Source organism: Fusarium falciforme, chromosome 14, assembly GCF_026873545.1.
Source record: "Fusarium falciforme chromosome 14, complete sequence".
In the NCBI taxonomy this organism is placed as follows: Eukaryota; Fungi; Ascomycota; class Sordariomycetes; order Hypocreales; family Nectriaceae; genus Fusarium; species Fusarium falciforme.
The window spans coordinates 136,601-208,689 of NC_070557.1; the positions used below are offsets into that span (position 1 = coordinate 136,601).

At 34.5% G+C, this 72,089-nt stretch overlaps 4 protein-coding genes and 2 pseudogenes across 6 annotated transcripts in view, besides 2 other annotated features; 4 read left to right on the forward strand and 2 right to left on the reverse strand.

Moving 5' to 3' along the window:
* Positions 1-19,482: 19,482 nt before the first annotated feature.
* On the reverse strand, positions 19,483-21,017 carry NCS54_01499700 (Anhydro-N-acetylmuramic acid kinase; the record flags this gene model as incomplete). Its single annotated transcript, XM_053160112.1, has 3 exons — positions 19,483-20,197; positions 20,247-20,725; positions 20,781-21,017. The coding sequence occupies 3 exons, from the start codon at positions 21,015-21,017 to the stop codon at positions 19,483-19,485; spliced, it is 1,431 nt and encodes a 476-aa protein (XP_053016087.1).
* Positions 21,018-21,528: 511 nt separating this feature from the next.
* On the forward strand, positions 21,529-22,965 carry NCS54_01499800 (annotated as a pseudogene). The gene is made up of 2 exons: positions 21,529-21,797; positions 21,987-22,965.
* Positions 21,529-22,965: a sequence feature.
* A 106-nt stretch (positions 22,966-23,071) lies between these two features.
* On the reverse strand, positions 23,072-24,863 carry NCS54_01499900 (annotated as a pseudogene). Its single transcript has 8 exons — positions 24,835-24,863; positions 24,759-24,787; positions 24,684-24,712; positions 24,001-24,625; positions 23,475-23,954; positions 23,311-23,417; positions 23,162-23,261; positions 23,072-23,112 (listed from the first exon to the last, which is right to left on the reverse strand).
* Positions 23,072-24,863: a sequence feature.
* Positions 24,864-25,359: 496 nt separating this feature from the next.
* Positions 25,360-27,159, forward strand: NCS54_01500000 (MFS domain-containing protein; the record flags this gene model as incomplete). Its single annotated transcript, XM_053160113.1, has 5 exons — positions 25,360-25,580; positions 25,629-26,318; positions 26,366-26,801; positions 26,856-26,875; positions 26,931-27,159. The coding sequence occupies 5 exons, from the start codon at positions 25,360-25,362 to the stop codon at positions 27,157-27,159; spliced, it is 1,596 nt and encodes a 531-aa protein (XP_053016088.1).
* A 15,723-nt stretch (positions 27,160-42,882) lies between these two features.
* Positions 42,883-44,256, forward strand: NCS54_01500100 (Hypothetical protein; the record flags this gene model as incomplete). The annotated part of the gene is made up of 1 exon (XM_053160114.1): positions 42,883-44,256. One exon carries the CDS (start codon positions 42,883-42,885, stop codon positions 44,254-44,256), a length of 1,374 nt encoding a protein of 457 aa, XP_053016089.1.
* A 23,980-nt stretch (positions 44,257-68,236) lies between these two features.
* Positions 68,237-72,089, forward strand: part of NCS54_01500200 (Carbohydrate esterase family 3) — a gene marked incomplete at both ends in the record, with an annotated part of 4,458 nt that continues 605 nt past the window's right edge. The window contains 2 exons of the mRNA XM_053160115.1: positions 68,237-69,635; positions 69,687-72,089. The exon at positions 69,687-72,089 is cut by the window's right edge and continues 605 nt beyond it. Of these exons, the coding sequence (XP_053016090.1) occupies positions 68,237-69,635; positions 69,687-72,089 (3,802 nt within the window). The remainder of the gene's footprint in view (positions 69,636-69,686) is intronic.

The following is a 72,089-nucleotide window of genomic DNA, read 5'->3' on the forward strand; positions in this document are numbered from 1 at the left end:
ACCCCTTATTATTTATATTAAATATTACCTCTTTTTTACTATATTACTAGGGGAAATCTTAGACTAAAGTATATCTTTAACCTTATATTACTTATTTCTCTATGCTCTATCTAGGTAGTTTTCTTAGCTAATTATTTTATTATCTCTTTTTTTTTTACTTAGCTATTTATTTTTTACTTTTTTTTATCTTTATTACTTTTAAAACCTAATATTATTATTAATTAGACCTTTTTTATCTTTCGCTAAAGAAATACTCTATTATATTAAGCCCTAACCCTAAAGTACCTCTCCTCGCTAATTTTACCCTATAGGGTATTTCCCCTAACCTAATAGGGGTCTTATCTTTCGCTAAAAAACTACCTAGCCATAATAGCTAGCACTTAACCTTAATAGCGCTTAACCTTAATAAATAGCGCTTAACCCTAATAGCGCTTACCTCCTGCCTTATTTAGCCCCTAACCTTAATAGTACTTACTCTTATCTTATTTTACTTACTTAATTAATTATTTATATTAGTAGTTTACCTTTACCTATTTTATATTACCTCTTATATTAATAATTAATCCCTTCCCTCTCTTATAATACTTTTATTTTTACTCTTTAACTTTTTTCTTACCTTATATTTTACTTTATTTCTCTCTTACTTATTAGCGCTTAGTTTTACCTTTTTACCTCTTATCTTATACCTTTTATCTTTTTCTCTCTTTACTTATTTAACTAAAACTTATTAATATTTAGCTTTATTTCTCTAACTCTTTTCTCCTAGATAATAATAATTACTTTTACTTTCTTAACTTTTTTCTCTTAGATTATAATAATTACCTTTACTTTTTTAACTCTCTTTTCTTAGATTATAGTAATTATTTTTACTTTTCTAACTTTTTTCCCCTAGATATTAATAATTAGCTTTATTTTTTAACTCTTTTCCCCTAGATGCTAATAATTAGCTTTACTTTTCTAACTCTTCCCTCTTAGATACTAATAATTAGTTTTACCCTTTTTTAATTCCTAACCCTAGAGGCTATTATTCCTTAATTATCCCTATCTTTATTTCCCCCTTTTTTTTTACCCCTATAAACTAATAAGCCTTACTTTCTAATAACCTTTATAACCTCCCGCTTACCTCTTAACTTTCTAAGTTAAATAAAAACCTAGGGTTAGAGTTAGGGTTATAAGTAAATATTATTACCTTTACCCCTCTCTATAACCTCTTATAAATACTTATTTCTTTCTTTACCTTTTTTTACTCTTAACCCTTTACTTAAATATAACCTTAACCTAATATTAGGTTATAATTAGGGTTAGACTTAGGGTTAGACTTAGGGTTAGACTTAGGGTTAGACTTAGGGTTAAGGTTAGGCTTTAATTTACTCTTTAGTTTATATTTATACTTATGCCCTACCTTTATTCCCTGCCTTCTTACTAACCTTAATACTTATATTTACTATTATTAGTTACTCTCTTAACTATCTAGATTAATCTAAAAATTTACCTTTTAGCTTAAGGTTAGGGTTAAGGTTATAAGTAAACTTTATTTCCTTTATGCCTCTCTTGCCTTAATTTAGTTAATCTAGGGCTAGTAGTAGGTAAAGGAATAATCTAGCTAAAAGTAATAGTTATTATTAAAAAAAAAATAAAAAAAAAAAATATTAATTACTTAGCTAATTATCTCTAGAGCTTAACTCTTATTAAGAACCCTAGAGTTAAGCTTATTTTTTTTTTATTTAGCTAAGTTAATTATATTTAAAGCTTTTTAATTATTATTATTATTATTAATTAATTAAGTTTTTTTTTTATAATAAAATATATTATACTTATCTTATATTTTATTTCTTAAATCTTTTTTTTATTTTTATTTTTTTCTTTTTATTTATATTTATATTTTATTAATATAAATATATTTTTATACCTTATCTACTTTATCTTTACCCTCTCTAAATAGGCTTTTAATTCCTTGCCTTTTATATCTTACTTAGTCGCCCTATTATAATCTTTTAAATAGCCTTATCTTTTAGTGCGATTTTAAGCTTAGTAACTTTAAGAGCTAAAGGCGCTTTAGCTTAATAGCTAAAATAATCCCTTTAACTAAGGGATAAACCTAGCTTTAAGTCTTAGAAATATCTAGCTAGCCTTAATAAGCTTCTTTTTTACCTATTATAATACTATTACTTTTACTTACCCTAGACTATTATATCCTTCTTTTTTTTTTTTTTTTTTTATTTCTTTTATATTTACTTTCTCTTATCCTATTTATATTATTTCTTATAAGCCTTCTAATTATATAATTAAAGCTAGTAATTATTATTAAGTCTTATTTATATCTATAATTAGGTACCCTTAGTTAATTATTATATAAGTAATATACCCGCTATAAGAGCTAGCTCTTATAGGCTAATAATACCCTTTTTTTATTTATTTATTACCTTCTCTCTCTTATACTTTTTTTTTTTTTTTATTATTATTATAATATTATATATTAATTATATATAGCTAGTTAAATATATTATATTATATTAATATAAAACCTTATATATACTTAGGCGAGAATATATTATATAGGGAATATAATAATTAAGTAAGTCCTTAGGTTTATCTCTATTTAAGTATTAAATTAAAGATAGCTATAATATTAGTTATCTCTTACCTATATATTAGCTTACTATGCTTATAGCCTAGCTAGTCTATATAGTTATTTTTACCCTTAAAATTATAATTAATAGTATCCTAGACTTATAACTATATATTTACCTTTATTATAGCGGCTAATACTATAGGGATTATAATATACTTCTATTAATATAATACTCCTTTAGTCTTATAACTATTTTAATAAAGCTCTTATAATATATAATAATAAAAGTAGCTTAAGAAATATACCTATAAATCCTTTTTATAATTAATTAGACCCTAAAAGTCTATATAGCTAAAAAAAGATAAATCTTTTTTTATTATAATACTATAAATACCCTATTAGTACCTAGCTTCCTTAATACTATTAAATATCTAGTAAATATAATAGCTTATCTTATTAAGCTCTTTTATTTCCCCTAAGGTAGCCTTAAATCTTTCTAGAGTAAGAATATTATGCCTCCCATAGGTATATAATACTATAATACCCTATAAGGATAGCTTACTTTTCTATAATAGCTTATTATAATAATAATTATTATATTAGATAATATTAAGATCTTTATAATCCTATAAGTTATTATCTAAGTATTAGCCTAAGAGGCAATAATAATAACCTTATATCTAGATTAGCTTATATACCTTATGCGTACTTAAGTCTAGGTAGCTATTATAAAAGTAATTCTTAATTAACTAGTCTTTCTCCTTAATAACTATCTCTATAGTAATAAGCTCCCTAGCTCGCCTACCCTACCTTACCTCTTAAGCATAATTAATAATACTAAATAAGGCCTTAAGATAGATAATATAAATAATACCTATAATATTAATACTTATGCCTAGAGCCATAATAGCTATAATATAAGGGGTTTTATTATTAACCTATGCCTAGAAGCCTTATTTATACTAGGTAATAAACTATATATAACTATTATCGCGCTAAGCATAATAATAATAGTAGCTAAGCTACTAGGTAAGCGCCTTATATTTCATATAGCTAGTATAATATATAACCCCTTTCTCCCTTAGTAATAGATATAAGAACTAGGTATTTACTAGCTTTTTTACCTTTATAATGCCTTATTTATTATAGACGCAAAGGATAAAATATTATATATTTAGCTAATAACTTAAAGCCTATATATAGAGTAAAGCCTAGAGCTATATAGTATCTTTAAAGTTATATTAATAGAGTAGTAGTAAGGTCTTAGTAAGGAATATAAAGGGATACCCTAAGCTTTATAAGAAAATAAGGCACTAGAGCTTTATATAGTAGGTTTTAGTAGCTATAAATAATAGATAGTATTTATTAATAATTACTTAGTCTAGCCTTCCCTTAATACTTAGATTAGCGGCCTATTATAAAAAGTTATTAATAATAGCTACCTTAGTTAAGACTAGTATAACCCTGGGCTAAGATTTATATGCCTTAGGCTAAGACTTATAATCTAGACTAGCATTAATGCAGCGTATAACTAGCTACCTTTTTAACTTAGTAAATAAAGCTATTATAATAATTATGCCTATACCTACTAGTATAGCTAGGATTATAAAGACTAAGCTCTTTTTATTACCTATTAGTAGTATAATAACTAATAGGCTTTGCTTTGCTATAGCTAGCTTAATAGTATCTTCTTATTAGGGTAATTAGAACTAGGCGGTATTATTATATAAGATAGCTTAGAGTACTTATAGGATTATATTATCTTTTTTTTTATTCTCTATTATTATTATACTTACCCTTAGCTTTTTAAGTAAGGTAATCTTAGCCTACTTTTAAGGAGGGTAATATTTCTCCTCTCTGCTAGGCTTAATTATACCCTTTCGCTTTAAAGATAAAGCTAATAATAGCGGCTCTAAGGCTAATAGCTACTACGCGTTATAGCCGAGGAACTTATATTAATAATAGCTTATTTACCTAAATATCTCTAGAGACTTAGCTATTAAACGCTTTAGTATATTAATTATAATACTATATTTAGTAGCTATCTAGCTAATATAATAAGTAGCTAAATTATCTAGCGCCTTATATTATTTTAATTTATTATTATTATTATTATTATTAAAGTTTATTTATATAGCTCCCTAGTTATAGGTATATTTCTTATTAATAGTAATAATAATATAGCGCTAATCTTAGAGTATAATCTTATAGCTAATATAATAGGAGGTCTACTTCTCTATAGCCCTAGATATATAATTACTCTCCTATAGCCCTATCTTATTATATTAAATAAAATTACTTAATAATACTATCTTATTATATAGCTCCTATCTATTTGCCTCTTAGCGATCTATTAGTAATTAGATATAAATTATATATATTATAAGTAACTACCTAATCCTCTCTAGTAAAAAGCAAGGAATTACCTTTAGTAAATTAAAATAAGCTAGAGATTTATAATATTAAGTAATAAGTATAATATCACTATTAATAATAAAAATATTATAGTCCTTATTAATATTATTAACTAGGTATAGGCCTATAATCTCTTCTTCTTAGCTAAGCTAGCTACTAGTAATATAAGAGAGAAGTAATAAAAACTCCTTAAACTTTTTTATTAGCTTTAAATACTTCTTAATACTTACCTATTTTTACTTACCTACTTAGTCTAAGAACTCTGCCTTTTATAAGCTTATAATAAGGTCTTTAAGTATCTTAACCTCTTTACCTATAAGGTTATTAATATAGATAAAGGATTAGCCTTATCTTATCTAGGTAAGATTATCCTTAATACTAACTAGAGGAATAATAAAGCGCTTATTATTACTCTCCTTAAATATTAATTAACCCTATAATAAATCCTTAGCGTTTTTTATTATCTTAGCTACTATATAATAAATCTTCTTTATTAAGATTAATTTACCTATAAAATATATTATCTTATTATATTTACTCTAAGATATTATTAGCTAGCTATTAGTCTCTTATATAATCTTCTTTTTATATAATAGCAAGCTAAGTATATAGCCTATAGGAGAGTATATTGCCTTATAAAGCTAGGTATCTTAAACCTAGGCAAACTATTACGCGAGGTCTATTATCCTAGCCTACTCTTAGGTAAGTATAGCCTACTCTCTTAGTAGTGCCTGCCCTATTAAAATAAGACCTATAAGTATATAAGTAAATAAATAAATAGGTTAAAGTTACTTTATCTCGCTATTAATTCTTAATATATTAATAAAATGCTATAGTAGGCTTATAAAAGGGTCCCTATTAAGCTACTATATTTAAAAGTCTATTAGAATTTATAATATCTCTTTTTATAGCCCCTCGCCTAATTATTCCTTATCCTATAGATATGCCTAGAGTAACTTAAGGCTAGCTCTTTATATATATATAAAGCAAAAGCTATATTTAGTAAATAATATATCCTCCTCTAGTAATAATATATTAAGGCAATAGCATAAGAATTGCTTTATATAGACTACGTAGCGATCTATATTAGTCTTCTCTTATAGTAGCCTAAATAGTTAGCTATAGGTATCGTTAAGGTAGGGGCTAGCTAGGAATAGGCAGGTTATTAAGGGTATACTCTTTAACTTACTAATATAGCGGTTAAAGAATAAATAATCTAGAGCTATAGCTATTTATCGCAGCTTATTATTATTATAGCTAGGTATCTTATTATAGGCTTAGATATCTATTAGATTCCTCCCGGCAAAGTGGGCTAACTAGCCGGTCCTTTTTAGCTAGTTTATTATCTTATGCCTTAAGATCCCTTTTTTTATAACCTTTTATATCTTTTTTTATTTCTCTTATTATAATAATTACCCTTAGGTAATATTAGTAATTATTATCTAATCTTCTAAGTTTATTTATTACTTATTAGTTATTATTATTTTTCTCCCCTTACTTATTAGTATTAAAAGATCTCTTATTATTAAAATAGTATTATTATTATTACTAGTTAAGATACTTATATAGAAGTAATAAATTACCCTCTTTAGTCCTATAAAGAAAGTTTATAAATAGATGCTAATCTAGAGGTCTATTTATGCCTTAGATCCCTTTATATTATACTTATTATTAAGGTAAACCCATAGGCATTTCTAGCTTAGCATAAGGTGCCTATAGCCTGGCTAAGTATAAGTAAAGCCCTAGTAAATAATAAGGCCCTTAATAGCCTAGGTTAGGTTTAATATACCATGCTAGATAAGCTGCTCTAATACTAGTCTTTATAGCTATAGACCCTTATAGTGGTGGATAAAATCACTGCGGGCCTAATAGTTAATATCTAGGTAATAGTCCCTTAAGTAACTCTTAAGGTTATAGACCGCATAGCTATAGAAGGCATAGATTAATAATTAATACTCGCTGTTATATATAAGCTACTTTTCTCCTAGTTTAGTGCCTTCTATATTATAATAACTAGTAGATTCTCCTATATCTCCCTAATAATAATACTCTAGCCTATTGCTATTAGGTAAGTCTATTAGACGCATTTATGCTATTATTATATAGTAGGTAACTACTTTTCCTAAAAAAGCTTTCTTAAATAAATAATAAGTAATTATTAGAACCTGCTTTATTATTATTACTTATGCTACTACTTATATATTATAAGTAGGTTATATATTATAGATATATATTAATAATTAAGATTAGGCTTACTTATTTATTAAGTTATAAAAAGTCTATCTAGCCTCTAGAGATATATTTTATTATATTTCCCTCCTTTACTTACTTTTTCCTTAACCTTAAAATTACCCTTTTTTTATCCCTAATTAGCTATAGTATAAAATAGTAGTTTAAGACTAATAGTTTAGCCCCCTTATTTGCATCTTAGACCTACCCCTGCGTGCCCCCCTTATATTATTATTAGTCTATGCCCTTAACCCTAAAATAGTAGTTTAGGCTAAACTACTACTAGCCTCCTGGTTAGGGTTAGGGTTAGGGTTATACATTGGGTTAGCTATAGATAGAAGCCCTATGGGCTTTTATAAAGATTTTAAAGCTTTCTACAGGGGTTAGGGTTAGGGTTAGGGTTATATATTGGGTTAGGGTTAGGGTTAGGCATTGGGTTAAGGTTAAGGTTAGCTATAGATAGAAGCCTCTAGAATAACCCTAGGGTTATATAACTCTCTCTTATCTCTAAAGACCTTATTCTCTAAGTCTCTTACCTTATAATTAACTTTTCTTATACTTAGCTCTTCCCCTATGCTTAGCTTCTAAGCCTTATCTATCTTAGCTACCCTATAGCTATTTTTAGCTATTTTTATCTCTTTTACCCCCAGCTACCCTATACCTACCCTAGATGCCCTCCTTAGCCTGCCCTACCTGCCAAGGCAGCTATAGAGATATCTTAGAGCATATACGCAAAAAACACCCTGCCGAGACCTATACAAATCAGCAGCTATAGCCCCTTAGCTTAGTTAGCTGCCCTTATTGCGCTATAGCCTGCCGAGGCTCTCATGGCATTAAGACCTATAGTGCTAAGATCCACGGTATAAAAGGTAAAGCTTATATCTCTACCTTACCTAGGCCAAGGACCTATATAGCTACTAGGGCTACTAGCGCCTCTAGGGCCTCTTTAGCTTCTTCTATTAGCCCTACTAGTCCTAATTAGGCTAGCCCGGGCTTAGTTAGCTATTAAGGCCTTATAGAAAAAAAGAGACTAGCAAGAACCCCTTCTCTATAGCTACAAAGACCTACAAGGCGGCAAAGGCAGCTACAGCCTAGTCCTACCCTAGAGGAGCCTACCCTAGACTGACTAAGCTCTAGGGAAAGCTATAGGTCTTTTTCTAGCTATAAGGAAAGGGGAAGACCCTCTAGCCCTAGGTCCCCCAGCCCTAGGTCCCCTAGCCCTAGGTCCCCTAGCCTCTCTAGGCCCTCTAGCTAGGGACCCACTCTAGAGCCTCTAGAAGAACCTACCCTAGAGCCCCTAGAGCCCCTAGAGGAGCCTACCCTAGAGGGGCTTAAGGAGCCTGCAGAGGCTGCTAGGCTTGGGGAGCCTGCAGAGGCTGCCGAGCTTAAGGAGCCTACCCTAGAGGGACCTACCCTAGAGGGACCTACCCTAGAGCAGCTGCATAACCAAGCAATAGCCCCAATCCTAGCTAAGGCCTCTATATAGAAGCTGCTAGCTTTTGCAAAGATCCCTATATTAGAAAAAAGACTATATATAAGGCAGGCTGCTATTTTTATAGCTATAGCCTATAAAGCTGTAGCTGCCTTTATAAAAAGGCCTATTAAAAAGGCCTTATTATATTTTCTTATCTTACCTAGGCTACTAGGGTTAGGGTTATAGAAAGGAGGCCTAGCTACCCTTCCTAGGTCCTTTCCTTTTAACCTTCTTACCCTAGAGAGCCTAGAGTCCCTTAAGTAGCCCTAGCCCCCCAAGGCAGCTAGACCCCCTATAGCCCCTAGCCTAGCTTAAAGGGCAGCTAGGCTACTAGAGAGAGGCTACCTAGGCTGGGCTACTAGGGCTTTTATTAATCTAACCCCTATAGCACCTAATTTAATAGAAAATAGGGCTAGGCTGCTAGAAAAGCACCCTATTAGATTAAAAGACCCCTTCTAAGGCAAGACCCGCCCAAGGGCTAGCTAACTAATTATATTAGAGACTATTATAGTAGCTATAGCCTCTATAGGCAAGGAAAAGGCCCCGGGCCTTAGTGGCTAGACTAGGCCCCTTTTAGACCTAGTAACTAGGAAAGAGTCCCTAGTAATAGCTTTCCTAAGGCTACTAGCTAATATAATTCGCCAAGGCATAGCCCCTAGAGCCTACCTATTATGCGCTAGCCGCCTTATTAGGCTAGAGAAGCTTGACGGAGGGGTTAGGCCTATAGCTATAGGAGACCTTATTTATAGGGTAGCTATAAAGGCGATCCTAATAACCTCCTATTGGCTAAATATACTCTTACCCTTCTAGCTAGGCGTAAATCGCCTAGGCGGGGTTAAACCTGCTATTTTCCTTCTCTATAAGGCTATTATAGGCCTAAATAAGGCTAATTTCTAGTAGCTAGCCTCTATTAACCTCGCTAATGCCTTTAACTTAGTAGATAGGGCTTCTATAGCTACCTTAGTAGCTATATATGCCCCTACCTTCTATAAGGCAGCAGCTTAGGCCTATAATAACCCTTCTATCTTAGTCACAAAAGATAGGTCAGCTATAGCCTTAGCTAAGGGCATAAGGCAAGGAGACCCTCTTAGACCTCTTCTTTTTTCCCTTGCCTTTTAACCTACCCTAGAGGCCCTAGCTAAGAAGCTACCTAAGGTAACCTTAGTAGCTTACTTAGATAACCTCTATATTCTTAATAAGGCTCCGCAAGGCACCCTAGAGGTAGCTAAGAAGGTCTTAGAAGGCTCTCCTTTTAGCCTTAACCTAGCTAAAAGTAAGAAAAAGGCTATAGAGGACCTTAAGCTAGAAGGCCTAAAAGCCTTAGGCACTTATATAGGCCCTATCCGGCCTAGAAGAGCCTTTTTATAAGATAAGCTAGCTACCCTATAGGAGGCCCTAGAGGCCCTATAAGACCTCCCTAAGCAGCACTTCTTACTCCTTCTTAGAGGTAGTATTTAGCTTTTTCTAAGGCACCTTTAGAGGTAGCTAGACCTAATCGGGTTAGAAGACCTCTAGGAAGAAGCTGATACCCTTATAAGGGAAGCTATTATAGCCCTAGTAGCTAGAAGCCCTAGTAAGTGCCCTAAGGAGCCTAACCTAAGCCTTATAGCCCTTCTAGTTAGAAAGGGAAGCCTAGGAATACCCTTGCATAAAGACCTAGCCCACAAGCTCTTCTAGGCAGCCCAAGAGGCCTCACAGCCTACCCTAGACCTTATCTAGAAGCCCCTAGCCCCGCAGCCTATCCCCGCCCCGCAGCCTACCCTAGACCCAGGCCAGCCTAGGCTAGGAAAAACAGCACAATAGGCGCTAAGGGAAGCAAATAAGGCTAGGCTAGTAGGCTTCCTAGAGGACCTTCCCGCTAGCTATAGGCACGCTAGGCTAGAAAATGCTAGCTATTTTAGCCGTAAGTGGCTAGGAGTCTTGCCCACCCAAAAAGCCCTATCTTTTATAGACTCTGAGATTACTAAAGCCCTCCGAAGCCGGCTTTTCTATCTAATCAAGCCTATCAGCCTACCCTATAGCTCCTGCGGAGCTATAGCTACCCTAGGCCATTAGGATACCTACAAGGGCGCTAATAAAAGGTGGATTACAAGGTATAACGCTATAACTAGGGCCTTTTTCAAAGCCCTAAGCAGCCAGCCTACCCTAGAGGTCAAGAAAGAGCCCCTAGTCTACCCGGAAGGTAGCCTAAGGGCTAACTTCGCAGTTACCCTAGGAAATAGCCGCTATTACTATGATATCTAAATCGTAGCTATTTCAAAGGATTCTACCAAGGAAGACCCTTATAGCACCTTAAGAGAGGCTATAGAGGAAAAACGCAGAAAATATAGGTCTCTCGGGGCCTTCTTTCAGCCTCTTATCCTCTCGGCAGGTAGCCTTATGGACCTAGAGACCGCTAAGACCTATTAGAAGCTCTAGGACCTCATCGGCCCCTTTGCGGCTAACCAGCTAGACTCCTCTATAAGCCTTGCCCTTATGAGGACTAGGGCTACCTCTGTGGCTTCTATAGCCCGAGATACCCCTAGTAACCTAGCTAGGTCGATCTGGAATACTTCTAGGGCTCCTTAAGGCTATTTTTACCTCTTATTATCTCTTATCTCTTATCTCTAATCTCTTATCTCTTATCTCTTATCTCTTATCTCTTACCTCTTATCTCTTATCTCTTATTTTTATCTTTTTATATATCTTATATCTCTTATATCTCTTATATCTCTTTTTCTAAGTTATCTTCTTTCTCTTAGTTATCTCTTTCTTTCTTAGCTATATCTCCTAGCTCTTATATCTCTTTTACTTCTCTTTCTTAGAAAAATCTCCTCTCTATACCTTATAAGCTATATCTTTAGCTAGAAGAAACCTCCCGGGCAGACTAGCTTAGATAGTAAATACTAACCCCAACCATAACCCTAAGCAGAGTTATTAGTTACTCTCTTATAGCCCTCCTTAAATACTTCTATAATCTCTATAACTTATTAATCTTATTTATTTATATAGTCTAGTTTATCTCCTCTAAAGAATTTAAGGTAATATCTATAATTCTCCTTACTTATTTATAATTATATTATTTAAAGTATTTCTAAAAACTTTCTTATTCCTCTATTATTTATATCTTAACCCTTAGCTATAGGAAATAGTAATATCTTTTTATATAATATACTATAATTAGAGATCCTAAAACTATTTAACTAGTTTCTAATATATTACCCTATCTAGAGTTAGGGATAAGACTTTAACCTAGAGGGTTATTATTACTTACCTATAATAGCTTATAAAAAAGTTAATCTAGCTTATCTAGAGTCCTATCTTAAATGCCTCTAACTATGCAAAGCTAAGATAATTAACCAGCCTTTATAATAAGAAAGATTTATCTCTTCTTAAATAGCTCTATAGCGCGGCTAAGCTAGAAAGTATTAAGGCTAATATAACTATATATATTCCTAATTAAGTCTTAGGTAGACTAATAGTAGTGGTAGCTTATATTATTAGCGCTATCTATCTAGCCTTTATTACTAAAGCAGTATTTATAAACCTTAAAGAGCGCTTATAAAAGGTTATCTTATATAGAGATATAATAATCTATATTATTAATCTTCTGCGTCGGTATAAATAGCTTAGAAAACCCTATTGTCTCGGCTAAAGGGCTAATATAAATAATAAAAGCCTAAGTAAGGCAGTATTTAAGATTCGCCGCCTAGCTTTCCTTTATTATAATAAGGAGCTTAGTATCTAATAGCTATAAAAGGATCTAGTAAGTTAATAAGATAATCTACCTAAGCTATATATATTATTATATCGCCTTAGTTAACCTAAGTATTATCTTAATAAGCTTAATGCTATAGTGTATTATAATATAAAAAAAAAAAAAAAAACTAGCCTCTTTAATACTTTATAGATATATCTATAGAGCTAGGTAAGAATAAATCATTAAAGAGATTTATTATATTAGTTAATTATAGCTTATTTCTAATAATAAAATATAACTAGGTATAGTTAATATTACGCTAGCGATTATAAAATAAGTCTAATAACCTATTATAATAGAAGGCTAAAGGATTAGACTCTAGGTATCTAATTATTACCTTATTTATAATATTAAAGCCTATTTTCTACTTAGTACTCTTTAGAGCTTTGCACTAAATATCCCGCTAAAAGAGTTTAATAGTTATAGAGTAAAGGTATTTAAGCTATAGCCTCCTTATTACTATGTTCTTATAGACTGAATATTATCCTACCTAGCTCTAGGCTTACTATATCTAAATATAAATATTGCAAATATCTTTAAGTATTTATTATTACCGCTTATAGTCTTAGCATAAAAGGTTATTATTAATTACTAATTAATTACTAACTTTAAAAATAAACTACTAAGTATTCTAATTAAATTTCCCTAGAAGCTATTAGCTAAACTTATATACCTTAGATATCTTACCTAGGCCTAGTCCTTCTTATTATATTTTAACTACTTATAGTTTCCCCTCTTAGGGCCACATATATTATATTAATATCTATATATCCCCCTAGAGTACTAGCTCCTTTATAATAAGGGATAAATTATAGCTAAATCAAAGTCCGCGGAGTATTATTACTATAATAATAGTCTTAAGTAGCGAGTACTTTAGGCTAATCTATGCCTTAATATACTTAAATAAGAAATAATATTAATTAATATTAATATAAAGAAATCTAGCTATTATTTAAAAAGAAATAATAAAAAAAAGGTAATTTCTTATATTATCTTTTAATACCTCTCTTAGCTAAGCTAGAGCTAGAGCTAATAAGAATAGATTTATAATATACTATAAGAGGGCTAATAATACTTAGTCCTCCGCCTAGATACTATATATAAATTAGTATTATATTAGTTTAAGCGCTAATTATATTATATTATTATTTATTTTATCTTAATTAATCGCGGGAAGGTTATAATAAATATAGAGCTTACTAAGCCTATATATATATTATACCCGGGACTAATATATATATACTCCCCGCATAGAGTTATACTAATTAAGGAGATATAATAAGTCTAAGGCTATGCTCTTAGTATAATAATTCTAGAATAAGTATTACTTAGCGGTATTAAATAAAACCTTAATAAGGTTATAAAACTAGCTATAAATAAGGCCTTTTTAAAGCTCTTAGCTTCTTAGCCTAAGAGTAATTATTATATCTCTAGTATTATAGAGAGTTATAAATAAATAGGTAATCTAATAAATAAGTAAGCTATAGCGCTTACCTAACTTACCTTAATTAGTGCCCTCTTCTTACTTATTAAGGTAATTCTAAAGCTAACTCTATTATAGCTAATAATACTAAAGTCTATCTAGATAGCATTAGCGCTATAGTAATATATACCTATATAGTCCTATCTCAGCAGGTATTAGCTAGCGCCTAATATTAATATATATTACCTATAGATTAATATAGGTCTCATTAACTATAAAGTCTTAGTAATAATACTACTCTTTAAGCATTAACTTAAGCATAGGCTATATCTATATTAGCTTAGTATTCTTAGTAGCTATATAGAGCTATAAGCTAGTATACTTAGGGAAAAAGATAGCCCTTACCTAAACTTCTTCCTAGAGAGTAATAAGATATTAAGATTATAGTATAATATAAAAGTGCTTATAATACTATCTTAATAGGTTACCTAGTACCTCTCGCCTCTTTATGCCTATAAATCCCCTTAATTCCTCCTTTATATCTACCTCTTCTTCCTTAATTACCGCTTTAGCTATTAATACTTCCTAGGGTATACTTAAGTCTAATAAGGTAATAATATAGGTTTTAGGGATATACTAGAATATATTATTATTATTAATAATAGCTTATATAATAAGTAGTATTACTTCTTTATATCAATATATAAATCTTTCCCTTAGGATATAAGTCTATATATAGGGATTAGAGAGTTAGCTATAAAATAAGGCAAGGAAGAAAACCTAGATATAAGTATCTACTAGGCTAATAATATACCTAAGGTAATAATTTAAGATATTATAAAGAGGCTATATTATAGTAGTATTACTATCTAGACTACTAAGAGAAGGGATTTCTATACTAAGATAGATATTATTAATATAATTAAAAGTAATATATAGTTAAGTATATTATTAAAACCCTAGCCTAGTAATACTAAGGGATATTAAGAAGCTATAAAGATTATTAATATTATATAATAATAAGATTAAGTTATACTTTAGTCCTTATAATTAGTAATAATAAGAGTATATATATAGGTAAGGTAGGTTTAACTTATCTATTATTAAGCCTTTTATTACTACCTTATAGGTATTATTATACTAAGTAAGGCTATTTTTTAAATAAATCTCCTAAGACCTAGGGCATAGTAGATCTTATATTAGATTAAGGACTAATAAGAAATAAGTCTTGCTTATATTATTATCTAGTAAGGTCTTACCCTCTAGCTATTTTATAATATTAAGAAGTAAAAAGTAGGTTAATAGAGCCCCTTATTCCTTAGTTACCTTTTTTATCTAGGTATAATAATTATCTTTATATTACTAAGAAGTATATCTTATCGCGCTATTCTACTCTTAGAATAATAGCACGGCAGGGTTAGCTAGCTCTATAGTCCTATTAGTAATATTATTAGCTAGAGTCTTAAGTCTTTTGCGTTATAGTATTATATTAGCCTATCTATTAGCCGCGGCGTTAGATAGTAATAGCATGCTAAGGTATTATAAAATAACCTTAATCTAGTATAATATAGCATTAACCTCTCGTAAATCTAGGTTATATATCCTAGATAAGTATAGCTCCTATTATGTCTAGTTAAGCTATTTAAATAATAAGGACTTATCCTTGCCCTAGCCTATAACTAGATTATCTATAGCTAAGAAACACTAAGTATACTTTATTACTATAAGGCCGCAGGTCTACCTATATATTTGCTAAGTTATTAGTATATTATAGATTAATACTAGTATAGAGCCTTAATAATCTACTATAGTATTATAGACCTCTTAGAGCGCTAAATAATAAAAGTTATTAAGATAAAAGGAATTAAAGATAAAAAAAAATAACTAGGCTCACTAATAAATAGCAAGAAACTAATAACTAATTATATTATTAATGCCTAGATAAAAGATAGGTATAATTATATTATTATATTAATATATATCTTTAATCTTAGCTAGGCTTAGCTATATAATATAATATTTACCTAGCTAAATAATCTATATAAGTATAATAATATCTTAGTAGCTACTTAGCTTAATAATAAGCTAAATACTATAGAGGATATCCTTAGTAATAAGATAATTTTATTATTTAAGCTAATAATAGAGATTCTAGGTATAAAGCCTATAATAACTCTATTTAACCCTAAAGTTTCTTAGTACTTAATAAGGATAGTTAATAAAGTCTTAATACTCTTATATAAATATCTTAATACTAATAGCTAATAATAAGAGAAACCTATCTTAGTTATAAGTATTAGCCCTTATTAACCTAGGCGAGCTATCTAGTATATAAGAAAAAGGCTATAGCTAGGTATATAGGGTATTTTTTTATTCCTAGGGGGTTAATTAGTTTCTTAGCTAGTATAGCTATTGCGGCGTTTTAGTCTATGGCCTATTAGAGGTATGATAAGCGCTAATAAAAGTGATAGATTAAGGGCTTTACCCCACTAGATTATCTAGTAATCTTATTATGCTTAAGGATTATAATAAGTTAATTACCTTTAGTAAACTAGGTTAATAAGTAAATTATTTTAATAGTAAACTATAAGATCCTTTTTAGATCTTTCTTACCTCTTATTATCTCTTAATCTAGGGTAATAAGTAATTGCTAGACTATATTAACTAAGGCTTATAGTTCTTTATCCTAAGCCTTAAGCTATAATAAGCTAGGTTAGTCTTAGATAAATGCTGCATTAGCTATATTATATCTTTATAATATAAGCTTAAGCTAAGCCTAAGAGTTTTTAAAAAGTAAGTAGTAATCTTATATATTAACTAGACTTATATAATTAGTTTATAAGTTCTTGTCGTAGTTTTAAACTAGCGGGTTATATAGTATTACTACTAGGCCCGCTTTAGTCTCGCTTAGTTTATTATAGTTATAATTATAAGTAGACTTGGTTAAGAGTAGAACTTTAAATAATATAGGGATCTAGAGATATAGCTCTAAGTAGAGGCTAATAATTAGATTTATTATTAATAGTATAGTAGGTAGGTAAGGTTAATAATAATATATAAACTCTGCCTATTGCGATTTAGTTAGCGCATAATAAGAAATAATAGCTTACTTATATTATTATTAATAGTATTACTAGGAGTATATATATTATAATATAAGTTATTTCTCTTTAGTTTATAGCACTTTTCTAGCTAGGCGGCTATAATATTTTAGAGCTAGTTAAGATATTATCTTCTAGGGAAACCTATATAGTAATATTTTAGCTTATTCCCTTAGTATTAGCTATGCGAGATATTTATATTTCCCTTATTATATATTAGATAGTAGATAGTTATAGCTTATATAATATAAAAAATATTACTTTTTTAATAGCTATGGTTAATAAGATTATAACTTAATAGAGCACCTTATATTAACTAAATAAAGTATTATTATATTATAATATATATAGTAATAGTAATATCCTTATATTTTAAAGCTTATTTATCTATTATATATAGTTTTTTAATTCTAATTTTAGTTTTTTTTTCTCTTAAGGATATAATAGCTAAGATTAGGGAGATATATTATTTATATTAAGACTTTCTATCTATACCTAAATTAAACTTAACTATATTTTAGTATATTACCTCCCTCGCCTACTTATTAGCAATAAAGATATAAGATAATAAATAAAACTTAAAGCAAAGATATAAAAAAAATAATTAATAAAAGTAATCTTTTACTTAGCAATTAGCTATATATAAACTTATTATTTTTCCTATATAATACTCTTATTCTAGGGTAGCTATCGCGTTATACTTAATTAAATTAAATATAAGCTAAGACTTTTTATATATCCTACGCTAAACTGCTTTAAATTAAATATAAGCTAAGATTTTAATATAGGCTATTCTCTTATCTAATCTATTTTCCTCTTTATTTTCTTTAAAATTCTATAATTAATTATATAAAATAGCTAGCTAACCCGGGAAATATCCTATTATTATTAAATAATTCACTTTAAATGCTAAGCCTAGACTAATATTATATTTTCAGAAAAGTATAGCCCGAATATAGCTATTAGTTCCCTAACCCTAAGACCTATATTAATATATAAGTAATTAATTAAAAGAAAAAAAGATAGAGATAAGAGATAAGAGACTTCTAGGCTATTAATTAAGAATTAAATATAGTTAAGAAGTAGCTAAAAAAGTATAGATAAGAGTTAGGGAAAATAAATAAGAAAGGTAGAGAAGAGATAAAAGCTTAGAGGTTTAGGGAGGGTTAGGTATATATAGATACCTAAACCTAGGTTTAAGTAGGTTAAGTATATAAAAATGGCAAGTTTATTAGTAGGGTTCTAAAATATTAGGGGCTTATAGTATAGATAGCCCAAAGACGTATAACTTTTAACCCTTACCGGGACCTATTCAGGGTATTTTTTAACTGTAATTAGCGCTCTTCTAATAATAATAGTATAGGTGACTTTTAGAAGGGGTTAGATAGTACTTAAAGCATATTAATAAGGCGCTACTAGGTAAATATACCTATGTATTATATAACTTACTAAAAAGAAAAGAATTAGATATAATAGCTTAGCTTTAGACTAAGATAGCGCGACTAAATAGTTATCTTTATAGGATAGGGGCAGCGGAATTAGATATATATAACTATAGATAAGTAGTAGAGATAATTAAGTATTTTCTCTTTTAATATAAAAAGTAGGAAATATAATAAGAAGTTATATTTAAATACTTATAAATAAAGATTAAGAATTTATTATTTTTCTTAGGAGGAAAAGCTATATTAAATAATAAAAAGTAGAAGCTAAATATATAGGCTATGTATATAATAATTATATTTGCTATCGCGATAAATAGGCTCGATGCGGACTAGCCGCCTTTAGTAAAATAACCTTTAGCGGGCGACTATATTAATAAAAAGTAGCCTTGATTTTGGCAGACCGTGCTTTAGCTGCCGAGGATAGGATGCTGAATACTTGTAGAATTTGGCCTTTAAGTAGGCCTATTATGGAATAAGCAGCGACGAGGTTGAGCAATAAGCGATGAGATGACGATCCGTGGGGCTTGGGGTGTTAGGTATTAAATGGACTGAGATGTGAATTAGACTGTGCTAAGGCCCTATAGGGACTTCCCTCCGGGCGAAATAAAATCCATCTATCCAACCGTAGTGGGGCGAGTGACCTCCCTAAGGGCTGTGGCACTCAAAGGGATAGAAGCCGTACAGCGCCGTTACGGTGACCAATCGTAACATCACATCTCTATCCGAAGACATGTGATAATAGAAAAGAGAGATGATGGTACACTACAAAATATACAATGATTGATTTTCCTCTCAATTCCGTTGACGTGAACTAAGCACGAGCATAGAGAATTGGCAGCTGATATGTTCTTCGAAGCCATTTAGAGATATATTGGCCCTGAGTCCTGTTATTCTTAGAAAGAGCATCGACGATGAAGAGCAATTTAAAGAAGCAAGTACGTGTTAAGTAAATACTGAGTTACTTCTGCTGGCAAATATGATTTAGAAACTTCAGAAAAATCAACACGTAACTCGAATCTGAATGATCGTTATTGATATAAGTAATACTATTTACTATTATACTAGTCTAAGTCACTGTAATCACTCAGTCAAAAGCTTGCATAGCTTTCCATGCAGTGTAAGGCCGTTCCACGATCATTTCCTTGGCTGTGGGCAAGGCCGAGCGACCCTCCCCAAATCTAATACTCGACCTCATAATCTCGCGCCATCTCCTGCCAGGAGCAATCTTGCCCGAGATAGTGTTAGGCACTAGGCTGTCACTATTGCTAGGAACCAGGGCTGATCGCCCCAAGATAGCCTCCATGGCTTGTTGGGCAAAGGAAACTGCCTCCTTGGCATCCGATGGGACTCCGGTCTCGTCTAGCGGCCGAATCTTTGTATCCGGAAGCTGCTCCCTGAGATATTTGATGATGGTCGGGTTTCGGGCACCACCGCCGCACATATAAACCTCTGAAATCTCATCCACGCTGATGCCGAAGCGAGGGAAGAATGTGCGGTATTGCTTGATGATATTCTGGGCCGTTATCCGAGTAATGGTTGCTAGTGTGTCGTACTTATCGCACCCAGCAGCAAGACACTCGTTAATCAGTTCTTGGCCTTCGTTGTCCCCAAATGTCTCCCGTCCTGTAGTCTTGGGAGGAACGTGGTTGCAGTACTTATTTGTACTCAGAAACTTATCGACAATGTCCTGGCGCACGGTGCCTTTGGAGCTCCATTCGCCGTCTCTGTCGTATTCCATCTCGCCGTTAGTGAAATATCTCATGGCGTTGTCAATGAACATGTTGCCCGGGCCGCAGTCCCTAGAGATGTTAGTCGCTTTATTAGGGTGCTATGTAGAGGATTTCTCACCAGTCGACCATTGCGTCCACTCCGCCCTCGGAATCAGGGGGGATGACACAAAGATTGGCAATTCCGCCAATATTCTGACAGACACGCCACTTGGTCGGGTGATGAAGCAGAAGGCCGTCAATCAGAGCAACCAATGGGGCACCCTGTCTACCTACGGCTTGCTCTGCCATTCGGAAGTCTGTCACAGTTGTGATACCGGTGATGGCACTAATAACTGTGCCCTCCCCAAGACAAAATGCAGAACGTGTCTCCCCCTCTTCCGGCATGGACAGAAGCCAAATGGTCTGTCCATGTGATCCGATGAGGTCAATGCTGTTCATCGATATCTCGTGTTTATCGCAAAACTCTTTGACGGCATCACCAAACATCTGTCCAAGTTGCACATTGAGTTGCGACATTTTTGAGGGAGTCGTCCTGGTCTCCCGAAGCATCGTGAGAACGGGTTTCTTGATCCATTGAGGTACGGGGATCTCATCATACTAAGTATATGGTCAGCAACAGACGAGTAGATAGATACCGCGAAGTGAAACATACTTTAATGAGCTCCATGTGCAGAGGGGCATCAGGAGACTCTTGGTGATATCGAACAAGTGCACAGTCGATACCGTCCATGGCAGTGCCACTGTTCATTCCCAGGACGGTTAAGTCAAGCGCACCAGTGGTAGATGACCGAACATGGCCATTTACATTGAAGGAATTGCCATTGGATTCATGTGGTTGACCGTTGGTAACGGAACGGCCCCCATTTTGATGGGGTTGTGGTCGTGTCATGGTGAGATACTATGTTAAGTTCAGTATGTTCGAGATCGTTGAATAGCCTCGGAATTTGTTCACGGACATGACTTCGCATTTAATATAATGTGGTATTCGATGGCGGCTCGATACGAATCGCATTGAGAATCCCCTGTTTGGAAGTTCGTGACGATGAGCGAAGAGCAATAGCAATTAGTAAACTTCCCGGAGAAGATGGTCCTCTGTTAGTGACTAGCTTACTCCACAGAGGGATCACAAGCTCTAATTTCTTAGTATTTACACTAGTTTTAACCTCTTTCGAGTCGAAGTGCCTTTTTGGGCAAGTCGTCTCGATGCTGAACTCGAGTCGAAAACCTTTAATTATTTCCGTGTTGTCTCCGCCAGTAAGCCTAACCAGAATCAAATTGTCGGAAAGTTAGCTAATCAATTGACAAATGCAAGTCCGGTAGAAAGGGCTTAGAAACCTATTTATTCTCATCACAACACGACCGTGAATTTCTTATCCTGTTACTTGACAATAAGAGACAGTCAGCGAAAGACTATGCATAAAGAAATGGCAATCCCTCGGTCTGTGTGGACGTCCGACCATGGCAGCATGGCGCACGAGACTGCCAAGTCTCGCTGGCCTAAAATTGTGCAGGGCATGATCGATGATGTCCGTGTTACCGGCGCTGAGCTTGCTCCATCCCATGCACTTGACGAAATCAATTCGATAGAGAGAAGCCTTAGAAGACTCAGAGAGGAAATTACTGGTAATGATCAGCTGTGGTTAGTGCTCCTTATGAACTTCTCTCGTCGGTATATCACTAAACAAAGCTCAGTCCCCTCGAAGATGATGGCTCGGCAGACATTGCGTCGTACAATCAGCTTCTCCTTAATATGGGCGAGTTGACTTGGCTCAACTGTCCATGGTTGTATGGTGAATGCTACCTGTATAGGTCAGTCTTGGAGTTGTTGTGTGCCGCCAAATGATGCTAACTTCTGCAGGCGAGTGCAGCTGTTATTTTCCATGTCATCTTCCTGGAAAGGGTACGATGTGTTTAAACGTCAAAAGGATTCTTCCCTTGTCAAGTCGCAGAAGGCCGTCCAGGAGCTGGCGAGCAGGGTCACTCAAGTCATCGCAAACCCGATACAGCCACTCCAAAGCTTGGACGACGATGCAGCGAGACTTGTCTTTTCTGAAATGACCGAGCTGGCATTATGGGGAAACGCAACAGATCTGTCTCTTCTGACCAACCTCAGTCTGGAGGAAATTCAGAAGTTACAAGGAAGCGCAGCGATCGAGGAGAGCCAGCGGAACATTGTCGACAATGATACATCTCATGTGTGGCATTATCTGCGAAAGACTCAGTTGACTCAAAAAAATCGACATATCGACATCGTTCTTGACAATGCTGGGTTTGAGCTATTTGCAGACGTCCTCTACTCGGCATACCTCATTGCATCTGGACTCGGAACGAGCATCACTCTCCATGCGAAATGTTTTCCCTGGTTTGTCAGCGATGTATTACCCAGCGATATGGACTTCCTCCTCGGCCATCTGCGGTCAACAGGCTTGAATTCTTTGGCCACTCAGATCAAGAGGTATCTCGAACTCGGCTTAATGCGTATCGAGGTTCATTCGTTTTGGACGACGGCTTGGTCATTTCATGAGATGGTCGCTGTAGCACCTGATCTATTTCAGCGCTTTCAGAACAGCCATTTGACTATATGGAAAGGAGACTTGAATTATCGAAAGTTGACCAGAGACGGTCTCTGGCCACACACAACGACTTTCAAGTCTTCGCTTGGTCTACTAGGGCAACGAAGTGGTGTCAAGGTCCTCGCGTTGAGAACAAACAAGTCCGATACCTGCGTTGGAATAGAAAGTGAGGAGGCTGTCAAGAGACTTAACCGGGAGGCACCCGGGATGGGATGGGTTAGGGATGGGAAACATGCCGTGATATCATTCAGCGACGGCGTCTGAGACAGATAATGTACTACTAGCATTTTGACCACTCCTCTCGCAAAACATTGATTATCCAGGCAGTTGGCCAGGCATGCGATGTCTCGAGATCCTCAAGCATGCTTACCAGTCTTGTTTGCTCTCGCTCATCTGTCATCAAGGGGCCCCCTTTCATAGGTTAGACAATTCTGACTTTTAACAAGATGGTACGACCTACAAATAAATGTAGAGTGGCATAATGTGATGAGGGATGGCACAGTTCCCGGCGAGCCTTTGCATGCTCCACAAAGGGCTCGGGCGTGCTCCATGACAGACTCCTGAGGTGATGTCAATTGAGGCAAGTTACTCTATAAACCATGAACTCACATCAGATTCCGGCAGGGTTCGGCGGACATTTCGAATAGCAAATCGCGGAGATGGACGGTAGACCTTTAAAAGCATCCTAGCTAGGTGGTAGAATCCAAATGCCATAACTGATAACCATCAGGTTCCATGGACTAACGGGGAATTGTTCTGGAATTTGTGCCTACCATGCCAATCTGCTGTAAACCAAATCTCTGGAAAGGGATCTGCTCCCAGCTCTGGTTCTCCAGACCATATTGGATCAAACGTACTCGGTTTCGTCTTGTTCCAGTTCTCAACGGCCTCGGACAGCTCGTACCATCTTTGCATCCTTGTCGATGATTCTGAGTACAAGACACTTCCACTAAAACAGAAATGCATCACTGTAGCGCAAATCCATGTCATGGTATTTGCCCAGGCAGTCTCCGACTTGACATCGACAGCTTGTTCATGGACGACGGGTGGTGGTGGCATCAACACCAAGTCGAAATTCAAATTGGGCGGCTGCTGATTGATGCAGGCGTTGTAAAAGGATTGTCTTACATAAACCCAAAACGCAGCTTGAGAGAGGGTAGGTGCCGAGGGATCTACTTGTTGTCCTTGAGATGCCTTGAGCAGAGCACTCAACCCAGCAAGATGTCTCTCCTGATCACCGCCCGTCACAGTTACTGAGGTAAGGTTAGATGAGCAGAGCTACTGCGCAACGGGACTTACCACTCAGTTGTTCGCATACGCGCAATATGACTATGGCGCAGAGGATACTCTCGTCGTGGGCAATGGTCTCGGTACTTAGTAAGGGAATGAGAAGCACTATACACTTGTCTTGGAATTCATCAGCTGTATCGTTATCACCTAAATGGCGAGCGGCATAAGAAATGATAGCATATAGAAGAATGGGTGAGCTCTTGGCCAAGACAGTCACATTAAGAGTAAACTGTCGTGATGCGTCCGTGCAGTCTAGCCACCGAGCCACGTGCGTGGAAAAGTGATGTAGATAGAAAGCCTCTTGGCGTTGGAGCGCAGGACGGACAGGGGTTATCCTAGGTACGCTCACGGGAGAGTCACCTCTGTACTGGTTTGGAGGTTCATGTTGACTAAGGTCGAAGATGGAAGCAGCTGAAGGCGGCGACGTCAGATTCTCGGGGCACCAAATTGAATCCGGCTGCCGCAGAAAGTCGAGTGGTGATGACGGCCCTTCCGCCGATGGATTATCTCCTTCCGGACGATGTAGGAAATGTTGACCATGAACCGGACGTTCCATTTGCTTTGGCCGGTATCGCTTAATCTTGAGCTGAGGGGATGAATCGTCCCAGCGGCACAGTCGGTCCCTCTTGAGGCACTAGTTTCACTTAGCTCCATCATCTTCTCGGTTCGGCAATTGGATATGCTTAACATACCAGCCCGCAAGTCGGTCTCGTCTCATCACCTGTGAAGTCAGTATAACGAATTTCGCTCTATCCCTGGAGGCGTACATTTGACGCGACGTTCTCGGCACGTAAGGCTATTCCATGTCACCTATCATTCTGGAGCATCGCTCATCTGACTTACCAGCCGTTACGAGATCGCAGCCGACCCATGTTACCCGGGCTGTTCTTTGATTGCAGAAGCAGGGAAAGGATTTCGAGACGAAAGAACCAGAGATTTGAGACGAAGGATTCCGGGGGAGCGGAACTACCCGTTTATGCTGACTTTACTAGTGCAGCATCCCCGCATCTATGCTAAATTGTTCCAGTTTGCGCCATTATGAGTCCATTACTGGCTAATCATTTATCACCATGTTGTCAGGAAATCGGAGCCGCAAATTTTGGAACTAACCTTTGTTGGTAATTCGAGACGAGGACACAGCTCGCTAAGATTCCGTAACAAATCCTCCGCGTGGCGCCGCGGCTAAATCCCCGTGGGGGTTGGAGTAGCCTAAGCTCGCAATCTCTGGGGAGAAGAAATAGATATAATGGGGGCACTTGAACATCATGACGACCTTTCCCATCGGCCATATCAAAACACAACCAATAATACCTTGACACAACTACATATATTACTGTATTAATCTTACGACATTAATTTATCGGCATCATGTGGAATCGCCAGAGCTGGAAGTCCATGTCCGGGCAGCAGTTACTCAGGCTTGTTACAACTGCCTCCGCCGTTGCAATCTCCTACGAAGGCATCAGTCAGGGCGTTATGGGCGCTGTGACTGTTGCACCCGAGTTCGGACGACGTATGGGATACACAAACGATAAAGACGAAGTCGTCAAACCCATGCTGCAGGGCGGTATTGCCGCTGTATATTACTGGTATGTGTCCCCTTAGTCTGAAAGGAAACAATACCTAATCTGACTAAGTGGCTCTCTCTTCGCAGCCTTTTGGGCTGGCAGCTTCTCTGACAACTACGGTCGTATCAAGGGCATGTGGATGGCATGCTTCTGGTGTATGGCCGGGGTTATCCTGCAAGCCTCTGCTGTCAACCTCACACACATGCTTTGCGCACGATTCGTTGCTGGCATGGGTGTGGCTTTCATCCTCGTCATTGCGCCTATGTGGACGGCCGAGCTTTCTGCTGCATCACACAGAGGCAAGCAAATCGCTCTCACATTCTTGGCCAATTTCTCCGGCATCGCCCTCGCAGCGTGGATCGGTTTCGGCACGTCCTTTACTGAGGTGGGCGGTGGACAGTTTCGCTGGCGGTTCGAGTTTGCGATTCAAATCATTCCCGTAATCTCGCTGGCGGTACTGAGCCTCTTGGTCCCGGAGTCCCCGCGATGGCTGGTCAAGGCCGGGAGACCTGATGAAGCATTGGAAATTATTGCAAAGCTGCGGGGGGATGGTGACTCTCAACACCCTGATGCGCAGAACGAGTATCGAGAGATTGTGACGGTAGTGGAAGAGGAGTCTCAGTACGCCAAAACCAACTACGTCAAGATGTTTTTCGGTATCGGATCCGGAGACATTCATCTTGGCCGCCGCATCCAGCTTGCCTTCTGGCTCCAGGTGCTCATGCAGTATGGCACTGGAATCGCAGCCGTGGTTATATAGTGAGTTATGCTTCTTTGAAAAAGATAGTTTGCTAACTGCGTTGTAGTTCTGGAACCATCTATCGTACAGCCGGCTTTGATAATGTCAAGTCCGGTTGGCTGTCCGGTTTACTGATGCTGGTTGGTATCTTGGGTACAGCCATCGCAGCCTTTACCATCGACAGGGTAGGTCGCCGAAGAACCCTTTACTGGGGTGCCGTAGCACTCAGTATCACCCTGTTCATTATCGGCAGTCTCTTTCGGGGAGCCATTGACAACCCAGACAAGGCTGTTCAATACGGCACAGCAGCTTCAGCCATGGTTTTTATCTACCTCTTAATCTTCAGTTCTTCTTGGCTATTGATCCCTTTCATATATCCCACCGAGATCTTTCCCACCTGGCTTCGAGCCAAGGGGAATGCATTTGGCGTGGCCGGCTGGGCTGTCGGCTACGGCGGAGGTTCTCTCTTGGTGCCTGTTATGTTTTCTGGCATTAACGAAAAGGTATGGACTCGCCTCAACTACCTATGACTTTCCCATTTCTGACTTGGCTTGCAGACTTTCTACGTGTTCGGAGCGTGAGTATCCTTTGATCTGCCCGAAACTGCAAGTGGCCGCTGACCTTTTTACTAGTGCTATGTTTGCATACATTCCCTTGGTGTACTGCTTCCTCCCCGAAACCGCCGGCCGTACATTGGAAGAAGTCGACTATCTCTTTGCTAGTAAGAGTCCATTCACTTGGGATGAGGAGAAAGAATTTGCGAAGCGTACAGCTCTCTTGCATGAAAGATTGAATAAAGGGAACGGGAGCGACGCAATGGCACAGGACAAGTCAATTGAATTACATGTCGAGGTTGTATAAGCTATTTTTCTTTATCATCTCGCATGTGGCCAGAAGCTGACAAGCAAGGGGTTGCACGTACTTATATAGCTGCTAGATGGAGGTAGTATAAGGAATCAGATTGGAGAATGTTTAATCGGGCTATAGACGATTGTTTTGCAGTCTTTACATTGCTACTAAACATAACATATGGGCAAGTACTGGCGGCTAGTCATTCATAGACTAACGCGTGGCTGTAGTAAGCATCAGAGGCTGATTGCATGTATGTAGTAGTGGATTAATATATGGCCGTAATAATAGAGGTGCTGCGTTTGGTTTAACATGTTATATCTGATTCTATGGCAACCAAAAATCTGGGGACTTAAGGACACCATAGTAGCCGTGTAAAAGTTCTAGCCTTACATCTGTGGTTACAGTTATATCTATAGCAGACGTTTCGATACTGGTGGTAGTTGTGACGGTCAAGGTTCCCAACGTAGTAAACCGTAACCTGATTTGGTTTATGTTGGCAGTTGCAACGGGGCGTGGTGTACTGAGTGTAGGGTGGCGAATCACGTCTGATAATGTCAAGAAGTATTCTTAAGTAATCAAGTTGTATTGAAAGCTGAGGTAGCGAGAGTGTCTATCTAAGGGATGTTGTGTGGTTTTTTATAGGTAGGGTCTGGGGAGCATCTCACGATGCCCATCGTGAGATAGTGTTACATTCTTACTTGCCCGGAGTGAGAAAGTAGGTCCCGCTCACTCGCACCGAGTGAGCGGAATACGTTGATCCGTGCCGTGTGGCGACACGCATTCGATCGCGGCATGGGCCGTGACAAATAGCGCTTAACCTAAATAGCGCTTTATATTACCCTAAATATTAACAATTAGCAATTACTACTTCTAACTCTCTCTGCTACCTACTATCGCTAACTCTTATGTCAGCGGTTAATAATTACTACTACTAACTCTCTACTACCCGCTGTTGCTAACTCCTATATTAATAGTTAACTTTCTCCCCTTTTCTTACTTTTAACTCTCTTAGATACTAGCGATTAGTATCCTACCCCCTCTTATACCTCTATAAATGCGGTTAGGTCTATGATATATTATTTCTTTACTAACTTATATATGGCTAAATTCTGCTATAGAGCTTAACTTTTCATATAGTAATCTACCAGGGGGCGAGAGATATTACATAAGGCTGCCCCACTACTGCCGTAGAGGGGGTAGCAAAACCCATAAATTCGTCAAAACCATAAATACCTCATATAACTTATATACAGTCATAAGTCCACCAAAGCAATTCCAATCAATTTAATATCTTAAATACTTCATTTCCTATATCTAGAATTAACATATCTACAATTTTAGATAAATCGAGAAAGGCTATGGCGCGCGCTGCCCGTGCCTATCTAGCCGGAGGGGGCTTCACTAAGACGACTCAGGGGAGCCCATCACGCCCTCACAGCATTAAAGACATTACGAGGCTATATAACGCCAATAAGCCTCTCACAGCGAAATATGTATATCTCCTTAAAGCTAGAAAACCGCTCCCTATAGAGAAGAGGAAGCCTGCTACGGGAGGGCGGCCTCAGGCACTCACATCCGCCGAGGAACATGCCCTCATTGAGTTCATTAAGTCGGTCGAGAAGTCTGCCTTCTAGGTTATAGAAGCCTATATCCTTAATTATGCCTCTTTCTTGCGTAGGCACTGGATCGGAATTTCTGCGGCGCTGGTCTCGACCTCGTGGGCTCGCCGCTTCAAGAAGAGGCATCTAGAGATTTAGTATACTAAGCCGAAGGTCAAGGAGATCAGCCGTGTGGGTATAGAGCTCGATATCGAGAGATTAGACTATTAGTATAATGACCTTAAAAGGACAATTAAAGAGAAGAATATCAGGCCTCAAAATTACTGGAATTTCGACGAATCTCCCTTGAAGATTAGATAGGTAGATAACTGCCCGAGAATCTATTCTATCCGCAAGAAGCTTAAGTCTTAACCCGTAAGCTTCTAACCCGGCAATAAGGAGCCATTCACGGCGGTAAATGCCATTAGCGCTATAGGGCTCGCTATTCCGTCTTTTCTTATCTTTTAGGCAAAGTGCCTACTCGAGGAATACGCCTTTGCAAACGTCAATAACGATGTCGTCCTAATGCATATAGAGACCGGCTTTAATAACGATCATCGAGCTCGCTAGTGGGTATAATACTTCAACCGTCGCTCATTCTCTCGAAGCAGCGATTTTAATGGTTTTTCTCTTAAGACTTAGTTTAGTTATAACGCTGATCTCACGAGATCGTCATAGACTCACGATATCGCGTTTAAGGCGTCAAAAATGACTTAGAAGACCGCCCCGGTGAACAGGCTACTCCTAATAAATAGGTTCTTAGCCCATAAGGATCCCGACTTTCTATAGTACTATACTATATTTGATATCATACCGTTCCAGCTCCCGAGCCATATAAGCCACCTCACATAACCTCTTAACATCAGAGTCTATTAGCATCTTAAGAAGGAATAGCGCAATACTCTCACTAACTTTATTATCAGTAGTAGACTTTATATAATACGATTTAAGTTCCTTAATATATGGGATCATATATATCGAGCTACCTTTATATCTTATTATATCTATATGGGTTTCTAGAAGGTAAGATTATAGCCACTTAATAGAGAGGTAGTCCTCGGACTGTTATGGCAAGCAGCTAAAGATCTCGACGTGCTGATATTCCTGAAACTAATCTATCCTATTACGCCGAGGAAAGCAAAGAAAGACCTCGCATCTATTCGTCATAGGTTCATCGAATTTAGTAACCCAACCAGAGCCAAAATCAACCACGTTAAAGCCGCCCTAGACTATGCGATCGTCGCTAAGCTATCACATCAGAAGCTTATTAGTCTCCAATAGGAGCGCATCTGCATTCATGCCCTAAGAATATATATACTTCGCCGGGTATAGAACCTATCTGACGGCGCCCTCTCTATCGGCGAGATACGCGAGAAAGTGCGAGACTATACCCACGAAGACTAGCAAAAAGAGTTCAAGAGACTAGGCAGGGAACAGGATATATGGTTTCGTGGACTATGGGAGTAGGAAAACCCTAGGGGAAACCCTACTAGCCTAGTTCTAAGAGGTAGGGCTACTATTTAAGCTAAAGCATATTAAGCCCAGGAGGAGGCGCAACGGTTAGAGGATTTACGCCGGTCTCTACTCACGGCAGAGGAGCTTAAAGCATAAGAATAGTTCTACCTATAATGGCTTAAAGCTAATAAGGAACAGCATTCTTTCCTATATACAATAAGCCCCAAAGGACTAGTCGACTCCATCCCCGAGATCGACACTTAGAGGGATAAATAGACTACCCGCCGAGAGGCAGCAGCCACAGCCGAAGCTACCAAAGACGTCATTAAAGTCCGACATCTTCCTTCTTCGCCGGGTAACTTTCTCTCGGTAGAGTCATCGCCGCGATTGTCTCCTTTGCCCGACAACGAGCCAATATAAAAAAATACCCTAAGCTCTATAAAAAAACAAGGCATTAAAGCTTTATATAATAAGTCTTAATAATAATAAATATTAAATACTACTTATTAATAACTACTTAATCTAGCCTTCCCCTAATACTTAGATTAATAACCTACTATAAAAAGTTATTAATAATAGCCGCCTCAGCTAAGACGAATATAACCCTAGGTTAAGTTTTATATGCCTTAGGCTAAGACTTATAATCTAAACCAAAGTTAACATAGTATATAATAAACTACCTCTTTAACTTAATAAATAAAGCTATTATAATAATTATGCCTATACCTATTAATATAGCTAAGATTATAAAGACTAAGCTCTTCCCACTACTTATTAGCAGCATAGTAATTAATAAGCTTTACTTTACCGCGGCTGGCTTAATAGCCTCTTCTTACTAAGGTAACTAAAACTATATAATATTATTATATAAAATAGCTTAGAATATTAATAAAATTATATTATTTATCTCCTTACTCTCTATTATTATTATACTTACTCTTAGCTTTTTAAGCAAGCTAATCTTAGCCCGCTTTTAAGGAGAGTAATACTTCTTTTCTCTACTAGGCTTAATTATACCCTTCCGCTTTAAGGATAAAACTAATAATAGCGGCTCTAAGGCTAATAGCTATTATATATTATAACTAAGGAACTTATATTAATAATAACTTATTTACCTAAATATCTCTAGAGACTTAGCTATTAAATACTTTAATATATTAATTATAATACTATAATTAGCGCCTATATAATTAATATAATAAGTAGCTAAATTATTTAGCGCCTTATATTATTTTAACTTATTATTATTATTACTATTATTAAAGTCTACTTAAATAGCCGCCTAGTTATAAGTAGATTTCTTATTTATAGTAATAATAATATAGCATTAATCTTAGAGTATAATCTTATAGCTAATATAATAAGATATCTACTTCCTTATAGCCCTAGATATATAGCTACTCTCCTATAGCCCTATCTTATTATACTAAATAAAGTTACTTAGCGGTGCTATCTTACTATATAGCTCCTATTTATTTACCTCCTAGCAATCTATTAGCAATTAGATATAAATTATATATATTATAAGTAATTACTTAATCCTCTCTAGTAAGAAATAAGGAATTACTTTTAGCGAGTTAAAATAAGCTAGAAATATATAATACTAGGTAATAAATATAATATTACTATTAACAATAAAAATATTATAGTCCCTATTAATACTATTAACTAGCTATAGGCCTATAATTTCTTCCTTTTAGCTAAGCTAGCTATTAATAATATAAGAGAAAAGTAATAAAAACTCCTTAAATTTTTTTACTAGCTTTAAGTACTTCCTAATACCCGCTTATTTCTACTTGCCTATTTAGTCTAAGAACTCTGCCTTCTATAAGCCTATAATAAGGTCCTCTAATATCTTAATTTCCTTACTTATAAGATTATTAATATAAATAAAAAACTAGCCTTATCTTATTTAAGTAAAATTATCTTTAATACTAGCTAGAGAAATAATAAAACGCTTATTATTACCTTCCTTAAATATTAATTAACCCTATAGTAGATCCTTAATATTTTTTATTATCTTAGCTATTATATAATAAATCTTCTCTATTAGGATTAGCTTACCTATAAAGTATATTATCTCGCTATATTTACTCTAAGATATTATTAGCTAGCTATTAGTCTCCTATATAATCTTCTTTCTATATAATAATAAGCTAAGCATATAGCCTATAGGAGAATATATTGCCTTGCAAAGCTAGGCGTCTTAAACCTAGGCAAATTATTATGCGAGGTTTATTATCCTAGCCCACTCCCGGGTAAGTATAGCCTACTCTCTTAGCAGCGCCTACCCCGTAAAAATAAGACCTATAAGTATATAGGTAAATAGATAGGCAAGTTAGAGCTATCTTATCTCACTATTAATTCTTAATATGCTAATAAAATATTATAGTAGGCTTATAAAAGAGTCCCTATTAAGCCGCTATATCTAGAAGTCCACTAGAATCTATAATATCTCTTCTTATAGCCCCTTACCTAACTATTTCTTATCCTATAGATATACCTAGAGTAACTTCAGGCTAGCCCTCTATATATATATAAAGTAAAAGCTATATTTAGTAAATAATATATCCTCCTCTAATAATAATATATTAAGGTAATAATATAAGAATTACTTTATATAGACTAAGTAGCGATCTATATTAGTCTTCTCTTATAGCGGCTTAAATAATTAGCTATAAGTATTATAAGAGTAGGGGCTAGCTAAGAGCAGGCAGGTTATTAAGGGTATACTTTTTAACCTACTAATATAGCAATTAAAAAATAAATAATTTAGAGCTATAGCTATTTATTATAGCTTATTATTATTACGGCCAGGCATCTTATTATAGGCTTAGATATCTATTAGATTTCTCCCGGCAAAGTTCTAAACTATACCCTTTTAATATAAAGCAAAGACTATACTTATCTTTTCTCATAGCGGCTTAAATAGCAATAAGACTCTAACCTCTAGCCTATTAGCCCCAATCCCTAAATAAGACTATAATATAAAAGTAATAAATAGCTAACTAAGGAGTAATAAAAAAGGTCTATATATAGATACTAGATTAAAGCCCTAAGTAATATCTTATCTCCTTTATTTTATAAACCTAGTTATAATATACCTTTAGGCACTTTTAGCTTCTAGTTAAGAATTTATATTATATATATATAAAGCTAATATATGGAGATAGGCCCTTAATAGCTAAGATTAGATTTAATAAGTTTTATAAGAAATTATCCTTAGATAATCCCTATAGTTCAAGCCTAGTATAGCGAGCTAAGATAATATACTAGGTCTTAGCACTAATATAAATATATTAAGTCTTTAAGTAGCTATTAAGGTTTAATATAATATATCTATAAGTCTTATAGACTAGATATTAGTATACTAAGTAACAAAGTAACTTATCGGCCATAGCCTTAACTTAATAATCTATATTAAGTATTAGGTCTAGACTTATAATTAAACCCTAGTTAGACCACGGCTATTAACTTAAGATATTATTATATGCCGGTTCTATTTAGTTAATAGCTTCTTATATAGCTATACTTAGGCTAAGGGATAGGCTAATATTAACTAAGTTAGCATAGCTTCTATAAGAATTAGCTATTTTATTATACTTTAAAGTAATTCTAAGTACTTTAATAAAATCTATAAAGTATAAGTACTTTCCTAGGTTAATTACTCGCTAGTCTATAATATTTATCTTATCTTAGATAATAATATTACTATTATATCTATCCCTTAGCTGCAAGAACTTATACTACTTTTTTAAGATATATAAATATAATTATAAAAAAATAAATTAAAGCTAATTTAGAAATATATTATTAAGCCTATATATAATTAACCTCTATAGTTATATATAACTACTTTGCTATATATATACTATATCTACATCCCTATAGGCAATATTGCTATTATATTAATTAAAACTCACTAAAATATCCTAAATATACCTCTTAGTAATAGCTATATAGAGCTACTAATATAGCTAGACTCTAAGACTAATAAAAATACTAGGGGTAACTTAACTAAGCCACTAAAGCTGTCTAGTTAATACTATAATAATCTATATAGACTTTAATCTAGCAAAAGCAAATAATAATAAAGTAATAATATAACTCGTGAAACAGACTTATAGAAATATATATATTAATAACTAAATATAAATAAAATATTAATATATAATATTTATAACTAGATTAAGTAGGAAATAAATAATAAAAAATTCATTATAAATAAATATTTAGGTCTTATAATACCTTATAATTAAATAAAGCCGCCTACTATATAAGTAAATACTATAGAGCTATAAAGCTATATTATTATATTAAATAATTAAAAGCTCTATTACCTATATATATTATCCTAATAATAAATAATATAATAATAAGATTATTTAAAAAAGATTATTATATATATTAATATAGCTATATACTACTTTCTTATCCTAGGAACTATATTTATTTTCCCTAACTAAAATAAATTAATTAATAGGCAAGAAATAAGCCTTTATAAGGAACTTTAAATAAGCACTTACTATCCTATTAGCTAAATTAAAAATAAAAAAATACCTACCTATAATTATTAATAATTAATCCCATAGTATTTTAAAATTATAATTTAAGGGCACCTAATTATATATTAACTACTTATACTAATAGGTTACTACCTAGATTATATTATAAATTAAGGTCTAAAACCTATCTATAATAACTTAAAAGTACCTATCTTATAATATCTTCTTATTATTATTACTCTATTTAAACTAAATTATTAAGCCCTCTAATTAATATAAAGACTAGCCATAGGCAGCGAGACTAATAAATTCCCTAAGTAGTAATAATATCCTATTATATATTATATTTTTATAAATATTATTTAATATAGCTAATTACCTAAACTAAGGCCTTTATAACAGGCTAATATAATTATATAAGAATCTAAGTAATATAGATTTTATAATAAAAAGCTAAGTATAATAAATAAGACTAAAGAGAATATTAATAAATTAAGCTAAGTAAAGAAAGTTAGCCCCTATAAGTAATATAAGTCTATATATAATACTAAAGTAAATAAGTATTATTAACTTTAAGTTTCTATTTATAAAATCCTTAATTACTATAAATAAATAGAATTATAAGACTAAGTTAGCCTTAAGGTCTTATAATAATAATAATAATAATAATTATATAAAATATATATTATTATTATATGACTTTATGCTACCTAAAATAGGGATCAAAGTATCTTAATCAATATCTCAGTAGTTTTAATAGTAAAGGCTCTATACCCAAAGCCAGAGGTCTTAATAGGCTCAAATCAATAAGGTTTATCCACGCAATTATCAATAGCTTCAATGACGCGCTGAAGCCAGCTCTATTCATAATAAATAGCTTGCATCTTAACCAACTAAAGAGGTTAAAATCCTTACAAAAGCCCTTTACGTAGCAGCTCTCCCCTCTAACGTTAACCTTCTAATCGCAATTCTCGACCACTCGAAGAGGTCAAAATCGCTTCTATTATCCTCGTGAGAGGAGGTTCAACCACAACCAACAATAACCACCATAACTAACCAATTAACTAATCAACGACCGGTTAACTGGTTAATAATACGTTAAGGAGATCACGATGGCTTTCCGCAGAGACCTTTAACTAAATGATTAAAGCAGCGCGGCTAATGCCTATTAGCATGCCTTTTAATATAACTAAGATGACCTTACCGAGGAGGTCCGTAAGCTTCGCAAGGGCGCAAAAAGCATATATAATAGGCTACGAGTGATAATATTAGATAGCGGCCTTAAGAGCATTAAGATAAGCACGCGATATAGCAAACTAATACTGGTTGAACTTGTGATCTTTGGTTGTAATATCCTTCTTCTACCTAGCCTCTTTCTACCTAGTTATAATACTAATGGAAGGTTTAACTTCGTTAGAAAAGAGCTTTTCTTATTGGGGGCTCTTAAAAAGAAGCTAGAGGAAGGGGAAGATCCTATTAGCGAAGACGCCAAATTCCTCAAGGACTTATAAGATAATAAGCGGCACGGGGCATAGGTCATAACGCTTGTAATAACCGTAAAGACCTTCTGCACCGCCAAATAAGAGGATTGAAGAAGTCTTATGGCCAGCTAGGATCTGGCTACGTAGCTGTAGGCGCAACTATGTTGGGAAATAGGGGTTATCGGCGTCATAGGTTTCGGAGGGATCGGTTCCCAGAGTCAGCGTTAGAGTTTAAACCTAAAAAGAGTCGGCGCCGGGGCTCAGCGCTGGACTCGGCGGCAGATGAAAGTCTATAGGTTCAATTGATCAAACCCATCCGGTCAAATGCATAATGCGTACATCTTGGCTCGTGTGAATGTGCGAATGATAGTAATTTCAACAGTAATTTCAACAATAAATAAAATATATATTAAGGTCTTTATCCTCGCTATTATTCCCCTCTTCTTCCTTTTCCTTCTTTTCCTCTTTTTTTTCCTCTTTCTTTTCCTCTTTATCTTTATTTTCCTCCTCTTCCTTATTAAGTAAGGTTATATTTTTAAAACTATTATATTATTCCTATATAAGATCATCCCATAAGGTCTTTAGCGCTATCCTTTAAGGCTTAGAGAGCATTTATTAATATAGACGCCTAATTAATATTAGGGGTAAATACTAGAGTTAAAACTAGAAGTATAAATACTTTTTAAGTAATTAATAATATCTTTATTCTATACTAGGCTTAATAACTAGCTTAAATAGGTATTTATAAGATTAATTAAGATATATACTGCGAAGCTATTACTAGATAAAAATATTAATATACTTAATAATATTATTAAAGCATTTAAATAAATAATTAAAGGTAGCTATTATCTAAGTTAGCTTATATTTATCCTCCTAATTACTTATTAAAGCCTTATTCTTATAATTAATAAGCTATAATAGCCCTAAGTTTTCTTTAGAAGAGCACTAAGCTATTATAATAATTAGGTTTTATCGCATATTATAAAAAGTCTCCTCCTAGCTAATTTAGCATATTTAATTTATTGTAAGAGCTAAGTTAATTATATTTATTATCTAACTAATAAGCTATAGTAAATTACCTTATGCTTATTAAGAGAGATATTATTACTCTAATAAAGAATTCCTTAATAAATACTTATATAGCTTCTAGCGCCTAGTATATAATAATAATATATATAGTCCCTAGGGCTAACTGCAATATAAATAAACCATCTAGGAATACCTAATATTACTTATAGTCTAGGCCTAAAAGCTAAATTAATCTAAGATATAATCCTATAGCTAATAACTCTTAGGGAAGCTATATTCTCTATTATATTAGATATCCTAGGGGTAAACTTTCTTTAAATACTAAGAAAAAACCTCAAGGCTAATTAATTAAAGCCCATAATACCTATAGGCAGCGCCCTATTAGATATAGAGGTAAAGGTAAGGTAAAAAGCTATTTAACCGCACTAATAATATCTTTAGGTCTAGAAGGCAAAGGGTTTAGATAAATAGGCTAAGCCCTTAATAAACTAGCTTAGAGATATTATATTACTCTCTAAAGTGCCGCGAGATATAGTCTTTATTAGCCTTAAGGGCAAACTTATATTAAATATATAAGATCGCTAGCTCTAGCTAATTAAGATAAAATCTAAGGCAATTAAGCTAATATTCTCTATAAGCGAGTATCCTATATAAGTAAGTATCCTAAAAATCTTAACCTTTAAGATAAGATCTAAGATAAAAATATAATAAAGTATTTAGTTAATTAAATATAATTACTTTTTTCTTTCCTAGATACCTAAATAATAATTTAATATGTTTTTCTATTATAATTAGCCTTACTATATATTCTATAGTAGCCTTCCTTTAGTCGCACTAACCTGCCTTAATTATTACTTCTTAATAATTTAGCCTATACTTATATATTAATATTTATTTAATTAATTATTTCCCTTGCCTTATTTATAGTTATTTTCCCTTTATCTTATAGCTAGGTTCTTTTTACTCTACGCTGCTTACTAAGGGCCTTATTTAATTATTAAAGGTTCTTAACCTTAGATTCTAATAAGGTTATCTTATATATTATTACCTTTATTCCCTTTATTAATAACTTTAGAGCCTTAAGAATAGACTCTAGGGAGTTACTTTGATGCCTTTTGATTTATTTTTTAAGGTATTTAGATTAAGAGCTAACTTTAAGGGCTATCCTTAGGGTCTTTAAGACCTAAGGGTTAGGCTAATTAGTCTCTTCCTTAAGGGGCATTAGGGTCTATAGCTATATATTAAGCTTTAATATAATACTTTTAGGGTCTAAAGGAATAAGCTTAGCTCTTTTAAAACCTCTCTTAATATTACTTATTATTATAATAGCTTAATAGGTAATATAAAAGGCTAAGAAGAACTTAGTCTTTAAAATATAAGTAATAAAGTATTTAATTAAATACTTAATCTTTTAATTATATACTTTTTTTAATAGCCTAAAATACCTAATATTAAGAGGCTAAAATAAGTAAAATAAATAAAGTAATATATAAAGTATAATAATTTTATTTTCCTTATAATATTTCTTAAATTTAATTAAATAATAATTTTTATACCTATTAAGGATTAAAAGATAATAATAATTATTTAATTAAATAATTATATATTAATTAAAGTACTTAAGTTATTTAAGACCTATGTTATTATTATTTTAGTTATTATAAGTTATAGTAATAGCTTAATCGCCTAAGAGGTTATTTTCTTAGTATTAGCTAGTAAGGTAATATTAGCTTATAACTATAATAAATAGCGGGATTACCTAGCCTTTAGAATTAATTGCCTAAATAATTATAGCTTATTCTTAATTTCTAGGCTTGATTAATTTTAGTTTTTTATGCCTCTTTGCGCCTATAATAACTATTCTACTTATAATTATGCCTATTATAAAGCTAGTTTTATTAAAGTTATAAATATTAGTAAGAGTAATATTATATTTCGCGATTATATTTACTATAAGCGCGAATTAATTATAAATAATAATTAGGTCTTTATATTTAGCTTTTTAATAGTTATATTTATAAAAGAAATATATCTTAAGGTCTAGATATTACTTAATAAAGTTAAAAGCCTAGTTCTTATTAATAGATAATATATCACGGTTAATAAGTAATTAGTTAGTTCTTTCTTTAATACTATATAGTCATAGGGGAAATCCTTATAAATCTAAGTTAAAGATAAATTAAATAATAATTTATTTCTCTAGATTAAATAGCTTATATAATTTAGGAATAGTATTGCGTTAAGATTATATGCCTTTTTGCTAGTGACTTAGCTTCTTAGGATAGATTTAATAAATTAATGCGGCGTATTAGATATATAATTTTAAGTTACTTTAAAGGGCATAAAATATAAGAAGAATATTTGCCTTATTATTTATTTAAGATATCTTTAGTAGTTAAGAATTAATTAATTAATTAAAAAGAAGAGAGGTTAAGGGATTTTTAGGATACTCGCTTATGTGGGATACTCGCTTGTAGAGAATGTTACTTAATTATTATTTACTTTAGCAAAAAGAATAATTAATTAAGAAAAGGATTATTACTTAATATTAGGCTATTTAAAAAAAAGGGCTTTTTTCTCTCTTTAATTTACCTCCTATAAAGACAAAAGGGGAGGGTATAAATAAAGATCCCTTACTCCCTTGCGGGGTCTACCTAACTACTATAATAGCTTTTATACCTACTCTAGACTTAAATAAAATAATAATTAGTTATATTAGTATTACTAAGGAAAATAGGCCTTATTCCTAGATAATCCCTAATAATTTAGAGAAATAAGCTAGATTTTAAGAATAGGCCCTATTCCCGAGGTAGTAGTAAATAAGGATAGTTAGGGATAGGGAATTAGCGCAGAAGCGGGAATAAGGCGCATTCCTAACTTAAATACTTAGTAGGTATTTAGAATTATTTAGCTTTTTTATATCTAATAATTTATTCCTTATAATTAAATCCACTTATAATAGCTTCTTAGAAGTTAATTTCTTTACTTATTATTAGTAGTAGCTATTAGGCTAGGGCTAATATTATAGTTTTTTTTTACTTATGTTTAATATATCTAGTTATAGTAATAATTTATTATATATAATAGCTTAACTTCTTAGTATTTTAATTAAGTTCTAAGAGTAGCTTTTAGCCTATATAGTTTATAATATATAAATAATTAATTTTTTAAGGCTTAATTAATTTATAAAAGTATTTTTTTATACTATTATTAATTATATAATTACTTTTTATTTATTCCTCTAAGAGGTATACTTAATTATATAATATATTTAATTTATTTAATTAAATATTAATCTTATTGTATTTCTTTAGCTTATTTTAAGTATTTTAGTAATTTAAGTAACTATTTAAAGGTTATTTTATTAATAAGTGAAGTTTATATATTTTTTATTTCTTAAGAGTAATTATTACTTATAAGGTTTATAATAACCTCTTTAGATATTTTATTACTTTCTCTTATATTTATTAGCGTTATAGCCTTTCTTATAATAATAATAATACTTAATATATCTTAGCCCTGTTTAGGCTACTCTAAGCTCTATAGGTCTTAGCTTAATATTATATAAGGTATTATTTTATTTCTTTTTACTTTACTTAATATTAAAGTAAGGGTTATTAGCTTTATTACTATTAAACTTAGGGTTTTATAATTTCTTTTATAAGAATTATTAATTAATTTTAATTACCTTGTTAATATAATTAATAAGGTTATTAAGGTAATTTTTTTATAGTGTTTTATTTATATTTCTTTTTTAAGTTTATTAAAAAAAATAATATTAAGTATTTTTAATCTTAGTTAAGCTTTAAGGCAAATTAAAGATATTTTATTTTATATTTTAAGGCTAATTAGGTTTATTAAAGTATTTTTATTTCTTTTTTAGCTTATACCTTTTTATTAATTATTTTAAATTCTTATTAAAATATAGCCTTAAAGGTCTTAAAGCTTAAATAGAGGTTAATAATCCTTAGTAAGAGTTTAATAAATAAGGTAATAAGGTATTTCTTTATAATAGGTTTAACTTAGGCTATAATATACTTAATAAATCATCTTATAGTATATTAGATCTTATTAGATATTAGATTAAATTATATAAGGTAATAAGTTATAAAAATATATAGCTATATAAAGAAAGTAAATAGCTTATAAGTAGTCTTATTAAATTTCTCTAGGGGGTTTAATTTTAGGATTTCTTTTATATTTTTATCTCTTATATTAATAATTATTATATTATTAATATTTTAAATATTATTTATATATTAGGTATTTTATACTTATTATATTTTATTTATTTTCTTAATAAGGTTATAGAGCTTATTTATCTTAGTGCTTATAGTAATAATTTAGGCTTGTAATTATTTATTATTTTTATTATTAGAGCTATTTATATTATTTATATCTTTATCTTAATTAATTAAGATAGGTATAATAGGCATAAGTAAATAATTAATAAGTAAAACTTATTTATAGTTATTTATAGGAATTACTTAAGTAGTAAATATATTTTAATATTATCTAAGGTAATATAAGTAATTTACTAAATAAGAGCTATTAATATATAATAATTATATATTTCTTAAGGGATAAACTAATTATATTAGGTTTATATTAATAGAGAGTTATTAGTATTATCTTAAATATAAGTTATATCTAGTAATATACTTAAAGCTATTAAGTATAACTAAGTTATATTAATAGCTGAGGTAGCTATTATATAAAAAAGTATAAGAAGTATATTTTATATATTATATAAGTTATTAAGGCCTAAGTAAGTAAGTCGGGATTACTTACTATGCTTATAGTAAGTAATATATAACTACTTATAGTTATTAGAGTAAGTAGCTTAACTCTAAGATGGATTAGCTAGATATTATAAGATATTATTTAATATTATAACTCTAGGTATATATAGGTCGTAATAGTAGGTAATAGTTTTTTACTTTTTAGGAATGCCTTATACTTATTAGATATATCTAAGAAGTATTTTTTAAGAATAGCCTAAGCTTTATTATAAGAAGATTTATTATTAGTAACCCTAGGTAAAAGTGCTTCTTAGTGTAGACTAAAATGCTTTTTACTCTTAACTTTAGGAAAAAAAATATAAATTTATTTATTAATAAAATTCTTAAAATAGAGATATTATTATATTCTATAATAGACTTAAAGGAATAAAAGTAAGGAGGAAAAGCCTAGTAAAGTTAGTCTAGCTATATATAGGTTTTATCCTTATTATAAGGTAAGAGTTATAAATTATTATATAATATAAGCAGGGCTAATATATAAATATATAATTATATACCTTATATTAAAAGATACTAAGTATAGTAAGTATATATAAAGAAATATAATTAATTTATTAAAAGTCCTAGAGTTATAATATAATAATATTCTTATTACTAGTAGCTTTAGTAGAAAAAGCTAATTAATAAATTTGCTATAGTAGATCCTAGGTGGGATTTAAAAGTAGCAGTGCGCTAAGCCTTAAATAGAAAACCGCGATACTAAGATAATATCTCTATAGTAGAGAGAGGAGTGGTCTATTATATTAGTCAGCCGCCTGACCATATTTAAGCATCTGGGTGCCCATATATCAGTCACTCGTCCCCATCCGCTTTATAAATTCCATTTAACGCACTTAAAGCAACCAAACATTTTATCACAATGAGCTTAAAAGCCCAGAATATATCCAGTCTGCCTAAACAGGCACTATCTCTGGAGCTATTGCCCACAGAAATTCTACTTCCCATCGTTACTAGCATTTCAGGTCTCGACACTCTCTGGGACTTACTAAGGGCATCGCCTCAGGTCTGGCGCCTCTTCCATAGCCATACCCTTGCCATCACCGAAGGCATTCTTTCCGGACCGAATTCGATATTGCCACCAAAGATCCAAGAACTCATCCGTGGAGTCATACTCGCGCGCTCTGAGGCCCTCCCTTTTCGCAATCTAGTCGAGTTCCGGGTCCAATTCTTACACGGCGTGATTCCTTTCTTTCAACCCAAGCGCGCAACATTCGCTACTCTTCGTCCGGAACTTTTATCTGCCACGATGGTGCCCGTGGCGGTACTCCGGTCTATCGTTGCAACAGCACACCAAATCTCTGCCCTTTCGCAAGCATGTTTGGCGTCATGTCTACAAAGACTGAGAGACCCTAGCTTCAGGCCGCTACACGCTTTTGATCCAGAGCCTTATTATACTCATGGCTATGGTCCTAACGGTGACTGGGTCGCAGCCTGGGATCGCCAGTTCATCGGCACACCTGCCAAGGTGGTTGACGCAGGGCAGCCGACCTGGGTAGAGGAAATGCGAGTCCTGCGCGCTATGTGGATCATACAGCTTGTGGGCGAAGTGCACCGTCTTGCTCGCCACAAGACGGACACAGTGGGCTGGCCAGCCCATGACGTCGAGATGCTAAACCATATGGACCCGGCGGACTTGGTCGATAGACCTGATGGTCCTCCCAATAAAGCCGAGGAGGTTAGGGCTGCGATGCACTACTTAGCGACGCTTGGAGACGCGTCGATAGATGTCTACTACCGATTGCCCCGGCCACCATCATATTCGGGGAGTACGAGATGGATCACAGCGCTGCCGAAACGAAAAGAGATAATCTGGAATGTCTGGGGCTTCCGTCGAAATGGCGAAACTCACCCACTAAGGAACGGTTCTCCGGTACCAGAGGATAGCACACCGATCAAGCGGCCAATGCTTAATGACCACTATCGATGGGGCCAAACAGAGGAAGCATTGCAAAGAGAATCTTCTGGTATGTCAAATTTTAGATCACTCGCCATTAGCGCTGCCAATGATTCGCCTATTCCGGGAGTCAAGTTTGACTCGTTCCGCCCGCTAGGCTTCGCGTTCTGGGATCAGTGGAGGATGCACCTTTTAGGCCTGACCTTTGGGATCGCGGGAATAAATCACTCACCCGAGTTTTACTTCTTTGCATGGGAGAGTATCTTGTCTCCTGATGAGGTCACAAGTCTAAAGGCCGAGCTCCGGAAACAAGGACGCACCTTTCATTCTAGTTCTTAGGTTACTAGTTATTATAAAGTTCTATACTTAGTGCAAATATATTTATGCGATTCTAGATACCTTTCTAAACTATAGGTACTTAGCTTTATGATATGACCGGCCTTTTAGCGCTGCCATAAAGGTAAATAAGAAAAAAAAGAATAAAAAACAAAGAGGGTTATAATAGCCTTATAATAAGGCATCTCTCTAGTGTCACGGCCCAAGGGACCCCCAGGCCACCTGATAAGAAGGACCCACCTTATTCCACCAATCACAGAGGATCAAGATAGATCACACCCTATAGGCCATAATCCCCTCTAATCCATCAAGCAGGATTATAATAGCTTAAGCCTTGTAAGCTATAATCTATTATAATCTACCTTATTATATAAAGTATATAAAAACATATTTATTATACTTTCTTATATAATAACTACCTTAGCTATTAATATAACTTAGTTATACTTAATACCCTTAAGTATATTATTAGATATAATAACCCCCTTATTTAAGTATAATATAATTAATCTTCTTATTAATATAAACCTAATATAACCAGTTTATCCCTTAAGAATATATATAATTATTATATATTAATAGCTCTTATTTAATAAATTACTTATATTACCTTAAATAATATTAAATATTATAACTACTTAAATAACTCCTATAAATAACTATTAGTAAGTTTTACTTATTAATTACCTACTTATACTTATTTTAATTAACCTAGATAAAAAAATAAATAATATAAATAGCTCTAATAATAAGAAAAATAAATAACTATAAGCCTAGATTATTACTATAAGTATAAAGATAAATAAATTCTATAAACTTATTAAGAGAATAGGTAAAAACCAATATATCTAAAATATATAATATTTAAATAATATCTAAAATATTACTAATATAATAGCTATTATTATAAATAAAAAAGATATAAGAGAAATCCTAAAGCTAAACCCCCTGGAACTTTTTAATAAAACTACTTATAAGCTATTAATATTCTTTACTTAGCTAAAGGTATTTATAATATATTACCTAATATAATTTACCTTACCTACTAATAAGGTCTAATATACTATAAGTAAACTTAAGAATTATACTACTATATAATTTAAACCTATTATAAGGGAATACCTTATAGCCCTGGCTAGCTAATATTTACCTCGTACTCACTACCTTTACTTAGATTATAAGGCCTTTAAGGCAATACTTTAATAAGCCTTTAGAATTATTAATAAAAAGGCATTAGCTAAAAAAGAAATTAAGGCGCTCTAATAGACCTAATTTATCTTAGAGTATAGAATAAAATACCTCTAGCTTGCCTTAAAATTTAATTAAAATTAAAAACCCTTAATATTTTTTTAATAAATTAAAAAAAAAAATATAAGTAAAGCTCTATAAGAAGAAATAACCTAATAACCTAGTTAACTATGTTAGCTAAGCTATTAAGATTAATAACTAATAGTTCTCCTAAAAGAAACTCTAAAACTCTAAGTTTAATAATAATAAAGCTAATAACCTATGGTTTAATACTAACTAAGATAAGAAAAAAAGCAATAATACCTCTTATAGCACTAAAGCTAGCCCTATAATACTTAGAGCTATATAGAAAAGCAAGTAAGACTACTATAGTCTTAAATATTATTATTATAGTAAAATAAACTATATTAAAAAGATATATTATAAAAAGTAATGCGATATTAAGGAGGAATATTATTAGCTAAACTAACGCTAAACCCTCCTAGAAAATAAAAAATATATAAATATAGCCTAATAAGTTTAATAAGAAGATAATAAACCCTAGATTATAATTTAAATAATTAAACTTACTATAATATTATAAAATAAATATAATATATTAATAAAAATAAATAATAATAAGTATAAATAAAAATTAGATAAAAGGGTAACCTATAGCTAGGTAGGATATACCCCGAAATAGCCTAGGGAAACTTAAGATATATAATAGTAACTACTCTTAGAACTAATAAAATAAAAAAACCCTATACCTAATATAATAAATAGCAAAAGGGTTATTACCGCGGTTACTAAGAAGCTTAAATAAAAAGAAAAAGTAGCACTAATAAGGCAAAAGTAATAAGTACCCCTAATACTAGCTAAATAAGTAGACTTTAAGGAAGCCATAGTAGAAGGTTTTAATTATAAGAAATGGATTATAGGATATAATAAAGATAAATAATTTATAATACCCTCTATTATATATTAAAGGGACTACTAGTAAAATAACCCCGCGTAATATAACCACACCCTATGCCCCTAATATTAGATTAAAGTATCGCAAGAGTATAATAAGATCTATAAATAATAAAAAGTAAACTAATATAATAAACTTCCCTATAATAATTAGAGCACTAAGGCAAATAGCGCTAGCATTAACTAAATAAGGTTTAAATAGGATACCTAAAAGCTATAAAAGGAGATATACTAGGAATACTCTTAGTGATAGAGGTATTAAAAGAGCGACAAAGAGCTATAAGAAGAAGAAAACTATCCCTAACTATATAATAAAAATAATAACTAATACTAGAATAATCTATAAAAAAGATATATCTAAACTATAAAAAAGCATATAGATATAATATATAAATAAGAAATCTATATCTAAGCCTACTATAAGGAATTAGCCGAGAACCTATAATACTAGGAAGTACTATTTAACCCATAGGATAATATAAGAATATACCCTATATATAGGGAATACCCTAGTATCTCTTAGATATCCTATTAATACTACTAGTGCGAAAAATATAAAAAAAAAAAGTAAAAATAAGACTATTTCCTTATTACCTTACTAGCTTAACCTAATAACTAACCCTATATATAATATAAAATAAAAGGCTATTAAGTATTTTACTAATATAATACTATTAAAGTTACCTATATATAATACTATAAAGACCTATATTAAGCTATCTAAAAATATAAATAAACTATCTATAAGGTCAAAGACTAGTAGAAGCGAGTTAGCTAAAAAGAAGCACTAGAAGAATAAAAACCTATAACCTAGTTAAAAGATAAAAAAAACCTAGGCTAAGAATAAAAATAATAATATTAAGACTAGCTATATAGCTAGGATAATATATATAACTATAAAGTATATAATAATAGTAGATATAGGTATAACTATATTAGCTATACTAGAGCTATATTAAAAAACTAAGAAACCTACCTATGAAAGGGCTATAGGTAGAAGAATAACTAATAATACTACAAAGGGCCCTATGCACTATAAAAGGAGGTATAAAACCTAGATATTTTAAAATACTAATATAAGTCAAGGGGGAATAACTATGCGCTTTAGTAGATAATAGAGCTAAGTAGAATTTATTTAACCTAAGGATAATAAATAGGCTTAAGCTATTATAAAGATATAAGGCAAAGCCTTATATAATAATTAACCTTAAAGGGAAAATATTTAACTATAATAATAAAATTATTAATAATAAGATTAATTACCTTAAAGTTTTTATTAAAAAAAAAACTAAGAAATCTTATTTAATATTATACCTATAAAAGGCTATAACTTAATACTTAAATACTTATAATTATACCGATTTAACTTATATTTTAATTAGAAAACTAGCTAAGTATTCTCTTTTAATAATAAAATACCCTCTATAATAGATAATAACTTAGAAAATAATATAAGATCTTAAACTTCTATTAAAGATACTAAAGAAATTAAGTAAAGGCAAATAAAGATACCTCTCTACCTAAAGAAATATAATATAAATACTATAATAAATAAAAATAATAAAATTAGTAAATAATTATATATATTATATAATAATTCTATAAATTAAAAAAAAACCTTAAATAAGTTAAAAAAATACTAAAAAAAAAATAACTTAAAAATATTTTATTATAATACTATATATATAAGAAATTTTTTATAAAAGAACTTAAAATAAGTCTATTAAAATATATATATTATAACCTAAAAATTAAGTTTATTAATAAAAAATAACCTAGCTTTAATAAGCTTTACTTACTTAATATAATATAACTACTAATATTAAAGAAATATATTAAAGAAATATTAGAAAAAAGATATATTAAGGAAAGTAAATTATTTATTAAATACCTTATTATATTTATCTTAAAGAAGAATAAAAAATTCTAATTTTATATTAATTTTAGAATACTTAATGCTATTATAATTAAGGATTATATATTATTACTTCTTATTAATAAGCTAAAGGATTAACTTTTCGGAATAAAATATTTTATAATACTTAACCTTAAAGGAGCTTATAATCTTATTTAGATTAAAAAAAAATATAAATAAAAAACCGCTTTTTAAACCAAATATAGACTATTTAAGTACCTTATTATGCCTTTTAGGCTTATAAATATACCTATTATATTCTAATAAATAATTAATAATATATTATAAGAATATCTAGATATATTTATTATATATTACCTAAATAATATCTTTATTTTCTTTAAAATAAAAAAAGAATATATAGAATATATTTATAAGGTATTATAAATACTCTAAGATATTAATTTATTAATAAAACCTAAGAAAAATAAGTTTTATGCCTTAGAGGTAAAATTTCTTAGATATATTATCTCTTATAATAAGATATATATAGACCCTAAGAAGATTATAGTAATCAAGGACTAAAAGGAGTTAACTAATATTAAGAAAATATAAGCCTTCCTTAGTTATACTAATTACTACTATAAATTCCTTAAATAATTTAGGAAAATCATAGTATTATTAATTAATCTTATAAAAAAAGATAAAATATTTATATTTAAGAATAAAATATAAAAAGCCTTTTATATAATTAAAGAACTTATCCTAAGTAAACTAATATTTAAGATATTTAATTTATCTTAATTAATAGAACTTAAAATAGATGCCTTAGACTTTACGCTAAGAGCTTAGATTAGGTAATAAGATAATAAAAGACTCTTATACTTAATTGCATTTTACTTCTATAAGCTATATAGAGTAGAACTTAATTACCTTATTTATAATAAAAAATTCCTTATAATTATTAATACCTTTAAGGAATTTTAATATTACTTCCTTAGAAATAAATACTAGATTAAGGTATATATAAATTATAAGAATATTACCTACTTCGCAAAGATATAAGAACTTAGTAAATAATAATTATAATATATTAAATACTTTTTAGAGTTTAATTATATTATTATTTATATTAAAGGAATAAAAAATAGCTAAGCTAATGCTATTAATTAATAACCTAACCTAAATACTAGAAAGATTAAAGCTAAAAAGTAACTTTTATATTTTATAATAAAAAGATATTTTAAATAAAAACTTATTAAAAAAATATAAAAATTAGCACCTTTATTAAAATACTTTATACTTATTAAGAAATATAAATAATTAGTTATAGATTTTATTAAATATATATTAAGGTACTAATAATAAAGTAATAAAGTTTAGACCTATAAAGGGAAGATCTTTATCCCTAATAAAGCACTTTAATTTATTTTTAATTATTATTATTACTAGGTTATATATTATAATAACCTAAAAAAAATAACTAAAGCTATATAAGAATATTATAATAACTATAACCTTAAAAGTAAAATAAAAGGAAAAATATATTAATATAAGGGATATTATAAAAAACCTATTAGCACTAAATAGGATAATAAGCTAATACCCTTATTAAAATACCTTAAGCTTATTAAGGATTATAAAAAATAAATTATTAATTTTATTAACTATATATAAGGATATAACTACTAGGAAGATAGACTTCTTACTTTTAAGGGAAAAATTACTATATATAATAAAATCTTTAAATAGATCTTTAATTACTATTATAACTAGTTTCCTTATAATAGTAACTACTAACTAATATTTAAAGCCATAAGCTAGATTTATAATAATTACCTATTTAAAAAATAAATCTAAAGTAAAATCTAATACTATTTAAAATATAAAAACTATAAAAAACCTAAAATCTATAAATAGGATAAAATCATAAGGATACCCTATTAAATTAATAAAGTAATTTATATAATAAAATAAAGTAATTTACTTTTATAATAAATCCTAAAATATAATAAATAACTCCTAGATAATGAGTTGGGGGAAATGGGTGCTAAGCCGTTTTGGGCCATTGGGCAATTTCTTGTACGTAGAAAAGGAGTCAGAGGCCTTAGACCTTCGACCATCATCATCTTCTTTACTAATTAGGTCGAGAAAGGGGAGCTTTGGGGCTCTCTTTTCTGGCGTGATTATTATTACTATCAATTGATTAGTTGCCCTTATTATTTTCTATGATATTAAGATTACGGAAAAGTATGTGAAATCTCTCTTCGAAAAGTCACTGAAAGAAAGACGTATTAGAAGATTTTTGGCTGTGTGGTTGGTGTGTTCTATTTTCTCTAATAAATCTAGTGCCCCCACATAGGATATTCGATACTCTTGCTTTTATGATAACTAGGATATATCATTAAAGGTAATCTAATTGATTAAATAAGAGAGCGCACTTCTATGCTGCTAATCGATGAACTATAAATATAACCACCACTACTAGCTTAAAAGGCGCGAGGCATTAGGAACTAATATAGAAGTCAAGAAGTGGGCGATTAAGGAAACCCCGAAAAGTCGTTTAGTCGCGAGGAATGCCGATTACGAATAAATTCTACCCCTTTTCGATCTAGATTTAGCAGAACCATTTAATTAAACCTTCCCCTAGGGACCGAGATTAAAATAGATCCTCTTTATACCCCATAAAAAGCGAATATAGGGAGACGGAGGAATCCGCCCATGACAAATGAGGAAAAGAAGGATATTACTAACCTATGGCTAGCACGGAAAGCATTATTTCCTAATAAGATAAGCGACTTAGCCTTCCTTGACCTACCTGAGGATATCCTTACTAAGTAGTAATGGAAGGTCTTGGCTATTGGAATCCTGGTTTGGGCGGCCATAGGAAGCGAGACCCTCATAGCCCTTGTCCTCGTCCTTATGACATTTAAGAAGATACCTATTACGAACCCTTTTCACTTTCCCCAGCAAAGAGGTTCAAATACGAGAGACTTAAGCTCCCAGAAACCATCTAATTAAACGCCTAATACCACGAGTATTGTTACTTTAACTGCAGAAATGGCCTAGAACGATAAATCTATCGACCATAGGCATAAGTCTAATACTAGCTAGAGCACGGAAGTAAAAGGCAGTAAAGCTGCCAAAAGTAACGATAAGGTCACTAAGCTCCTAGTATAACTCTTAACTAAAGGATTAATTGGTCCCTCCTTCGCTATCCCACTTAACCTTCTTCCTCCGTTTAAAGGAAAGGATATGACTGAATACCTCTGGGTCTTTAATTAGTAGGCCAACCTCATAAATGTCCCCGAAGATAAGAGAGGGGCGCTTTTTGAGTTATACTCTGACCCGGAGATTAAGAAAGAGGTCTGATAGGCTATGGATAGGCTCGAATGGGTAGCTGCTTAAGAGAATCTAAAGGAGTCCTTTGCGAGTGAGGACTCTAATTAATCTAAGACCATCGAGGAAAAACTAGAAATGCTTAATGAGACCCGGTTAAAGGTGGATTTCTATGCCATCGTTAAATGGTTAAATAGGCACTAGTACCTCTTTAGGCAGGTCGATAGCAACTAGAAGGAATCCAAGGCCTAGTCCCGGGCTATCTATAAAGCGCTTCTAGAGGAAGTCGTCGAGGGTATCTGCGAGAAGTATAATAAGAACGTCCGCGACATCATGGCCATGAAGTACCACGAACTCACTTAAATGATCAAATGGTATTGCGACAATAAGATCGAAATTAGGAAGACCTACCGCCCCTAGACCGAAGATGACACTCACTGAGTCACCTAGGCCCCAACCCCTCTAAGGAGCCTAAGCCCCTTAGCAAAAGCGATAAAAGCCCTAAAGATCCTTAAGAAAGATCCCGAAGAGCCCTCTAGCTCGAAGATAGACCAATTGACTGCATAACTAAGTTAACTCGCGATTAATGTTGCGAAAGGTCAAGAATCGTAGCTCTAGCTCGCGTAGATTATCAAAAGGGAATATAATAGGCAAGCGGCCTTAGGAATGCCCTAGCCCTTTAGGACGAACACCATATTAATTAATTAGACGCAAGACTATTAGAATTTCTATATGAATGCGGCATATAGGTCTAGGCGAAGCCTCTACTAGAGTGACTTAGCGTGCTAATATTACACTAGGAGAAATCACTTCCCGAATAACTGCTCCGACCTTGCTTATGATAAGAGCAATAGAATTGCGAGCTATGACCCCTAGGGTAGAGCTGCCCTCTTTGGAAGAAGCGATAAGATGCTGCTGCTGAATCTGGTCTATATCTTTAGGAAGTTTGGAATTAGGAAGCTAGTTTATAATTGGCTGAGTCGCTTCCCGAAGTCAGATATATTCCACCTGGTTAGACGGATGGAATAGCATAACCGCGCCGGAATTAACTTTAAACCAATGCAATAAGAGGACATAATGATCGATGATTTTATGCGAAAGAACCCTAAAGCCATAAGCCTCTATCGACCGCAGTATAAATCCCCTGAAGGATTTAATTAATTACCTACGGACGTCACGAAAGGCAACTAGGATATTCTAGATAGTTAGAACCCGCCACCGGGGACCGCCACCAATATGATCCTAGTCAACGAAAACTCTTTACCCTCGGATCGATTAGAAACGCCTTAGGTACTCACTATGACCATAGTCGCCGTCAATGCGAATGCAAGGAAAAGAGTTTATATTAAAGATATTATCGAGGTTTAAGAAGCGGCATAGCCGATTTGGAAATCTACCCTAGTGGAGAGGCCTATAGCCATTGATAAGGAGAAGAACTAGAGGTTCCAGATGCTTGAGGAGAAACAGGCCTCTATTTTACGAGAATTAAGAGATAAGTATCGAACTAAGAAGATTTCTATTGCCGCTGATAAGCTTTTTACGCTATTGCTATAGCTCGGAAGAGAAGTGGCTAAAGATTATCGAGATATCGCTAATAGCATCGAATAGATTACCTATATCAAGCCGGCCCTATATATTATCGGGGAGACATAAAGACTATCTAATTAGAAGCCTTAGGGCATGAATGCGATCTAGGTTGGCGAGTAAGACTAGGGAGAAGCCTATTAGGCTGAGATTAGCGAGAGAGCCGGAGTTAATATAATCCTTATTAACGATGAGCCCCGAACCGAATAGACTAATAATAATACTAAGGACCTTTAACCCGGTGACTATATTATGATAACTAATATAGGAACGAGCTAGGAAGCGACTGGGACTATGGAAGTGCGAAGGGATACTATGGAAACCTCAGGAGAAACCAGAACTATCATAGACTATGATGAAACGGCTGATTAGATGATTAATACTGTTAGACTGATACTGGAAGGTTAGGGTAAGATGGTTACGTAGTCGCAAGAACTACCCTGGATTTTAGTCCGACTTAACAATGCAGAAGGCAAGGTGATAGAGGCTATGGTGGATACCGGCTCTGAAGGGAATATAATCTCGGAAGAACTTGTGAAAGCCTGTGGTCTTAATATCACGAAGATAAGAGCCTCCACGATATCCTTCTCTTAAGACTAGATCACTATGCTTAGCCAAGCAACCGTTCGACTATACCTAGGTAATATGTGGATCCAATAGAGGATATATATAGCGCCCTCTAGTGGAATCTTAATTCCCTTTATCCTCGGTATGCCATTCGTTCGTTTAGCGAGGGTATTATTTGATTATTTGATAAGGGATGGTTCTATGCTCCTTAGATACTAGCTAGGCAACACGCGAGTAGTTACCCTAGCTGCTGGTTCTATTAAGTTAGAAGCGCTAACCTACGGTATAAATAGTAGCATATCGTTAAAATAAATGTTAATCTTCTCTCTAAACCTAAGGTTGATTGGAAGAGCGGTTTAGAACTGGACGACGTCCTGATATTACTATGGTGGCTAAGCCGGGAGTCGGGGGAGGAGGTAATCGGTATCGTTAAAGCAGAGACGATTAAGTAATACCACGTGGCCCTTGAGGATATAAACCATTTGATTAGAAAATAGATAAAGAAGAAATATGAGATATAGAAAGGAAAAGACCTACCTAACCGGGGTAAGTTGAAGGAAATTTTGGTTAATACCCTCTATAAAAGGAAAGGCATTAAGATCTACCTGAGAGATAACGTCTCATTAGATAGATCTACCCCGGAAGGTGATCTAGAATAGAAGGCTAAAAAGTGGGAAAGGGTAAAGGAGAAGTTATAAGAAGATTTAAAATACCGGGACTAGATCATACCGAAATTCTTAGATATTAAGCGAGGAGCCTAGATCTATAAAAAGCGACTCTAAGGACTAATTAATTAAGTAAATAGCACCCTTATACGCGAAGAACTAGATATATTCCTCGAGATTATATATAATAGAGAAGCGGCGCTTGCATGGGAATTTTTAGAGTGTGGAAAACTTAACCCGCTGGTTGCATCGCTATAAGTCATTAGGGTGGTCGAGCATAGAGCCTGGTAAGCAAAAGGCATACCTATTCCTAAAGGGTGCGAGAAGGAGGTTATTAAGCTATTAAGAACCTAGATAGAGAGAGGGATCCTTGAGGAAGGTTATGGCCCCTATAGAAACCCATTCTTCTTTATTTAGAAAAAGGATAGTTAGTTTTGATTGATTAATTCGGCTATATTGATAAATAAGCATATAATACGGGATAGCCTTATCTCCCTGGGCTGCGATGAGTTCTCTGTAGATTTTGCTATATATAAGATGTTGTTACTCTTGGATTTCTTCTTAGGATATGACTAGATGGAGCTGGCAGAGGTCAATAGAGACCTGACTAGTTTTATGACGCTAATCGGACTACTGAGAATATATATGTTACCGCAAGGAGCCATAAACTTAGTCGCCTAGTTCACTTGAAACATCCTCTGAATCTTAAGAGATCTGATCCCTAACGTTTATTGGTCCTTTCTAGATGATATCTGCATTAGAGGACCTATAATGGATTACGGTGGGGAGGAGATAGCACTAGGGATACGTCGCTTTGTTCTAGAGCATTTAATTAACCTCGATAAAGTGCTAGTAAACATTAAGCTATTAGGCTACACGATTATAGATTAGAAGTCTTAATTTTATAGAAAAACGGCAGTGGTTATTAGCTACCTCTGTGGGACCTATGGGAGGAAGCTAGAAGAGAGGAAGGTTATGAAAATCTTAGAGTAGGAAGTTTGCCTTAATATGGGGGAAGTAAGGTCCTTCCTCGGCATTATGGGATACTACCGCCAATAGATTAAATGGTTTGCCTGGATTACAAAGGCCTTAATAGATCTACTAAAGAAAGACGCTAAGTTTATCTGGGGATTAGATTAGAAAGAAGCTATAGAAATATTGAAGAAAAAGGTCATAGCTCTATTAATCCTTATTACTCTTAATTACTCTAAGGAAGCTAGGGAGGTAATCCTTATGGTTAACGTAAGCCTACTGGGCTAGGAGTGTATTTTAATGTAAGTGATTAAAGGGAAGCGGAAATTAATCTGGTTTAAATCTGGATTATAGAACCTAGCTAAAACTAAGTATAATATGATAAAAAGAGAGTATAGGGCGGTCTTTTATGCCTTTCGCCGCCTTAGGGGTATAATTTATGGCATTCCCTTTGTTCTTAAGACTAATTTATAAGTATTGGTCTACTAAATTAACAGCAAAGTAGACGACGTGCCCGGTTCCCTTATCTTAAGATAGATTAGTTATATTCTTCTCTTTGATTTTATAGTTAGATACATACCCGGAAAGAAGAACTATGTAGCTAATGGATTATTACGGAAGTATGCGGGATTATCTGATTAATTAGATACGCAAGTTGAAGGGGATATTAAGGACTTTATTGACCTCTACCTTAATATAGTTTACATTAATAGGGAACCTGATATCCTAAATGGCATCTACTCCTAGGAGCATAAGGATATAGCTAAATACCTATATACCTTTAAGAAGCCTAAGGGTCTAACTCGTTTATAATAATAATAGTTTAAAAAGAAAGCGCTCTCTTTTTTTATTTAAGGATAGCGTCTATAGAAGCGGCTAAAATAGGAATATAACTTGCCCCTGCTAGTAATAGATAACCCGGAGATATAAAAGAAGTTAATTAAATTATACTATTTCGATAGTGGCCATAAGGGCAGGGAAGTAACCTATAACCTTGCGAAGAGGAGATATTTCTAGAATGGCATATAGAACTAGGTCTCTAAGGCAGTATAGTGCTGCCCTACTTGCCAAGCCTATGCTCCCTAGAGGCCATTAGAAGCCATCTAGTATACTAAACCATTTGATCTTATGGTTAAGGTCTATTTTAATTGCTAGTATATACCGCTAGATTAAAGGTTTAAGTACCTCGCGGAGGCAAGATACGATATAATAGGATAGGTAGAAGTGATTCCTCTGAAGAAGATTATGGCTAAAGCGCTAAGGCGCTTTGCAGTTAACCTTATCTACTAATTTGGCATAATTTCCGTGGCGGTCGTGGATAGCAGACCCGAATTTAAGAAGGAATTTCTACCTTTACTTAAGGAATTGGGAATTCTATATATTATTATATCCCTATATAACCCCAAAGCTAATGGCATTAATAAAAGAGGATACTACTTAATTTCTATGGCCTTAAGGAAGCTAGAGAAGGAAGGAAAGCCGAGATGGTATAATAACCTAGAAAGAGTGCTATTCGCCGATAGAATAGCTGCAAAAGCGCTATATAGATACTCTCCCTTCTATCTTATCCATGGGTGGGAGCTAGTATACCCTCTGGAAGTTAATCTTCCTACTTGGCGATTGATTAATTGGGATGAAGTATTAATAGCTGAAGACCTAATCCTTGCGAGGGTTAGGATCTTTGAAAGGAAAGGTAAAGATATGGAAGCAGCGCGGCAAAAGATTAGCGCATTTAGGGCGAAAGTTATGAAGAGATAGAATGAGAAGAATATCCATAGGTTAAGAAAGACCCCTCTAAAGGTCAGGGATTTGGTGTTAAGATTTGATATTCCCTGATTAAATGATATATCGATAAAGATAAAGATAGCATATAAGTAGTATAGCCTATTTCGTATCTTTAAGTATTATAACGGGGCGAATTATTATAAACTTAAGATACTTGATGGCTATAAGATTACTAAATTTATCCATAGGGATCACCTAAAGAAATTCGTGAAGGACGAAAATGGCTAGTAGGAAGGGGAGTTAGATAAAGAGGAAGTCCTTAAGAAGCTCGAAGAAGAAAAGAAAAGACCAAAAGGCAGCGGAAATAAAGAAAGCGTATGAGTGATGAGAAGTAAGAAATTAGCGGCTGATTAAATAGTTAGCCGAGAAAGCGATAATAAAAGTGATAAGATGGATAGCAGGGAGGAGGATCTTAGCGAAAAGAGTAAAATGCTATATCCAAAGAGAAACACTCTAATGCGCATAGAAATGTAACTCCCTGGCCTTATTGCTGAGCAAGCTGCTTAGTATGAGAGCCTCTAAAATGAAATAAAGAGGAAAGAGGGTAGCACTAGAAACCTATAAGGACCCTTAGGTTTCTAGTAGGGGAGGAAGAGATAGAGGAGAAAGTTTTAGTACTATAATATAATTATCGGAATTTTTAATAAATTCGGGCATTTATTTTACGAGGGATACATAGATTATTTGATTAGATACTAGGGATACCGCCTAAGATATTAGAGACGCTATCTAAGATAGGCAGGATATATTAAAAGATAACGGTGATATCATCTATGATAATTTAGACGCAACGCCTAAATTTCTTATTTCATAAGAAATAAATTCAATACATAACCTACGCAGGAGAATAAAAGCTAGATAGTAGGACTGATAAGAGGATTGGCAAGGAATAGGGAGTAAATAATTAATTAAAAGTAATTATAGACGTAAAGCTAGACCTTACTATTAGTTAAGTAAAAATAATAATGCCTTACCTATACTTAAAATTTATCCCTTAGCGGAAAAGCTTCTAAGACTTAAAATCTACCCCCTTCTAGAACCCAGAGGAGTCAGCCTTCTTATTAAGAGCTAATTAGCGTATTCCCTAGAGAAGCTAATAGTCCTGCTCTTAATTCCTATCCTCAGAAGGGTATAGGTAGGAAATGCGAGGATAAGATACCCGGTTTAATTAATTAATTCTAACCTTATTAGGCGGATCCTTTAGAATATCCTTCCCCTGTAGAGGCTAGTCCAAAGGACCTTCGGTGGCGGATTTTGGCTAGTACCTAGGTAGAAACTCTTACTCATAAGGCTTCTAGTATTAAACGCAGTTAATATATTTCCCGCCTATGAAACCCTTGATTGAGATGTAAGATGAGAAGGGGTAGAAGATATGCTCTTTGTTCTAGCTAATATTAGTTAAGTAGGACTGGTAGTAGTATTAATAGAAGATAGGGTTATAGAACCCGAGGAGGGCAATCCTAAGAGCTTTCCGGTGCTCTAGGCGAGTAATTAATTACTTAAAGAACTATCTACGAGGATAGGCAAAGTCGGCAGGGATGTAGATGGTCTAGAGGGAATGATTTGATATTAATAAAATAAGCTCTCTTATGACTGTATTGGGAGCGCTGTAATGCTTAAAGAAATGTTTCGCGATAGCCTTTGGGTTCTTATGGCCCGTGTCGTCAAAGGCGAGCTTAATATATAGAGGGAAACCATCTTAGTTAAGGGCGAAGCGAGAATAGATCTAGACCTTAAGGCACTTATAGACCTGTTTGATTATTTGGTTAAAAAGGCTATCGAGAGTAGAGAGGATATGGGAACTAGCCCTGGGGAGGTTGGCCGTCTGGGCCTCTGTAGGAGTCACCTTGAACCCGCTATGGTTACTCTACTGAGAAGAAATACCCCTCTAGAAGTCAGTATGAGAAAGCTAAGGTCGAGCGAGAGTCTAAATATTAGGGAGGATATTCTGTCGCTTATTGGCGAGGATCTCGTGAGGAGTCTACGTAGATATAGTAAATTAATTAATTAAAAGTATAGATAAGAGTAGTGAAGTTAGAAGAGAGGAGAATAAGAAAATGAGGAGTATATGGAAGTTATATGCGTATAGGGTTAAAACGTATGAAGAAAGAGGAGTAGCGTATTTAGGTGATCTCTGCGTAGGGAGCTATGATTTATAGCTACCCTCCGCGTATATTAGAAGAGCTAGATAGTCTCTTAAGATAAGAATAACATACTAACCTTCTTTTATACTTTACACATAAACCAGCCTATTACTTATTTTCCTTAAGGCATAAAGACATAAACCCCTCCCTATTCATAATTACCTACACCGACTATTTGATTAGAACATAAAGCCCCTTTCTGCCTATTTAAGAATATACATCTGCCTCCGTTCGATAAAGCAAGATTCTTTATCTAATAACGGCGAGATCAGCGCAGACTAGTAACCAACCTTAAGATTAACCTCTTTGCACTCTGGAACCGACGAAGTTTAAAAGACCGAGCGATCCTCTTCTATTTGATTATATGAAGCGTAACCATATGATAACCATATACTACATATACCACACACAAATTAACGAAAAGACTTTCTAAGAGCAATAACTCTATATCCCTAAGTGCACTTCAAACCTTTAAGATGCCTCTACCTATATAACCAACCGTTTTCTTCGCCCCCGTTGACTACTCGTGGTTTATAAAGAAGGGGAAAATAGCCTACCTAGTGGCTCGGGTTAAATACTTTGGAGGAGCAGGAAGCTTCCTTAAGAAGAATGAGACTAGCCCTAATATAATTAAAGAGCTATATGACTCCGAGCAGCCACCCTTCTTTTAGCTACGATAGGAATAGGACCATTGGGACCCCGCTACCTTTAAATACCCTAGCGTATTAGATAGTTATTAATTAATTAAATCAAAGCTCGGGAAGGATAAGTTCTAGCGGTATTATTATAATAACCCCGCTTATAATATATTATAGAGGGAGTATATGCTAGCTCTGTGGCGTTTATACTAGGACCTAGAGAAGGACGAGGAGATACTCCTTAATAATTTAATCTCGTCGGTATTGCGAATGCTTAGGAATAGCCTCGAGAAGGTCATTATAGCTGCGCGGTATAAAATTGATATCTAGGAGAAAAAGCTAGAGTGTAACTCTGATTAGGAGGAGCCTTTGCCTTTCCTCCCTAATAACTACGAGAGAGTCCTAATAAACTATGATATGGGTTTTAGAGGGATTCAGAGGTAGCGTAAGGCCTACAGAGAGAGAAGATTCTTTATGGGATTCTTTAGGTTTAGGTATAATAAACACTTTACTATGTTTATATAGGATAGGGTTAAGGGCGACTTCTATTACTTTAATATAGTATTAACTGATTAGAAGCTCTATGTAAAGCTTGCCTTTATCGCCTAGCGGGAATACCTTATAAGCGCCGGTTAATTATACCACTTTAATTTCTATTTAATCCCTTTAACTCCATAGCGAGGAGAGTAGGAATGTGGTCTCCTTAGCACATTCTGCCTCTTTTAAACCCTTAGAGGACTTATGGGAGTGACTTTAAGCGAGTTGGCCACGATTTGCCCTCCCATGGCCTTAAATATCGACGGGAGTAAGGAGGTACCTTTGTAACTATTTGATTTATTGGTCCGCGATTGGCTACTAGACTCGTGGATTAAGGGAGGAAAGCCTAGGGATATCTTATACGACAATAACCTAGAGGGGATCTAGGGCATCTACTAGATTATGATCTTTAATGAGCTAGGAATTAAGGACGGTTACTTTTGGCGTAGGAGCACCCGCAATAAGGTTATAGCGAAACGGCAGTCCCTCTACGCGGATTTAATTAATTATAATCCGATCGGATTCGCTTAGAAGGTGCCCCGAGACTAGCTTTATACTAACTGGGGAGGATATATACTGGCAGACGTGAGGGATATTAGCCATATTAGTAATTAGTGATCCCACCGCTTGATCCTAACTCCCCAGGGCAATCTAGGTAGTGCGGTGGAACTTCCTTAGGGACTAGGGCTATTTATAGTCCTTAACTCTAGGGTTATATTTCTTAACCTCCCCGCGCGACTGATCAAATGGTATACCGACCGAGGCGTAGAGATCACGGATAACTTCCCTATTTACCAAGAGGGAATGGTTATCTCGGCTGATGATGATAAGCCCGACCTAAAAGCGAAGAAGCCGATGGCGAAACCGGCCGGCCTAAGGCCTAAAGCTTAGAAGTAAACCGATAAATCCTCGACTCCTGCACCTTCTGATTAGAAGGATTAGCCTTAGACCCCGAGTAAACCTTTTAAGAATCTATCCCTAGGAACCCCAAAGCGGCTATAACCTTCGTCGAATAGCGGCTCTGAGTACCAGTAAAATGGGAGCCCTTCCTTATCTGAGGGTGCGGAAGATATGACTATGGGGTAGAAGCCATTAGGTTTATCTGATTAAATGATAACTGATTACGGATGGGGTTAAACTAGAGATGGGCGTCCTTATGTCGTCGAAGAAGGGCCTTATATCTGCGGCGCCGAAGATTTTGTCTGCTTAGACTATGAGACCGATGAGGGATCTGCATCGAAGCGAAAGGCGATTGGGGCAGGGATAAAGATTATGTTAGCTGACCTAGGGGAAAAGAGTTGGCTCGGTATGGTGCGCGGCCGGCCTATGTAGCGATTGTTGACCGGTAACTATGCCACTTACCTCCCTGACGGGATGGTAAGACCTTTATAGTGGGATGAGCTTTTGGCCGCCGCCGCTTAGCCTTGGATACCTGCTGCGGTGTTAAAAGAGAGCCGAGATGAGAGAATGAAGAAGCGGCAGAAGAGCAGGGACACTTGATTAATTGATCTGTGGTGGCTGTGAGCCTGGCATGGTGCTGGGTGAGGCGCGATGGGAACAACATGTGAAGAAGGGGGATAGGTTTGACGAGGCTTTTTGGGAACCGTGAGGATAGGTATTAAAGCCTCGTGGGGAGCTGTGAGTTGGGGGAAATGGGTGCTAAGCCGTTTTGGGCCATTGGGCAATTTCTTGTACGTAGAAAAGGAGTCAGAGGCCTTAGACCTTCGACCATCATCATCTTCTTTACTAATTAGGTCGAGAAAGGGGAGCTTTGGGGCTCTCTTTTCTGGCGTGATTATTATTACTATCAATTGATTAGTTGCCCTTATTATTTTCTATGACATTGAGATCATGGAAAAGTGTGTGAAATCCCTCTTCGAAAAGTCACTAAAAGAAAGACGCATTAGAAGATTTTTGGCTGTGTGGTTGGTGTGTTCTGTTTTCTCCAATAAAATAATAAAAGGATAAATAAGCTATAAATACTAGATAAATTATAATATAACTTTATATATAAAATATATAGCTATTAGCTATATAAATATTAAGGAATTAATAAAACCTTAAAATAAATTAAAATAATATTTACTTTTTTTAATATAAAAAAGATTATTTTAATTATTACTAACTAATATAACCTTTATATAAAAACCAAGGCATAATACTATAAACCTTATAAAAAACTATAATTACTCCTAATTATATAATAACTATAAGACTTAATTACTATAGATTTTATTACTAAACTACCCCTATTAGAAGAATTAGCTATTAAAAACTTTTATAATAATATTCTTATTATTATAGATAGACTTATAAAATTTTCTTATTTTATACCCTATAGAAAATTAATAATAGTAAAAGAATTTATTTACCTTTTTTACTTTTATATTACTAAGATATATAATATATTACTTAAAATTATTATAAATTAAGGATTATTATTTGCCTTAAAATCTTAATAAAGCCTTATAGGATACTTAAGAATTAATTATAAACTCTCTATAGTATACTATAAGGAAATAAATAGATAAATAGAATATATAAATTAAATACTAGAATAATACCTTTAATGCTATATTAACTATAAATAAACTAATTAAGTTAAAAAGCTATTAGCTATATAGCTAGCTTATAATATAGCTATAAATAAAAGTATAAAGATTATACTAGCCTATACTAACTTTAGATTTACGCTAAATATATACTAATAAATAAGAGATATAATTATTAATCTTAAAGTAATCCTTATTAGTAATTAACTTAAAAACCTCTATAAAGAAATAAAAATAAAACTTAAATTTATTAGAAATAAAATAATAAAATATATTAATAAGAAAAGAATTAAGAGACTAATCTTCTTAGAGAGAAATATAATTTACCTTATAATAAAAAATATTAAAATAAAAAAATAAAATAAAAAACTTAATTATAAATATATTAAATTATATAAAATTAAATAAAAAATCTTAAAATATAATTATAAATTAGACTTATTACCTAAGGTTAAGCTTAATTTAATTTTTTATATCTTATTATTTAAAATAATATAAAATACTATTTAAGTTAAAATAGGCAATAAGTAAGAAATAGAAATTAATAAACTAGAAAAATATATTATAGGAGCTATCCTTAATATAAGCAAAATTAATAATAAAATAATATATTTTATTAAATAAAAAAACTACCTAGATTTAGAAAACATATAAGAACCCCTAGAATACCTTACTAATATATAATACCTTTTAAAGGATTTCTATTAATAATATTAAAAAGAGAAATAAACTTAAGACTAATAGCACTCTAATTAATAATATCTATAGCACCTACTAACTATATAGTAATCATAGCCTTAGACTCTGCCTTTTTAATCGCTTTTAGCTTATCTAAGAAACAAAGCCTATAAATAGCTATCTCTATACCCTTAGTATATAACTAATATTTCTAATAATAGAGCTAAGTTAAATAAGCTAAAACCTTATTTATTTTTACTTAAGCCTCCTATGCTTCCCGCTATAAATATAAAAAATCCTCCTTAATATACTCTTCCTTAGAATCTAAATAATTAGATTCTTAATAAATATAATTTACTAAGGAAACTATTAATAATAAGAAAACCCCGCGGGTAAAAATATATAAATAAGTACTAAAGATATTTATTAATATATCGCAAGAAAGACTATAATAAGTATACTCCCTATAATAATCTAATTTCTTAAGTAAGGCTATATAATAAAGGCTATAAGAATAATAAAATAAGTAAGGCATAATTTTAAATCTAAAATAATTAATAATATTACCTAATTTAATAATAGCTAATTACTTTTTAGAAAAGGTAGGATAATTAGATATATTAGTAAAGATTTTTATAAGTTAAAGATTAGTATATATATGCGAAATAACTAAGGTTATAAATATAGCCTTAAGGATAAGACTAATAAAAAGGAGATATTATATTATGGCCTAAGAGACCCCTAGGCTATATAATAAGGAGGACCCACCTTATTCCACTAACTATAAAGGATTAAGATAGATCACGCCCTATAGGCCATAATCCCCTCTAATTTATCAAGTAAGATCATAATAGCTTAGGCCCTATAGGCCATGATCCATTATGATCCGCCTTATTATATAAAGTATATAAGGATAATATTTATTATACTTTCTATATAATAGCTACCTTAGCTATTAATATAACTTAGTTATACTTAATACCCTTAAGTATATTATTAGATATAATACCCTCTTATTTAAGCATAGCGTAACTAATTTATCTACTAATATAAACCTAGCACGACCGGTTTATCCCTTGGGAATATACATAATTGTTATAATTATAATAGAAGAGTTAAAGGAGTTATTTTATAATAATTCTTATAGAAGTATTTCTTTCTTAGTATAACTAATTAGGTTAGAAGATCTAAAGAAAGCTATTAGTAATTACTTAGAGATAATTAGAGAAGTATATAGCTTAATATATGCTATAAGGGCGATCTTATTATTTAAAGATATAAGGAATATAGTAATATAAAATATATTAGGTTTAAAGGAGGTAAAGGAAACTTAGGTTAAGAGTAAGATTAGCCTAGTAAAATAAGGCCTTATAGTTTATATACTTTAAAGATAAAGCTATATAGTATTATACCTGCTAAGAAGGTATTTTATATATAAATTAACCTTAATTTTAATACCTTATTATTAACTTTAATCTAGCTATTATAGACCCGGTTTTATAGCTTTAAATTACCCCTTATCGCCTTTACCCTTGCTATAGCCTCTCTCTTTTTTTACTTTTCTTATCTTTTTTATTTTTCTTGCCCTCGCTTTTTATTTCTCTCTTAATAGCTTCCTTACCTTTATTTCCTCTATAGCAATAATAATTTTTAGCTTTTTCTTTTTTTCTTTTTCTTTTTATTTTTAATACTTTATTATATCTTTTCTAAGTTACTTCCGCAATTACTTCCCATAATTTAATTAAAGACTATATAGGCATAAAGTTATTTACGCGCCTCTTGGCTGCCTATATCGCTACCTAAGACTAAGGGAAGCTATTTAGGTATAAATAAAGATTAAGATTATGCTTATTAGGCTCTAGGCTATCTCTTAATATAAAGTTCTATAGACTAGTGACTATAAGTATAATATAGTATTAATCTTATATATTATATTTTATTGCGCTATGCCTAATGATCTTAAACTTCCTCTTTACTTAGCTAAAGATCTACTTTATGATAACTTAAAGCTAGGTATGCTAAAGGTTATATATCTTCTTTTTATTCTATGGCTAATAATTAGTGGCTTCTTAGTCTTAGAGATAATATCTTATCTTTAAGAAGGGAATTAAGATACCTCTCTTAGACTTAAAGTTAGTATTAGTAATAAAGAAGCGTGCTAAAGGGATTTATAGGTTAATTATCTTTATAATTTAAATAAGAAAAGAGTTATTAATAAATCCCTTAGCGCTTATAAGTATATATATAAAGAACCTATTAAAATTTATTACTACGAGAATATCTTATGAGATATTATTCTTTCTTAACTAGTATTTTCTTTAATGCCGCTAGGGTATAAATGTAAGTATATAATACCTATCTATAGCCTTAATAGCGCTATTAAATGCTCTTATCTTTAGGGATAGCTTAATAAAAGTTAATAGATTAAAAAGATAACTAGTTAGCTATATAATAAAGTATATATATAATTAGCGGAGAGGTTTAATAAGTTTATAAAAGATATTTAAGATAATCCCCTGGCTAATATAGAAGCAAAAGGTAGTATTCCTCTATGGCTCCTTATATGCTAATATCTATAGTATGATTATTAATTTCTACTTAAGGGATAAATACCTATTATTATAAGTAGAGGTATTAATCCTTAATTATTAATAGAGGGCTTAAAATAGGGCTTATAGTATATAAAATAGGTACTTAAATATATTATTATCCCCGGTAAGTAGCTATAAAGTATCTTCCCTTATGAGATAAGAATTAATATGGGGATAATAGTAGCAGCGGCCTTACTAGTTTAATCTCTCTTTTTTAATAGCCCTAAAGAAATATAATAAGATAAAAACCCTATGGTAATTAGTAATAACTTTATTTTCTTTTATAATATAGTAAAAAAGGTTTTTATTATTAAGGAGGCTATTATTATTAATTAGGTTTATAATTTCTTTATTCTTCTTATCTTTAATTAATATTATTAATAATAATTAAGAGTTATAAATTACCTTATTATACCCCCTCTTACTAAGAATAATTTAAGCCCGAAAAATAGCTATAATTTTTATCCCTATTGCTAATAAGAGTAACCTGAAGCTCCTAGCTAGCGTAAGATATACTAGTGGCGTTCTTATAGGTAAGTATATAATTGAGATGGTTAATTCTTATATCCCCCGCGTAAATAGGTATTAAATTAAGGAAAGCATATCTTCTTATTTATCTATCTGAAAAACAGGGGAATAGGGATCTCTTGTTCTCGGTTTATGATCAGGGCCTAAGCGACGGAGCTGGCCCAGTATCATTAAATCTTGTAGCTACGGGTTGAGTCCTTAAATTTCCCGACCCCCGCTATACTTTTCTAGCTGCGCTGTTGTATGCATGCCCTGCTCCATGGTGCCTTAGTATCCTAGAACCAACAGCATTCCAACAGCCAATGCGAAGGAAGCGGCAGGACCGGATCGAGGCAGTATCGGGAGCGGTTAAGGGTCACGGCAGTTGTGATGGATGGCGACTTCAAGTAACAGGAGGTGCTCTGCAATCTCATGAGAGGCTGCATAAAACCTCTTGGGCAAGACCGCAGAAGTTGGTCAAGCATAGCCATTCGACCCCCTCCGCGCGCCATATACCTGAATGCGCCTAGACGCGTCTGTTTCTTCGCCATGATCAGCGCGCATTCCGCTTGCGTCAAGTTATTCTTCCTCAATTGGAAGGCAAATGTAGCAGCAAGACAAGTGCTTGGTTACTACTTATTACCATCTCTCTCATGTATATACGCTGCATTTTGACCCAGCCCATTCGATAGAGCTAGTCATCACCATCTCATGACCAGCCGTGACATCTCAAGGTCCCATTGCACCCTTGTCTCTGCCAAGGCAGACTTTTTTTTTAATGGACCAGTTGGACATGTTTCGCTGTAGGATGCAGGCCTGCGGGGTCCTGAGCTATTCTACAACCAACAGCGCCGGCCTTCGGACCTAAAGAGGTTCCCGAATCCTCCTGCATGTCATCCTTCAAGCAATACAACAGAACCAACAGCCCGCCAGGGCACAGCCGACCCAACTAATGAGGCACACTTGCCTATTATTGGAGCAAGAATCCAAAATGATAGCAGAAAAACCGCACCCTTCATCATTTCCGTAGTAGAAGGACCGATTCCTACCTTGCTGGTTTCTTGCTGTCCCGCTGCATACCCTGCTGAAGGGTGCATTAGTATCCTAGAACCAACATCTTCCAACACGGAGGAGAGGCGAGATTAGAGGGAGGCGGTGTTGAGGAATATTCGGGGGCCATGGCAGTTGCGATGCCAAGTTCGAATAACCAAAGGTGCTCTGCACTCTCATGACAGGCTGACATAAAGCCCCTCGGGGAAAACCGCAGAAGCTGGTCAAGCATCGCCATTCAAAGCCCTCCTTCTATGAACCAATCTCAAATCACGTCCCAAGATATCACTTCTCTACTCTTGATATTACCATTCCCTATGGCGTACTTCACGCTTCGGGGCGCCATCACGTTGGTGATGGTGCTCGTGGCACTGATAGCGCCGCTTGCATCAGGGCTTCCGAGCCTCCGTATCATGCCTCTCGGAGACTCAATCACCAAAGGCAACGGCTCCAAAGACCAAACGGGCTACCGAAAGCGTCTACGTGAGTTGCTCGTCGGCCGAGGTGCTTCGGTAGATATGATTGGCAGCCTAAAGCACCCTCCCACTGGCATGGCGGATAATGACCATGAAGGCCACAGTGGAAAGGTGCTCGCAGATATCAACACGTATTGGAAGCTGTCAATTGCGGCTCGCCCCAACGTGGTGCTTTTGCATGCTGGCACCAATAATATGGACCTAGAAGAGGATCTCGAGGGCTCTCCTGATATGCTCGCAACAATCGTTGACGGCCTTTTTGCGAACGCCCCAGACGTCACCGTTCTTGTTGCTCCAGTCATCTGGGCCAACAAGCCTAGGATGCAACAAAACACTGATCGCTTCAACCCGGAAGTTATTTCTATTATTGAGAAAAGACAAAAGGATGGCAAGCACATCCTTGAGGTTCCAATCGACATCACGGTGGCTGATCTTTGGGACGAGAAACACCCAAATGACAGCGGCTACGAGAAGATGGCCAACGCTTGGCTCAACGCAATCCTCGAAGCTGATCAACGAGGCTGGCTGAAGAACCCTGTCCAGAGGGACGCCGCCGGCCTACCAGGCGTCGGCCTCGGCGTCGGAGGAGGAAGTGGCGGGGCTCAAGAGGAGATTGAGGGCAGAATCTGGAAGAAGCAGGGAACTGTCTTCGAAGGCTTCCGTACCTGGGAATCAGTTGGCACTATCCGTGAGGCTGTCGAGGACGGCAGCCGCGATAAGGTGATTCTGGCCGACCTCAACGGCGATGGTATCGCTGATTACGTCGTCGCCGATAGCGATGGCACCATGCGAGCCTGGATCAACGGTGGTAAGCCCAACGACTGGACGAGTATCGGCAAGATCAACCCAGACTGGACGTCTATCAAGGGCAACATGATCCGCCTTGCAGATATCGACAACGACGGAAAGGCTGACCTAATTGCCCTATATGAGGGTGGCGCGGCCAAGGTCTGGAGGAACGTCGACAACGGAAAGAAGTTTGAATCCCTCGATTCCAAGTGGGCAACTGGCCTCGAATCAAGGGAGAAGGTCTACTTCGAAGACATTGATGGTGACGGGTGCGCCGACTATGTTATCGTCTATAGTGGCGGCGCTGTTAAGTGGGCACGCAACACACACAATAATGGAAAGGATAGCAAGCAGAAGAATTGGGAGACCAAGGTCACCATTGCTCCTGGTCCTGCCGGTATACCTGCCAACACGGCAAGAATACGAGACATTGATGGTGACGGAAAGGCCGGTAAGTCCTTCATAGTTCTTGTACTTTGGCTTGAAACTAACCTTGCCGCAGACTATCTGGTCGTCTATGATGGTGGTGCCGTCAAGGCGTTCCGCAATACCCTGGACGAGGGTGGCCGCAATTGGGACGACTTGGGTACTATTGCACCCGGCATATCGGGCATCACGGGCGACATGATACGGTTCGCAGACATGGATGGCGACGGCCTGGCCGATTTCCTCGCCGTTGCCGACGACGGAAGCATCCGCATGTGGAAGAACCTTGGCATCACCGGCACCAAGGGCTCAAGCCTTCGCTTGGCCGACTTGACGGGCAATGGCCGGGATGACTTGATCTCGGTCGATGCCAAGGGTCGGGCTCGCGCTTGGCTCAACAAGGGCGTCGACCAGTGGGAGTCGATCGGCGAGATCGCGCCTGGCCTTGATGAAGATCTCTCAGACTCACGTATAGAGTTTGCCGACGTCAACGGTGACAAGCGCGCCGACTACTTGGTTATCTACGGTGGCGGGGCTGTCAAGGCGTATCTGAACAACGGAAACTTCCCCAACCCAGGAGATCGGCGGATCTGGCAGGACGGCGTCGTCATCGCGCCGGGCCTTGGAGAGCCTGGCAGCAAAGTCAGATTCGCAGATCTCGACGGAGACGGCTATGACGACTTCCTCATCCTATACGACGGCGGAGCGGTCAAGTACTGGCAGAACAACAAGAACATCCCCCCCAGGGACGGCGGTCGTATCTGGAAGGAGGGCATCGTCGTGGCCACCGGTGTCGGCGAGCCTGGCAGCAAGATACGATTCGCCGATCTCACGGGAGACGGCAAGGCCGACTACATCGTCCAGTACGAGGGCGGCGCCGCGAAAGGCTACCGCAACAATGGGAAGATCCCTATTGGCGAGGGCCGCAAGTGGAATGACATGGGCACTATTGCCGGCGGCGTCAGCCCCCAGGGCCCTGTCCATTATGCGGATATCAATGGCGATGGAAAAGCTGACTACCTTATCGTCTTCCATGGGGGGGCCATCAACGCATATATCAACGACAATGACTGGACGCCCAAGCTACCGGATAAACCCGACCAACCTACCCCTGGCGAGCCGGGCGATGGTGATGGTGACGGCAATGGTGGTAGCGGCGACGGAGACGGCGACGTTGTATACATTGACCCCAAAATCTGGAGCTCCGAGAAACCGACAGCAGGGTGCCAGCCGCCCTGTACTCTCGTCCTACCACCATGGCCGCTCTCCTCCAAGACTACAATCAGCTTTCCCGTCATCACCGAGACCATCAAGGAGACGTGGCCTGAAACCACCAACGGTATTACCAAATATCGCACAACAACAATCACCGTTCGCATCACGCTCCCGCCTCTCATAACATCTGAGATTGAGGTGTCCAACATTGTTCTGACAGCATCCACCTCCAAGTCTGTCCCTATACGAGGCAGTGTCATTCCGTCACCTGTCACATTGACTGAGCCCACTCACGACATCACTTACACGTACAAGCCTGGGCCGTTTCCGACTGGCACTAACGATGATGACGATGAGAATGATGATATTGATATCGGGCCTCCGGCAGGTATTGCTCCGGGCATTATCGTCACTCCTGGACCGCCTGGGCCTATCTGCAAATCTGGCTGCGGCACTCTCTGTCTCTTTGGCTGTAGTCTGGGTGGAGGCGGCGGGGGTGGAGGCGGCGGGGGTGGAGGCGGAGGCTCGATCGGTTGTATTGGCGGCGGATGCCCTGGACCAGGAGGAAACTGTGTTGGTGCAGGATGCGAAGAGAGAAACGGGGAAGATGATGATGATAATGATGATGACGATGACGATGACGATGACGATGACGAGGAAGAGGACTGTGCGACGGAGACCAACACCGAGTGCCATCAGGTTTGCACGACGAAGCCCTGCGCCACTGTCTGCAACACGTATATTGGCTGTGACTGCACCACCTCGTCAGTAACAGACTACTGGGTATCGTGTAAATCCTCCTCATGCACCACCACATCGACCGAGATCATTACTGGCTGCTTCCTGAGTGCAACTGCCACAACAACGGGCTCATCCTGTCCACTCATCACCGTCGACCCCCAGAAGGACGACCTCGGCGACGACGATAGCGGGCATGGCAAGCTGGGCAAGGCCTACGAGACCACCTTCTCTCCAAGCGTCATTATCAGTTCAAGGCCATACCCCGTCAATGATGGCTACGTGACCGTTGATAAGACGGCCTACCCCATTCCCAACGTGAAGTCGGTGACTAAGACCAAATTGCGAGGAACCTCGGCTATCATTCTCCCTTCTCATATCGGCACTGCCATCTCTATCACGTTGACGGACATCAAAGTCATCACCACCTCATATCCAAAGGCCACGACAACGGTCGGGAAGTCAACAACCACCACCAAGACATCAGCAACTGTCATATCCTACCCGACCAACACGGCCATTAACG